At 38.9% G+C, this 72,089-nt stretch overlaps 1 protein-coding gene across 2 annotated transcripts; it reads left to right on the top strand.

The window, feature by feature from the left end:
- The first annotated feature begins 23,759 nt into the window (after nucleotides 1-23,759).
- Nucleotides 23,760-65,872, top strand: NUCB2 (nucleobindin 2). Of its 2 annotated transcripts, XM_040258288.1 has the most exons (14): nucleotides 23,760-23,931; nucleotides 29,294-29,447; nucleotides 42,102-42,245; nucleotides 42,830-42,937; nucleotides 46,698-46,824; nucleotides 51,692-51,795; nucleotides 52,811-52,996; nucleotides 53,294-53,384; nucleotides 53,959-54,017; nucleotides 54,115-54,207; nucleotides 55,581-55,670; nucleotides 61,853-62,023; nucleotides 65,241-65,319; nucleotides 65,732-65,872. In XM_040258288.1, the coding sequence occupies exons 3-13, from the start codon at nucleotides 42,102-42,104 to the stop codon at nucleotides 65,313-65,315; spliced, it is 1,248 nt and encodes a 415-aa protein (XP_040114222.1). In that variant the 5' UTR covers nucleotides 23,760-23,931; nucleotides 29,294-29,447; the 3' UTR covers nucleotides 65,316-65,319; nucleotides 65,732-65,872. The 2 variants fall into 2 exon arrangements, with proteins under 2 accessions (XP_040114222.1, XP_040114223.1); XM_040258289.1 differs by lacking the exon at nucleotides 29,294-29,447 and having other exon boundaries at nucleotides 23,802-23,931.
- The last annotated feature ends 6,217 nt before the right edge of the window (nucleotides 65,873-72,089 follow it).

Genomic DNA, 72,089 nt, shown 5'->3' with positions numbered 1-72,089 from the left:
TCTTTTGCAGACCACAGGCTGTAGGCACATGGGACTCAGTACTTGCGGCACATGCGCTTAGTTGCCCCATGGCATGTGGAATCTTCTTGGACCAGGGATTGAACCCATGAACCCATGTCCCTTGCATTGGCAGGTGGATTCTTAACCACTGGAATACCAGGGAAGTCCCTCTTTTTCTTGAAGTTAGCTGGAATTGATTTCTGTTGCTTTAAACCAGTGGTTGTGATTAGGGGAGATTTTACTACTCAGATACCTGGCAATGTCTGGAGATATTTTTGTTTGACACCTGGGGTATTACTGGCATCTTGAGTAGATACCAGGAAAGCTGCTAACATCCTAAAACACTTAGGACAATCTTCCATAACAAAAACATATTTGGCCCAAAGTATAGATAGTGCAATGGCAACCCACTCCAATACTCTTGCATGGAAAATCCCATGGACGGAGGAGCCTGATAGGCTGCAGTCCTTGGGGTCGCTAAGAGTCGGGCACGATTGAGCGACTTCACTTTCACTTTTCACTTTCATGCATTGGAGAAGGAAATGGCAACCCACTCCAGTGTTCTTGCCTGGAGAATCCCAGGGATGGGGGAGCCTGGTAGGCTGCTGTCTATGGGGTCGCACAGAGTCGGACACGACTGAAGCGACTTAGCAGTAGCAGCATAAATAGTGCTGTTGAAAAAACCTGCTTTAAAACAGGGGTTCTTTAATCTGGACAAGGAGGTTCTCAACAAATCTGACAGGATCAGCGGATAATGAGTGGGAAGGAAGAATGGGAGGTGTGAGCAGCAAGGGAAAGTGTGGAATGGACTTTGAGAGTGTGGAAGAGAGAGCATGCTAAGGAAACTGGAGGACTGAGGAGCAATGGGGAGGGTCTGTCTAAGGTCAGTGATTATGAATTTAGAGACGTCCATGCTAAGTCACTTCAGTTGTGTCTGACTCTTTGCAACCTTATGGACCATACCCTGCCAGGCTCCTCTAACCATTGGATTCTCCAGGTACAAATACTGGAGTGGGTTGCCATTTCCTTCTCCAGAGGAACATTTATTGATATTTCTCCTGCTATGTAGAGCTATGTTGGTACAGATAAAGAGAAGGCATAATTTGGGTTCATCCAGAACTGAGTTTTTGTCAGGTGAAAGCAACAGAGGGAAAAAAAGGCAAAGGAGTTGATGAACCAGAGAAATTAAGCTGGATAACAAGAGAAATAATAAGAGAATTGAAAACAAAACTGGTAGGAAAAAGAAATTAAGAAAACAATCCCATTTACAGTTGCATCAAAAGGAATAAATTACCTAGGCATAAACTAAACCAATGAGATTAAAGATCTGTTTACTGACAACTGTAAGACACTGATGAAACAAATTGGAAATACACACAAATGCAAATAAATGCAAAAATATTTTGTGCTCATAAATTAGAAAAATTAATATTATTAAAATGTTCATACTACCCAAAGCAATATACAGATTGAATACAATTTCTAATGAAATTCTAATGTCATTTTTCATAGAACAAAACAAACAATCCTAAAATTTCTATGTAACCGCAAAAGTGAAAGTGAAAGTGTTAGTCGCTCAGTTTTGTCTGACTTTGCAACTCCATGAACTGTAGCCGGCTAGGCTTCTATCCATGGAGTTTTTCAGGCTAGAATACAGAAGTGGGCAGCTATTCCCTTCTCCAGAAAATCTTCCTGACTCAGGAATCAAACCCAGGCCTTTGCATTGCAGGCAGATTCTTTATCATGAGTACCAGGGAAGCCAAGGAAATCAAACCAGTCAATCCTAAAGGAGAACAACCCTGAATATTTATTTGAAGGACTGATGCTGAAGTTGAAGCTCCAATACTTTCGTCACCTGATTCAAAGAGCCAATTCATTGGGAAAGAACCTGATGGTGGGAAAGACTGAGGGCAGGAGGAGAAGGGGATGACAGAGGATGAGATTGTTGGATGGCATCACCGACTCACTGGACATGAGTTTGAGCAAACCCTGGAAGATAGATAGGGAAGGACAGGGAAGGCTGCCATGTTGCAGCCCATCGGGTTGCAAAGAGTCAGACACGACTTAGCAACTGAACGACTACCACCACAATAGACTTTGAGTAGCCAAAACAATCTTGAGAAAGAAGAACAAAGCTGAAGCCATCACACGTCCTGATTTCAAATTATATTACAATGTTATAGCAATCAAAACAGTATATTAGTACAAAATAGACATAACAAATCAATGGAAGAAAATAGAGAGCCAAGAAATAAGTTTTACAAAGGAGACAAGAATATGCATTGGGGAAAGGACAGTTTCTTTAATAAATGGTCAGAAAAACTGGACAGCCACATACAAAACAATAAAACTAGCCCACTGTTTTACACCATAACCAAAAATGAACTCAAAATGGATTAAAGACATGAGTGTAAGACCTGAAACAACAAAACTCCTAGAAGAACTTCAACATAGGTGGTAACTTCCTGAACATCAATCTTATTGATAATTTTTTAAAAAAACAAAGGTCATAAAAGCAACAATAAATAAGTTGGACTATATCAAATTAAAAAGCATTTGCAGGGACTTCCCTAGTGGTTGAGGGGTTAAGACTCCATGCTTCGACTGCAAGGGGCAGAGGTTCTACCTCTGGTCAGGAAACTAAGAAACCACAGGCCATGTGGCAGGGTCAAAAAAGAAAAACAGTAACAAAAAGGCAACCTATGGAATGGGAGAAAATGTTCGCAAATCCTCAATCTGATAAATGGTTCATATCTAAATATATAAAGAACTCATACAACTCAATAGCAAAGAATCAAATAATCCAATTTAAAAATGGGCAAAGGACTTGAGTAAACATTTTTCTAAAGAAGATATTCAAATGGACAACAGCTATATGAAAAGGTGCTCAGCATCACTAATCTTCAGGGAAATGCAAATCAAAATCACAATGAGATCATCTCACATCTACTAGAAAGGGTGTTATCAAAAAGATAAGAAATAAGTGTTGGTTCAGTATCTTATGATAAACCATAGAGGAAAAGGATATATATATGTGTATAAAGAATATATATATATTTATAATTTCAGCACTTTGCTATAAAGTAGGGATTAACAACATTGTAAATCAACTATATTTCAGTTAAAAAGAGAAAAAGAAGTGTTGGTAAGGATATGGAAAAGAGGGAACCCTAGTGTACCTAGGGCTTCTTTGTAGGCTCAGATTGTTAAGGATCTGCCTGCAATACAGGAGACCTGGATTCGATCCCTGGGTCAGGAATATCTCCTGGAGAAGGGGAATGGCACTGGAATGGCAACCCACTCCAGTATTCTTGCCTGGAGAATCCCATAGACAGAGGAGTCTGGAGGGCTACAATCCACAGGTTCACAAAGAGTTGGACAGGATTGAGTGACTAACACTTTCACTTTCACTTTAGTGCACTCTTGGTGGGGATGTAAATTATTACAGCCACTATGGAAAATGATATGGAAGTTCCTCAAAAGATGAAAACTAGAATTACCACTTTGTTGTTCAGTTGCTCAGTCATGTCCAACTATTTGTGACCCCATGGATGGCAGCACACCAGGCTTCCCTGTCCTTCACCATCTCCTGGAGCTTGCTCAAACTCATGTCCATTGAGTTGGTGATGCCATCCAAACATCTCATCCTCTGTTGTCCCTTTCTCCTCTTGCCTTCTGTCTTTCCCAGCATCAGGGTCTTTTTCAATGAGTTGTCTCTTCGTATCAGGTGGCCAAAATATTGGAGCTTCAGCTTCAGCATCAGTCCTTCCAATGAATGTTCAGGGTTGAATTCCTTCAGGATTGATTGGTTTGATCTCCTTGCAGTCCAGGGGACTCTCAAGAGACTTCTTAATTCACCACAATTCAAAAGCATCAATTCTTTGGCACTCAGCTTTCTTCACATCCATACATGACCACTGGAAGAACCATAGCCTTGACTAGACGGACCTTAGTTGGCAAAGTAATGTCTCTGCGTTTGAATATGCTATCTAGGTTGGTCATAACTTTCCTTCTAAGGAGTAAGCATCTTTTAATTTCATGGCTGCAATCACCATCTACAGTGATTTTGGAGCCCCCTAAAATAAAGTCTGCCACTGTTTCCACTGTTTCTCCATCTATTTCCCATGAAGGGATGGGACCAGATGCCATGATCTTAGTTTTCTGAATATTGAGCTTTAAGCCAACATCTTCATGCTCCTCTTTCACTTTCATTAGAGGCTCTTTAGTTCCTCTTCACTTTCTGCCATAAGGGTGGTGTCATCTGCATCTCTGAGGTTATTGATATTTCTCCCAGCAATCTTGATTCCAGCTTGTGCTTCTTCCAGTCCAGCGTTTCTCATGATGTACTCTGCATATAAGTTAAATAAGCAGGGTGACAATATACAGCCTTGACGTACTCCTTTCCCAATTTGGAACCAGTCTGTTGTTCCAGGTTTGGTTCTAACCATTGCTTCTGGACCTGCATACAGGTTTTGCAGGAGGCAGGTAAGGTGGTCTGGTATTCCCATCTCTTTAAGAGTTTCCCACAGCTTTTTGTGATCCACACAGTCACAGGCTTTAGTGTAGTCAATGAAGCAGAAGTAGATGTTCTTCTGGAATTCTCTTGCTTTTTCTATGATCCAACAGACGTTGGCAATTTGATCTCTGGTTCCTCTGCCTTTTCTAAAAGCAGCTTGAACATCTGGAAGTTCTCAGTTCATGTACTGTTGAAGCCTAGCTTGGAGAATTTTGAGCATTACTTTGCTAGCATGTGAAATGAGTATAATTATGTGGTAGTTTGAGCATTCTTTGGCATTGCCTTTCTTTGGGATTGGAATGAAAACTGACCTTTTCCAGTCCTGTGGCCACTGCTGAGTTTTCCAAATTTGCTTGCATATTGAATGCAGCATTTTACAGCATCATTTTTAAGGATTTGAAACAGCTCAACTGGAATTCCATTACCTCCACCCTCTTTTTTCATAATGATGCTTCTTAAGGCCCACTTGACTTCGAACTCCAAGATGTCTGGCTCTAGGTGAGTGATCACAACATTGTGGTTATCTGGGTCATGAAGATCTTTTTTTGTATATTTCTTCTGTGTATTCTTGGCATCTCTTCTTAATATCTTCTGTTTCTGTTAGGTCCATATCATTTCTGTCCTTTATTGTGCCCATATTTGCATGAAATGTTCCCTTGGTATTTCTAATTCCCTTGAAGAGATCTCTAGTCTTTCCCATTCTATTGTTTTCCTCTATTTCTTTGCACTGTTCACTTAGGAAGGCTTTCTTATCTCTCCTTGGTATTCTTTGGAACTCTGAATTCAGATGGGTATATTGTTCTTTGTCTCCTTTGCCTTTCACATCTCTTCTTTTTCAGCTATTTGCAAGGCCTCCTCAGACAACCATTTTGCCTTCTTGCATTTCTTTTTCTTGGGGATGGTTTTGATCACTGCCTCCTGAACAATGTTACAAACCCCCATACAAATTACCATACAGTCCAGCAATTCTACTTCTGGGTATTTATCCAAAGGAAATGAAAACACTAACTTGAAAAAGTTATCTGCACCCCTGTGTTTGCTGCAGCATTATTTACAATAACCAAGACATGGAAACAATCTACATGTCCATCAATGAATGAATGGATAAATAAAATAAAATATAAAACAATAGAATATTATTTAGCCACAAAAAAGAAAATTCCTCCATTTGTGACAACATGCATGAACCCTGAGAACATTATGCTAAGTGAAATAAGTCAGACACAAAAGACAAATACTATATGATCTCATTATATATGGAATCTAAAAAACAAACATGAAAACAGGAACTCACAGATACAGAGAACGCATTGGTGGTTGCCAGAGGCAATGTGGATCAAGATCAGGTGAAATGGGTGAAGGTAGTCAAAAGGTACAAACTTCCAATTATAAAATAAATCCTGGAGATGTCAAGTAAAGCATGGTGACTATAGCTTATTTTTATTATTTTATTTTAATTTTCATTGGAGTATAGTTGATTTTTTTTTCTTTTTTTAATTTTAATTTTTACTTTTTTTTTAATTTTTACTTTTTAAAATTTTATTTTTACTTTACTTTATTTTTACTTTTACTTTATTTATTTATACTCCTTCATTGGAGTGTAGTTGATTTATAATGTGCTAGTTTCAAGTGAACAGCAAAGTGAATCAGTTATACATATACATATATCCACTTTTTTTTAAGATTTTTTTTTCCATATAGGTAGTTATAGACTATTGCGTAGAATTTTCTGTGCTATACAGTCAGTTGTTTATATAGTTTAAAATACTGTATTTCATATTTAAAAGTTGCTGAGAGAGTAAATCTTAAGTCTCATCACAAGAAAAAAAATCTTATCTAGGTGCAGTGATGGACATTTAACTAGATATTGTGGTGATCATTTTGATCTAGGGACTAGCAATACTGATATCACCTTGGTATTTATGAGAAATGAGGCACCTCAGGCCTCACTGTAGACCTACTGAATCAGAATCTGCATTTTTAACAAGACCCCCTAGGTAACCTGTATGTTCAATTAAATTTGAGAAGCAATGGATTAGGGGATTTGATGACGGTGAAAATTTTTGCACTCAGGATACTGACAATAATTCTGGGTGAATTGTCAGGATCAGAGGTTAGCAATTTTTTTTTTTTCCTGTGAAGAGTCAGGTAGTAAATATATTGGCTTTGAGAGCCATACATTCTACATTATAACCACTGAACCCTACTCTTGTAGTACGAAAGTAATCAGAGACACGACATAGGCAGGTGAGTGTGGCTGCTGAGAATGGCTGTGTTCCAATAAAACTATTTATAAAAAAACAGGCAATGAAGGAGTTTTTGGGCCTAGAAAAGAAAACAACAGTGTCAAAGGCCCTTGCTGAATCATCTAACTTCAGAGAAAACAAAACAGAACTTTAGGTGTCGCCCTGATGCTCCAGGTCGATTGTATCTATCTGAGACTTATCACCCCCTGTACAGGAGACTTATCACCCCCTGTCCAGAAACCTTCCATCCTCTACATCTCCCAGAGACTTATCACCCCCTGCCCAGAGGACTTATCACCCCCTGCCCAACTACAAATGCCATCTCAACTAAAGAATACCCAAAACATCCCACCTGACTAATGTTTTCCTTATCACTTCCACAAACCTCCCTTTAAATATGAAACCTCCCTGATCCCTCTTGCACTCAGCCTGGTTGTTAGGCTGACTGTCTCCCCTCCTTGCCTGAATAAAGGTAACCTACTTCCATTGAGGTTCTCTCTCCTTTTTTGCCTCGACCTGAACTATACCTTACATTCTTGGTGCCAAAACCTGGGAGAGAGCGAGGCACTCATCTCACTCTCTCTGTCTCTCTTACTCTCCCTCCCTCTCATTGTTTTCCCTTTTCCTGGAGTCTGGGAGCGTGAACACCCACCGAGCTCACTTTCTGCCAGGGCTCATAAGATCCCTTCGGGAATGCCTAGTGCCTTTGTGAGTGTACAAGCCTTGTTCTAAGGCTTTACCAGTACTTTGCTTACCCCCAGGCCTCAGCTCTACCCTCCTTTTCTCTCTCTCTCTCTGACGACCTGCGGACTAGGGAACTCTTGACATTCGACCAGTCTACATGCAACACCCCACTCAAGCCAGCCCCTAGATCAAGATAAGATCTGGACCATGTTCCAGAGGAGCCCTAGAACTCAGTCCTTTCCAGGTCTTGAGGACCTCCGGTCTAGGGCCAATCAGCAGGTGACGGTGGAGGACGCTCCACTTTGACACAGAGCTCTCTGCTCAAAACTCCTATTGCAACTATGGGTGATGACTCGAACTCCCAATAGGAGCCTCTGCTTGCCTTTCAATTATGGAGTCTGGCCAATCTGTCTCAAAAGATTCCCCTCTGGCCTACGTTCTCAAAAATCTCAAATTGCTCTTACCGAACTCAAAGCTAACCACTTAAAACAACTCTGTATACAGATCTGGCCTCAATACTAATTAGACAATCAAGACTGATGGCCTGAATTCGGCACATTTGACTTTCAGTTCAGTTCAGTTCATTTCAGGTGCTCAGTCATGTCCAACTCTTTGCGGCCCCATGAATTGCAGCATGCCAGGCCTCCCTGTCCATCACCAACTCCCGGAGTTCACTCAAACTCATGTCCATCGAGTCAGTGATGCCATCCAGCCATCTCATCCTCTGTCGTCCCCTTATGCTCCTGCCCCCAATCCCTCCCAGCATCAGAGACTTTTCCAATGAGTCAACTCTTCCCATGAGGTGGCCAAAGTACTGGAGTTTCAGCTTTAGCATCATTCCTTCCAAACGACACCCAGGACTGATCTCCTTTAGAATGGATTGGTTGGATCTCCTTGTAGTCCAGGGGACTCTCAAGAGTCTTCTCCAACAACACAGTTCAAAAGCATCAATTCTTCAGCTCTCAGCTTTCTTTAGAGTCCAACTCTCACATCAATACATGACTACTGGCGAAACCATAGCCTTGACTAGATGGACCTTTGTTGGCAAAGTAATGTCTCTGCTTTTGAATATGCTATCTAGGTTGGTCATAACTTTTCTTCCAAGGAGTAAATGTCTTTTTATTTCATGGCTGCAATCACCATCTACAGTGATTTTGGGGCCCCCAAAAATAAAGTCTGCCCCACTGTTTCCCATCTATTTCCCATGAAGTGATGGGATCAGATGCCATGATCTTAGCTTTCTGAATGTTGAGCTTTAAGCCAACTTTTTCACTCTCCTCTTTCACTTTCATCAAGAGGCTTCTTGGTTCCTCTTCACTTTCTGCCATAAGGGAGGTGTCATCTGCATACTTGTTAGCATTTGCCTTATATACTGCGGTGCTCCTTTGTTGAGTGCATATCTATTTATAATTGTTATATCTTTTTCTTGGATAGATCCTTTGATCATTATGTAGTGTCCTTCTTTGTCCTTTTTCGCAGCCTTTATTTTAAAGTTTATTTTATCTGATATGAGTATTGCTACTCCTCCTTTCTTTTGGTCTCCATTTGTGTGGAATATCTTTTTACAGACCTTCACTTTCAGTCTGTATGTGTCCCTTGTTTTGAGGTGGGTCTCTTGTATACAACATATATAGGGGTCTTGTTTTTGTATCCATTCAGCCAGTCTTTGTCTTTTGGTTGGGGCATTTGACCCATTTACATTTAAGGTAATTATTGATAAGTATGATCCTGTTGCCATTTACTTTGTTGTTTTGGGTTAGAGTTTATAAACCTTTTCTGTGTTTCCTGTCTAGAGAAGATCCTTTAGCATTTGTTGAAGAGCTGGTTTGGTGGTGCTGAATTCTCTGAACTTTTGCTCGTCTGTAAAGCTTTTGATTTCTCCTTCATGTTTGAATGAGATCCTTGCTGGGTACAGTAATCTGGGTTGTAGGTTTTTCTCTTTCATCACTTTAAGTATGTCCTGCCATTCCCTTCTGGCCTGAACAGTTTCCGTTGAAAGATCAGTTGTTATCCTTATGGAAATTCACTTGTGTGTTTGTTGTTGTTCTCTTGCTGCTTTTAATATTTGTTCTTTGTGTTTGATCTTTGTTAATTTGATTAATATGTGTCTTGTGGCGTTTCACCTTGGGTTTATCCTGTTTGGGACTGTCTAGGTTTCTTGGACCCGTTGGCTATTTCCTTCCCCATTTTAGGGAAGTTTTCAACTATTATCTCTTCAAGTATTTTCTCATGGCCTTTCTTTTTGTCTTCTTCTTCTGAGACTCCTATGATTTGAATGTTGGGGCATTTAACATTGTCCCAGAGGTCTCTCAGGTTGTTCTCATTTCTTTTAATTATTTTTTATTTTTTCCTCTCTGCTTCATTTATTTCTACCATTCTATCTTCTACCTCACTTATCCTATCTTCTGCCTCAGTTATTCTACTGTTGGTTCCCTCCAGAGTGATTTTGATCTCATTTATTGCATTATTCATTATTGATTGACTCTTTTCTATTTCTTCTAGGTCCTTATTAAACGTTTATTGCATCTTCTTAATCCTTGTCTCCAGGCTATTCATCTGCAACTCCATTTTGTTTTCAAGATTTTGGATCATTTTTGCTATCATTATTCTAAATTCTTTTCAGGTAGACTCCTCGTTTGTTTGGTTTGGTGGGCATTTATCATGTTCCTTTACCTGCTGAGTATTTCTCTGCCTTTTCATCTTGTTTAGGTTGCTGTTTTGGGGGTGGCCTTTCTGTACTCTGGCAGTTTGTGGTTCCTCTTGATTGTGTTGGTTCCTCACTGTGGGTGGGGTTGGATGAGTGGCAAGGTTTCCTGGTTAGGGAAGCTTGTGTCAGTGTTCTGGTGGGTGGAGTTGGATCTCTTCTCTCTGGAGTGCAATGATGTGTCCAGTAGTGAGTTTTGAGGTGTCTATGGGTTTGGTGTGAGTTTGGGCAGCCTGTATATTGAAGCTCAGGTTATGTTTCTGCATTGCTGGAGAATTTGCGTGGTATGTCTTGCTCTGGAACTTGGTCCTTGGGTGGTGCTTGGTTTCAGTGTAGCTATGGAGGCTTTTGGATGAGCTCTTATTGATTAATGTCCTGGAGTCAGGAGTTCTCTGGTGTTCTCAGGTTTTGGACTTAAGCCTCCTGCCTCTGGTTTTCAGTCTTATTCTTACAGTAGACTCAAGACTTCTCCATCCATACAGCACTGATGATAAAACATTTAGGTTAATGATGAAAAGATTCGCCACAGTTAGGGAACCCAGAGAGGTTCACAGGGTTACATGGAGAAGAGAAGAGGGAGGAGGGAGATAGAGGTGACCAGGAGGAGAAGAGGGGAAATCAAAAGGGGTGAGAGCAAGCTGGCCAGTAATCAGTTCCCTAAGTGCTCTCCAAAGGCTGGACTCCTCAGAGAGGTTCATGGAGTTCCATAGAGAAGAGAAGAGGGAGGAAGGAGATAGAGGTGACCAGGAGGAGAAAAGGAGGAATCAAAAGGAGAGAGACAGATCTAGCCAGTAAGCAGTTCCCTAAGTGTTCTCTGCAGCCTGGAACACACAAAAAGATTTACAGAGTTGGGTATAGAAGGGAAGGGGGAGGGAGGAGATAGAGGTGACTTGGGGAAGAAAAAGGAGAATCAAAAGGGAAGAGAGCAGTCAAGCCAGTTATCACACCCCTAAGTAAAAATGGGTACTAAAGATTATGATCATTGTTTTCTGAATGTTGAGCTTTAAGCCAACTTTTTCACTCTCCTCTTTCACTTTCATCAAGAGGCTTTTTAGTTCCTCTTCACTTTCTGCCATAAGGGTGGTGTCATCTGCATCTCTGAGGTTATTGATATTTCTCCCAGCAATCTTGATTCCAGCTTGTGCTTCTTCCAGTCCAGCGTTTCTCATGATGTACTCGGCATAGAAGTTAAATAAGCAGGGTGACAATATACAGCCTTGATGTACTCCTTTTCCTATTTGGAACCAGTCTGTTGTTCCATGTCCAGTTCTAACTGTTGCTTCCTGGCCTGCATACAGATTTCTCAAGAGGCAGGTTAGATGGTCTGGTATTCCCATCTCTTTCAGAATTTTCCACAGTTTATTGTGATCCACACAGTCAAAGGCTTTGGTATAGTCAATAAAGCAGAAATAGATGTTTTTCTGGAACTCTCTTGCTTTTTCCATGATCCGGTGGATGTTGGCAATTTGATCTCTGGTTCCTCTGCCTTTTTGAAAACCAGCTTGAACATCAGGGAGTTCACGGTTCACGTATTGCTGAAGCCTGGCTTGGAGAATTTTGAGCATTACTTTACTAGCATGTGAGATGAGTGCAACTGTGTGGTAGTTTGAGGATTCTTTTGCATTGCCTTTCTTTGGGATTGGAATGAAAACCGACCTTTTCCAGTCCTGTGGCCACTGCTGAGTTTTCCAAATTTGCTGGCATACTGAGTGCAGCACTTTCACAGCATCATCTTTCAGGATTTGAAATAGCTCTACCGGAATTCCATCACCTCCACTAGCTTTGTTCGTAGTGATGCTCTCTAAGGCCCACTTGACTTCACATTCCAGGATGTCTAGCTCTAGATGAGTAATCACACCATCGTGATTATCCAGGTCATGAAGATCCTTTTTGTACAGTTCTGTGTATTCTTGCCATCGCTTCTTAATATCTTCTGCTTCTGTTAGGTCCATACTATTTCTGTCCTTTATCGAGCCCATCTTTGCATGAAATGTTCCCTTGGTATCTCTAATTTTCTTGAAGAGATCTCTAGTCTTTTCCATTCTGTTGTTTTCCTCTATTTCTTTATGAAAATGAAAATTAAAGGAGTAATAGAGAACTTAAAAATAAAAAAAATTTTAATTAAAAAAATGATAATAGTAAAAATATATCTAGGAATTTCTCTGGAGCTGTTGTGGGCAGTGTGGGGTCAGTTCAGTTTCAGATAGTTCCTTGATCTGGCTTATACTTCTCAAGATCTATAGGCCCCTTCCAAGGTAGTTGGTGCTAACTTCAAGGTTTTAACCTGTTGCACCTGTCACTTCCAAAGTGGTTCCCTCTGTTTATTTTAGCTTCTTCTGTTTGCTGGTCTCTTCAGTGTCTAATTTCCACCCTCACACAAGGAGGTGAAGGTGGTCACTTATTTAGGCTCACTTGTTCAGTCGTGCTGCGGGGAGGGAGGAACACTGCAAACAAATATCACTGGCATGTGTGGGGAGTGCTTGCAGTGTCTCGGCCTCACTGGGTTTGTCCCCGCTCATGGCGTGTGTGCTTTCCCACTCTACACTTCTCAGGCTCTAGGTTGCTCTGCTGGGGAACTGTCTGAGGTAGGCCCTGGGTTGCATGCACTTCCCAGGTCTAAGCCACTCAGGTTCAGGTTCTCGGGTACTCCACAAAGGCACAGACTCAGTTGGGTCTGCATTTTGTGCCCTTCCCAGGTTCGGGCAGCTCAGGTGACCAGGTGCTTGGCAAGCGCACTCTCCCCAGGTGCAGTGCGTCTTATCACCTCCCCGGTCCCAGCTGCTCGGTTTCCTGGGTGGCAGTGGGCATGCCCATCTCAGATGTGCCGTGTGTCTCCTCTGGAGAGCTGATCTCTGGCTGCGACCCCCCTCTAGGCAGATGTCAACCATCCAGAATCCCAAGAAATCTTGGTTAGCAACCAGGGGCCTGCTTGCAGTTTGGTAGAGGATGCCATCTCTGGGGCCGAGATTGCCCCTTTCTGGCTCCAGCTGCCCGCCCCCACCCCACGTCCCTACCTCTGGCAGGGGATGGGCCGGTCTGCAGCAACTAGCTCTCCTTTGGTATTTGCTCAGTCCTTTGTTCTGTGAGCGGCCGGCCGGCAGTGACTTAGGTTAGGGCTTTTTTTGCGGGATAGTTCTCTCTCTCTCTCTTTTTTCTCTCTCTCTGGCTATCCCACAGTTTGGGTTGCTATCTCATGTCAGTTCCCTTAGATTGCCCTCAGGGTATTCAGGCCTGGTTACCCTAAGCAGTGCAGCTCGCACTTCCCTGTTCAGCCCCTGCTTGCTGGTGGCGGATGTGAGAGTCTGGGCTACTTCTCTGCTGGGAGTTGCCATTAGGCACATAATCTGTGGGTTTTTTTTATTTATTTTTCCTCCTGGTTATGTTGCACTCTGGGATTCCAAAACTCCCCACAGACCCGCCGGTGAGAGGGTCTCCTGGTGTTTGGAAACTTCTTCTCTTTCAGGACTCCCTTCCCGGGACTGTTCTCCATCCCTAACTCTTTTGTCTCTGTTTTTATCTTTTAAAATATAAAAGACAAAATATATCCTACCACCTTTCAAAGACAATGGGCTGCCTTTCTGGGTGCCTGATGTCCTATGCCAGTATTCAGAAGTTGTTTTGTGGACTTTGCTCAGCGTTTAAATGTTCTTTTAATGAATTTGTGGGGGTGGGGAAGTGGTCTCCCCATCCTATTCCTCCGCCATCTTAGGACCCCCCCAGCCACCCATGTGCCATTTTCATTGTCAGACATGAGTCAGGTAGAAGAAAAGTTAGGATCATTTTCTGAAAATCCTACCAGACATAGAAAAAATTCTTGAGACTCTCGCAGGCCTATAACCCCACATGGAGTGATGTATATTATATCCTAAAAGCCACTCTTGCCCCACATGAGAAAGACCATATCTGTCAAGCAGCGAAAGCCCATGCCGATCACTTATATAACCAAGACTGGGATATCCCAGTTGCTGATGAGGTGGTGCCTCAGTTAGATCCCCACTGGACCCACCAGCCCGGTGACCCAGGTTTCAGGAGACTCAATCATATGATTACCTGCCTTCTAAAAGGAATGCAGAAAAATACTCATATCCATGTCAATTATGATAAAGTCAGGGAAATCACCCAAGGGGCAGACAAAAATCCAGCCTTATTCTTGGCATGCCTCACAGAGGCAGTCCAGAAGTATACCAACTTAGATGTTACCACCCCTGCTGGGTTCCTCTACCTTTCTGTTCAACTCATCAGTCAGTTAGCCCCTGACATTAGATGCAAGCTTCAACAACTAGAGAAGGGCCCTGAGACCCCCCAAAGAGACCTTCTAGAAGTAGCCTTCAAGGTGTTCAATAATAGAGAGGAGGAGGCTAAGAGAGAAAAAGCTAAATATGCCTTTTTGGCGGCAGCAATTAAGGGAAGAGATCAGCCTGGCCCAAGTCATCCCAGAACGGGGGTTAAGACGCCCCCCTGGTTCTGATGCAACCAGTTGGGACACTGGGCAAAGGCATGCCCAAACCCATGGCCCCTGACAAAAGCACGCCCAACCCGTAGTCAGTGGAGACATTGGAAGATGGACTGTCCCCAGGGACGCCTTGACACCCCTGGGAAGGTCCCCACCTCCAAGACCTGGACAGTGGAATGTCCACAGGGTCACCCTGGCATCCCTGGGGAGACCCCCACTTCTCCCCCAAACCCTAGCCCAACCCTATGAGAGTTGTTCCAATGACAGGGCCCGGGTTCCAGTCCCCCAGCCTGTCCCAGACATGAGCTCGGAACTTAGGGTAGACAGGGTAGTGGCCAGAAAAAAGACCTCCTTTATAGTAGACACTGGAGCTGCTTTCTCTCTCTTAACTTCCTACTCTGGCCCAACTCAAGACTCAGAACTCACAATCAAGGGGGTCTCTGGAGTTCCCTCAAGGCCAAAAATCAGCCCTCCATTACTCTGTCAATTTGGAAAATTGACCCTCATACACTCATTCCTCATAATGCCTCAGTGCCTGATGGCACTCCTAGGGAGAGATTTGTTATCCAAAATGGGGGTCTTTATTACCATACCCCACTTCGATACAGGCTCTATATTCTGCATGCAGATGGCACCTGGACCATCCCTATCCCTCACCCCTGACATTCCCTTGGATCTACCCACCTTAGACCACCAAATCTGGGACACTGATCACCAATCTATAGCCAAACATCATCCCCCAGTCCACATTACCCTAGGACCCCTTGACTATAACCACCCAACAACAGTACTCTCTCACCCCTGAGGTCCACAAGGGACTTAAGCCTATCATAGACCGTCTTCTTCAAGCCTGTATCTTAACTCCTACCCATTCACCACACAACACCCTTATTTTGGCAGTAAGGAAGGGATCAAACTCTTGGAGACTGGTCCAGGATCTGCGAAAAATCAGTGAGGCCATCACACCAACATTCCCAGTAGTCCCTAACCCTTACACCCTTCTGTCTGCCATACCTCCGACTGCAACCCACTTCACGGTATTAGATCTCAAAGACATCCTTTTCACCATCTCCCTCCACGCTCTCTCCCAGCGCCTTTTCACCTTCACCTGGCAAGACTCCAAGACTCATGTTTCCCAACAACTAACATGGACAGTTCTCCCCCAGAGGTTCAGAGACAGTCCCCACTTTTTTGGACAGGCTTTACAAAAGGACCTACAGACACTCAACCTAACCCCGAATCATCTCCTCCAATATGTAGATGACCTCCTCCTTTGTAGCCCAATCCAAAAACTCTGCCTCCAACATACTGGCAAACTCCTTGGGGCCCTGGGATCCTGGGGTTATCGGGTGTCCCAATCCAGGGCCCAAATAACCCAGACAAAAGTCACCTACCTGGGGCTCTCCATATCCCACCAACAAAGAACTATTCACCCATATAGAATCCAGGCCTTAATTAACTGTCCACTTCCAAAAACAAAAAGGGAACTCCTGTCTATCCTTGGCCTCCTAAACTTTTTCCATATCTGGATCCCTAACTTCTCCCTCATTACAAAGCCACTTTGTGAAGCAACTGAAGGATATCTGGATGAGCCCCTCTTTAAGCCCTCCTTGCTGGCCAATCCTATTCGCCAGCTCACCCAGAGCCTCTTCCGAGTGCCAACTCTCTACCTGCAAGATCCCTCCAGACCATTCTTTCTCTTTTCCCATTCCAACCAAGGACAGGCCCTGGGACTTCTATGTCAGCAGGCTGGGGACACCTGGGCTCCCATAGACTATCTATCAAAACAGCTGGACATGGTGACCAAGGGGTGGCCTCCCTGTATACAGGCCGTGGCTGCTATTGCAGCCCTTGTACTGAAGCAAATAAACTCTCTAGGCATGCCCCTTTAACAGTCTGTTCTCCACACACCTTCCAAGACTTACTATCACATCCAGCTTTCCTCTCCCTTCCCCCTACCAGGGCACAGGTCCAACATGTCTTTTCTCCTTGACACTCAGCTCTCATTCTCCCCCTGCTTTCCTGTTAACCCCGCCAGCTTGTTACCCACATCCTCTACAACAGACCCCCTTCTACATAGCTGCAGCCTAACAATAGATCTTACCCAAAACCTCTTCCAACATTTAACAAGTCAGCCCATCCTAGACCCAGACACCCCACACTGGTTCGTTGATGGCAGCTCTCAAAAATCCTCACCCTTCGTGGCACTATATGTCATCATCTGGGAGACCTTCGTCATAATCATGGGACCCAGACAATTGAAGCTTCACCTCTGCCACCTCACACCACCTCCCAACAGGCAGAACCAATAGCCCTCACCAGAGCTTTGACTCTGGCTAAAAATCGAAGTGTTAACATCCACACAGACTCCAAATATGCCTATAACATACTTCACTCAAACATCCTAATATGGAGAGAAAGAGGTTTCCTAACCCAAAAGGGATCCCCCATTATTAATTCAGACCTGATCCACAAACTTCTAGAGGCAAACCTCTTACCAAACAAAGCTGCCATCCTCCACTGTAGGGGACATCAAAAGGGAAGTCTCATATCAGCCTACAACAATGCTGCAGACCAGAAGGCAAAGGAGATAGCCCTGTCCCATCCTTCCCTCGAGTACCCTGTTATCTTAGCCCTGACTCCATCTGACCCTCCCACCACCAGAGAAATCCTCTCTTATCTATACTCACTCTTTCATTCCTCATCTAAGACAATCCAACAGTTCCTCTGTAACCACTTCCCCATATCCACTGCTGACCAACAATATTTAGATAACCTTACCCGCTCCTGTCAAATATGTCAACATACTAATCCCAATTCCAACCTTAAATCAACATCTTTCCCAACCCATCAAATGTGAGGCAGCCTCCCAGCATAGGAATGGCAGAGAGACTTTACTCATATGCCCCCGGTTTGGAGAGTCAGTTACCTCCTGGTCCTTGTGGATACCTTTTCGGGATGGGTAGAAGCATTCCCACTACAAACAAAAGAGCCCACACCATGGCCCAAGTCCTCCTCACAGAAATTATCCCCAGATTTGGCCTGCCTTCATCCCTACAGTCTGATAATGGCCTGGAATTTACATCCAAGGTCACCCAACAACTTTCCAGTTCTTACAGATACCCTGGAAATTTCACATTCCATGTCATCCCCAGCCCCCAGGAAAGGTAGAAAGGATGAATGGAATAATCAAAGAAACTCTTACCAAACTAACCTTCAGGGTACACTTGGACTGGACTAAACTTTTGCCGATTGTTCTCCTCAGAGTACAGGCTTTGCCCAGAAAGCCCCTAGGGCCAAGCCCCTTTGCAGTAATGTATGGAAGCCCCATGCTCCCTCCTGGACTACCCCCTGAACCTCCACCCAAACCAAGCTTCCTATATTCCCCTCTGCTGGCGAACTCCTCAATGCCCTCTGGAAATACATAAACCACAACTTACCTGCCCCTGACCCCCAAGCCTCCCTGCCCCCTTTACAAACTGGGGACATGGTCTATCTGTCTGATAATCCCCAGGTTTACCTAACCCCAAAGTGGCAGGGACCATTCAAAATCATTGTCCTTACCCCAACTGCAGCTAAACTCGAAAAGGTCACCTCCTGGGTACACCTCTCTCGCTTAAAATGGGCCACTTCCAATCCTGCGCTGCCCTCCTTAACTGACCCCTATCAGGTCCCCTCACAGGACCCACCTCCTTAAAATTCACCCGGCGACAACCCCTGTCAACCATCCAAGAAGAACACTGCACGACCTGGACTCTCTTCAACCTACAACTGTTCCTGACCCAACTACCACAAGACCTCTGGGCCAGCGCCTCGACAGGAACCTCCTTCAAAGACCTGACCAAACTGATGTCTCAACTGGTGTCTCAAGGCTTCAGGGAACCTTCTACGACCTGACTCCAGATGAAATTGATTTCTTTACTCTCATTCTCTACATCATTCTACATCCTAATGAACACTGTTCCTCCTCAGATTCAGGCAACCACCAACTTGGGGCCTTCTGCCCCTCGCCCTGACTGGCCTCTCTCCATCTCTCTAACTATAACTGCACTCTTAATTTTAGTCCTTGCTATAGGCCTACTAAGTGTCTCCCCTCAGGACTGGTCACCTATCCTTCATCTTTTCGTCGGTATCGCCTACGTTGTTAGCTGTGTTCTACTCCTAGGGTGCTACTTCCTCCGCACTGCCTAACTAACAGCCCCGTGACTCCCTTGTTCCTTATCCTTCTGCACTCCCCAGCCTTCTGGCTACTCCCTGCCCCTGCTCAGACATTTATTCTTATGTTCATTCCTCATGTTATAATACGGCTCCAAGACCATGCACCATGAACCTCGGTGGCGGGGTGGGGGGGGGGGGGAGTCCAAATCCCTACTCATTGTTAAAGTACAAAAGAGGAGTTTTGTGAACACCTGCCATAAGCCAAATGGAAGAAACATATGCTTCTATCCCATTACCCACTGGGGGTACTCAGACAGTGTTGGGGGTACTAGATCAAGATCGGGAAAAGAAACAAGAACAAGTCATAAAGAACATAATTTCCTGGTTACAGGTGACCCTTGAACCTTATAAATGCCTAGACCTCCTTTCCCAATTATGGCCTCTCCTAAAACCTCCCTCTGGCAACCAACACCTTACCCGCCTTCTCAAATCTTCTTTTTACACACAACACACATCCCAGTGTTGGATATGCATGTCACTGTCTCCCTCACCACACATAGCAATTCCCTTACCCTCAACCTGGCTGTCACAGGGCAACTATACCTCCCCTTCCCAACAAAAATCTACACAACTCATTGGGCCAGTCTCTGACAATGTCCTACTCTCAGTCTCTTCAAACCTAACCTGTATCAACTACTTTAGTCCCAGCTACACTGGTCTTACAAACTCTGGTCCCTCTTTCTGTTCCACCTGGGTTCTCTGGAACAGCACAAATAATTGCACCGATCCAAGACTCTTCATTCTCTGAGGAACCTATCATATTCATGTCTCCCCTTGGACCCCCTTGGTCCTTGCATCTTGGTCTTCCTGACCCCGGGTCTAACATTCCTCAAGAAGAAGAGGTAGAACAAATAGTCTACCCCCAAGGGGAACTTTCCCACAGGAAAAGACGAGCTGTCACAGCCTCCCTCCTGACTGGTATAGCAGCAGCCCTAGGCGCCGGGATTGGGGGCATCTCGACCTTGGCCCATTTTTACTACAAGCTGTCCCAAGAACTTAATGAAGACATGGAGCAGGTAGTGGAGTCTTTCATTTCAATTCAAAGACAAATTAACTCATTAGCTTCTGTGGCCCTACAAAATAGGTGAGCCCTGGACCTTCTCACTGCAGAAAAGGGAGGGACCTGCCTTTTCCTAGGAGAGGACTGCTGCTATTTTGTTAATGAAAAGGGGCATAGTCCAGAGAAGAGTCAAAGAACTTAGAGACAGAATTGAATGCTACAGAAAAGAGTTACAAAACCTTTACAGTCCCCAAAACCTGTTCCAACAGGTCCTCCCTTGGTTGCTCCCTTTCTTGGGACCATTGGTACTTATCATTTTATGCCTCTTATTTGGAGCCTGTCTCTTCAATCTCTTTCAAAGGTTTCTCCAAGAACTGACTCGGGCCATCTCTTGAGACCAGGTCAAGACCATTCTTCTTCTCAAGAGCCTCATCCCAAGCTCAGGAAAAGGAGACCCTGGGCCCTAGGATGATCCTCTGTTCCAGACCCCAAACTGTCACCCCTATCGAGCAGGTAGTAGCCAGAGAGATATGGCGCCCTTTCCCCCATTTTTTATGATTTCAGGGTCTGGAATGAAGGAGTCTTTGGGCCTAGAAAAGAAAACAACAGTGTCAAAGGCCCTTGCTGAATCATCTAACTTCAGAGAAAACAAAACCGAACTTTAGGTCTCACCTTGATGCTCCAGGCTGGTTGTATCTAACTGATCACCCCCTGCCCAGGGGACTTATCATCCCCTGCCCAACTACAAATGCTATCTCAACTAAAGAATACCCAAAACACCCCACCTGACTAACGTTTCCCTTATCGCTTCCACAAACTTCCCTTTAAATATGAAGCCTCCCTGATCCCTCTTGCACTCAGCCTGGTCATTAGGCTGACTGTCACTCCTCCTTGCCTGAATAAAGGTAACCTACTTCCGTTGAGGTCGTCTCTGCTTCTTTTCTGCCTCGGCCTGAACTATACCTTACAGGCAGTTGGGTAATTTGACCCAAGGGCCATAGTTTGCTGACAACTGACCTAGACAGCATAAAACTACTAAGTTTTGGTGCCCATGTAGAGTGTACTGTTGTTTTCTTCTTTCAGATTACTTACCTTCTCTTATAAGTATTACTGCCTCCCTCTCTTCCATTCTAAACGCAGTGAGGAACTTGGCCAGGTTATATCTCTGTGGGACCCTAGAAAAAGTAAGAAGTGGAAAGTAGAAGTATTGAAAAGCCAGAATCCCCCGACACCTTTTTGTTTTTGTTTTTTTCCTGGAGGACCCAAAGTAGGGGGGTAGGCTTCACATCAGCTGGTTCTCTGGAGTTGTTTCCCTTTCATTTTCTCCTGGACTCCAGTAAACTCATTTTGGGCTTTTCACCTGAGTCAAGAAAAATCATGCAATGATATTTTATCCTTGCTTAGACCAGGTTGAGCAATAGCCCTTTGATGGCAGTGGCAGTGTGAATCAGAAAGGAGTTCAGAGGTAACAGGTTGGAGGCTTGTAGAGGTGGAGGGGCAGAGAAGAGCTGCTCTTCTCTAACAGTTTACATACATCATTTGAACCCTTATAGTAAGTTCATTATTAGGATCCCAGGTTACAGATAGAGAAACTGATATCAGTATTTTATCCAACATTAATATATGGGCTATGGACTTACTATGTGCCAAGCACCCCTTTGCTTTACAAATATGAACTCATTTAATCCTCACACATTTGTGAAGTGGGAACTATTATTGCCTCCATGTTATAAATAAGGAAGCTTGCTATGGCCAGAGGTTAAGTTACTTGGCAGAGGACACCCAACTAATAAAGATAGAACTGGGTTTTTAATTGAGGCAGGGTTGGGGCCTAGTTTTGACTCTAAAGCCTTGTTTTCTTCCTTGAACAGTGCAGTAGTGTGTTCTTCCATCCTCTTCCCCAACAGGAGATTTTTCCATTAGTGCTAAAGCCCCAAGTTTGGAGTTTTACCTATTAAATAAAGTAACATTTCCTTATAAGTCCCTCAGCCCATAGTTCCAGGGTTCATGATTAACGTTCTTATTTTTCTCCATCACAAAAGCATCTTTACTAGTATAGATGCTGTTGCCTGCTTTACAGGCACATGACATACTGAAATATCTTCCTTAGTGATCTCTCCTAATCCTGAATCTTGCTGTTTCATCTCTGTTTGCCCTGTCTTATTTTCTTCTTCCTTCACCCCAGAATATTGCTGAGAATATTGCTCACATCTCAGTTACCCAGGTATGGTTCTTTCTCTTTTCATTGTGTCGTTGGACTAATCCAATTTCTTATTTTCCACTGGGTTACTAGATAATAATAATAAATAATAGTTATCTTGATAATAGTGTAGAAAATTACCAGATCTTTCAGGGCTTCCCCTTAAAGGGTTTATCTCTATCTCAAATGTTAGGGCTTAGATCAAGCACAGTGTGTTTGGCCCTGTGGTAGATAATGGGTAATAAAAGTGTGGAAGATACTTCCTGCTTTTGATGTATTTACAATTTAGTATTTTCCACAGAGATGGGATGTGGCTTGTCTCCTAATCTAACACTAACATTGGTTACTAATGATATATTAATATTACCAATACTCTCATATTAGTATTTATATTTTTCAGATAGAGATTTAGTGTTCCTACACCATAACTTCTTGAACATCCTTTCTTACTCTAGTGCTTTCATTCTTCAATCTCTCCATCAGAACTATGATTATTTTCCTTACATTTGCCTCTGCTATTAAACCTTCAGTGGAGGCAGTCACAACATACTAGGACTTTCATGACAGTAAGGGAGATAGTTTGAGATTTTAAGAAAAGGGACAAGCACTTCCTCCTGGACCTTAAAAAAAGCTGAACTTTTAGGCACTGTTCTTCGTCTACAGATGAGAGTTGTGTAAGAGTAGAGATCGTTGGTCTTGGAATCTAGAGAGCTGAATTACAGTCCTGGCTCAGCCACTAAAGTGAGAAGTACTAACATTTATTGAGCACTTACTATGTGCCTGTCACTTTTCTATTTACTTATGCTGTAAAGAGGAGGATACTATTATTATTCTCATTTTACAGACAAGGAAAGTGAGGCACAGAGCGCTTAAGTGAGTCAAGGAATTGGTTTCTTGTGGGCAGTTGGGCTCCAAATAGGTGATTTAGCTACTATCCTGTATTATTTCCTGATAAAAAGCAGCTAACATTACTAACATATGCAGCAGGTTCTATACTGGTTTTCTGGAATCTTATTTAATCTTCACTAACAACTCTGAGATAAACACCATTTTCACAAGCCAGAAAATAGCTTCAGAGAAAGATGCCATTACTTAGCAGACTCAATCGAAACCAGCCTCGAGGCTCCAAAAGTTTCTCTAATCCTCGAGCCACGAGTATCTTTGAGGATCAGTTTCCCCATCTTTAAAATGATCGATGTGGGGCAGATGTCTCAGTTCTACAAGAAGGAGGGTGCAGAGAAAAGAAAGATACCGCAGACGGGTGTGAGAGAAGGTGAAACAAAAAGCAATCAAGCCCCAGTGGCCCACGGCATAACAAAACCGGGGTAGGTGAGGTTACAAATACGGGTAAGAGTCCCGCCAAGGAGGAGGCCGGGGTGTTAGACCCAAAGAAGGCCTGCGGGCGAAAATCGCCTGACCGCCTGACCAGTCTGGGAGTTGCCAGCGCGCACCGGCGGCCGAGGGCGAGGAGACACCTGTTTTTTGGTCTTGGTCCCGGGTAAGCACCTCACCCACCCAAATCCTGCTCCACAGGATTCTCCATGAAAGCCCGAGAAGGAAGGGGCGCGGCTTCCTAGTCCGCGCCGCAGAGCGCCACGTCCCTCTTGGCTCACCCTCCCCGAGGCTCCTACGCCTTAGAGCTCCACACCGCCCGCCTCCTAGCCCTCCGGCGCGGCCTGGTCTCCGCCCTAGCCAATCGGCGCCTTCCACTCTCCCGGTGGGACCAATCAGCGGCTGTCGGGGACTCGGGCTGTCGCCATGGCAGCAAGGAGGCGGGAGAGCGCCGTAGGTAGAAGTACAGTGCAGAGCCGGCGGCTGGGGGCTTTAGAGGCCAGCCTGTTCCCTGCAAGCATTCAGCAGGCGGAGCCTCGCGCTTGGAGACCCGGCTTCGTAAAGCTGGCGGCCTCGAGGTGGGTGAGGATCGGGAGGCTGGAGCGGGTCCTGAGATAAAGCTTAGTTCGCCTGCCCTGCCCTAGCAGTGAGGATGGTGGGAGCTCCACTATGGACGGGCACAGTGGGGAGTAGGTTCCAGCTCTAGCTGGAGGCGCGGGGTCCCTTTCTCCGTTCCACCCGCTGCAGGGCACTGGTGCTTTCTTTGGGGTCTATCAAGGGGCAGGCTTTTGGCGAAGAGCAGGCGAGGGGCGGTAAGTGCAGGACCGAGTCCCGGGGTGGGCTCCAGCCTGGCCTTGGCAGAGCGATGGGCGAGGGAGGTGCTCACTGGTGAACAGGGTACACCTACCACTACCAGGCTGATGCTCACCACATCCCGCGACGCCGAGCTGAGCTAGGCCGGTGAATCCTGCTCTTCTGCCGGTTCTGTTAAGCCGGCAGCCGCTGACATCAGGAGAGGAGAAAGTTCTTGCCAGTGGTGGTATTGTTTTCCCTAAGCGACAAATCTTTAGATGTGAGATGGTGGTATGGAGTTTGAGAAAGACGGTACTTCCTTGTTGCACCTGCTAAATGTTTGTTTAGGTTATTGTTGTGGGTAGTTCTGGGCAGTGGTTTTGGATGACAATTATTTTTATAAAGTTAAGCAAGAGAGGAAAAATGAACTTGAACCATTGAACCATTCTCGTTTCTTGGAGATATAAACCTCTTGAAAGTCTCAAAGTGTCTACTAAACTCCTCAACTGGATAGTGTCCATTTACACAATTGAATAAGAATGCTGCCATCTAAGCCTTTTATTAAAGCTATTAAATCCATGGGTGAATATCAACACCAAACTATGTATTACTTTGGTTAGAAAAGGGAGGAGGAGGGAGAAGAGAGGTTAAATGCAATTATATCTGATTGTCAATTTTGTTTGAAGGAAATTGTGGACTTTTCTTATAAGAACTGAATTGATGAGACGGTTGCTTTAAGGAATGCATGAAAAGTAATATGATTAGTGGTATAATAGATTTGGATCGGGTAGCTTATAGTATTTTTTTTTTTTAACAGCCTACTTAAATTACCTGTTTCTTAAGATCCTCCCTCATAAATTTGGTTGAATAGTGTGAGGCAGTCTCCAGATTCTTACATCTAGTCCTTCATAGATAGTGCCTTGGATTCGTTCAGATTTAAGCCAAGTTGTATTTCTTGTTTTATAAAATTTGAAAACTAAGTTCAACAAATGTTGAACAAACAGATATTTCAACAATTCTTCCTCAGTAGAGTCCAAAGTTTAAGAAAAAACATGGAAATTTAGAATTAGAAATGAAATATCAAATAATATCCCTCTTGTTATTAAGGTGAACACAGGAACTTCTGTTTCTCATCTTGGTCTTGAAACTCCCCATGATCTGCTCCAGCTTTCCAAGATGAGTGAAAAATTCGTTTGTCTCCTTGTAGTTATCCATGTTGTTCTCCATCTAGTCTAGTTTTATCTGTTTTGCAAGGGTGGAGTCCATGTTGTATTTACATTTCCTGAGGTATTTATTGTTTATACCACACATTTTGTATATACCTTTTCAGTATGCTTTTTGCCAAGTTGGTTTGTGCTCTGTAAATACCAGTTAAAATGACTTGCACAATTAAGACAATAAAGGTACGCTTCAAAACAGTGGTAATTGATTATGGGCACTAATATAGAGTATCAGTAGCATGCTCGATACCGGTGTCTTTTTATTTTGGGACATATTATATACCTCCTAGACATACCAACGGAGAAGACAGTGGCACCCCACTTCAGTACTCTTGCCTGGAAAATCCCATGGACGGAGGAGCCTGGTAGGCTGCAGTCCATGGAGTCGTGAAGAGTCGGACACGACTGAGCGACTTCACTTTCACTTTTCACTTTCATGCACTGGAAAAGGAAATGGCAACCCACTCCAGTGTTCTTGCCTGGAGAATCCCAGGGACAGGGGAGCCTAGTGGGCTGCTGTCTATGGGGTCGCACAGAGTCGGACACGACTGAAGCGACTTAGCAGCAGCAGCAGCAGACATACCAAACTAATTTTTGTGTTATTTAGAATACGCACTTTCTAAGTGTTTTCCACTTTCTAAGGACCGTTTTGGTGACTGAAGTGTGCGAAGTACCCTTTTAAGTATTGGATAGCTGGAGGAATCAAGTGTAAGATTTAAAAATGTATCAAAAATAATTCTTAAAGTAAATAATCCTCTAAGTATTGTGAGTAATTGAGTTGACTATATTTGACATGATAGATGATTAACTTTTTAAAAAATAATTGAAGGTCTAAAATGGGGAAACTGTTATGCTTAATACATGCAGTTGGTTTATAGCCTTTAAAAAACAGGCTTCTAACAATTTAAAATACTTTATTCAAGGAAAGACCTTGATAACTTTAATGATTAATCTAAATTTTCTAAAACCACCACAATCTGGTAAAAAGTATATTTCATTAAAAATAATTCTAAAGGCCAGATTCCAATCCTGGCTCTGCCGGGTGATCTTGGCCAAGTCAGTTAACTTCCCTGTGCCTTAAAACTTTTATAAAAGTAAGATCTGAACCAAACCACTTCTAAGATCATTTCTGGTTCCAGCATGCTCTGATTTTAAAAATCTAAAGCAACCTAATGAAAAATTAAATAGCAGCTGCATTTCTTTTATTTTTTGGCAGAACTTTTTGACATATTTTAGTTATCTGAAGTACAGTTCAGTTCAGTTCAGTTGCTCAGTCGTGTCTGACTCTGCCACCCTGTAGACTGTAGCACACCAGGCCTCCCTGTCCATGACCAACTCCTGGAGTTTACTCAAACTCATGTCCATGAGTCGGTGATGCCATCCAACCATCTCATCCTCTGTTGTCCCCTTCTCCTCCCACCTTCAGTCCTTCCCACCATCAGGGTCTTTTCAAATGAGTCAGCTCTTCGCATCAGGTGGCCAAAGTATTGGAGTTTCAGCTTTAGCATCAGTCCTTCCAATGAACACTCAGGACTGATCTCCTTTAGGATGGACTGGTTGGATCTCCTTGCAGTCCAAGGAACTCTCAAGAGTCTCCTCCAACACCACAGTTGAAAAGCATCAATACTTCGGTACTCAGCTTTCTTTACAGTCCAATTCTCACATCCATACATGACCACTGGAAAAACCATAGCCTTGATGAGACGGACCTTTGTTGGCAAAGTAATGTCTCTGCTTTTTAATATGCTGTCTAGGTTGGTCATAACTTTTCTTCCAAGGAGTAAGCATCTTAATTTCATGGCTGCAGTCACCATCTGTAGTGATTTTGGAGCCCCCCAAAATAAAGTCAGCTACTGTTTCCACTCTTTCTCCATCTATTTGCCATGAAGTGCTGGGACTGGATGCATGATCTTTGTTTTCTGAATGTTGAACTTTAAGTCATCTTTTTCAGTCTCCTCTTTCACTTTCAAGAGGCTCTGAAGTACAGTATGTGTAAATAATGAAGACACTATAATTTTAATAAATTAAAAAATTTTGCTGTTGCTTTTATGTTTATTGAATATACATATGAGCAATGGTATTTGCTTTTCAGAAACTCATTATCAAGCATGCTGTAGGGGTTGGGGAGAGATAAATTAGGAGTTTGAGATTAATATACACACATTATTAATAATAAAACAGATAAGCAGCAAGAACCTGCTGTATATCACAGGGAACTATATTTAATATCTTAATAATCTATAATATAAAATAATCTGAAAAGGATATATATATGTATACCTGAATCACTTGGTTGTGTACCTGAAAGTAACACAACATTGTAAATTAGTTATACTTCAGTTTTTAAAAAGAGTTGATTTAAAAAAATTAATAGTAAATAGCCATCTGTTAAGATTGAGAAAAAAGGCAAATACTGGTTTTCTTGATTGGTGTCCTTTTCTACAGATACGAGCATCAAAGACACTAAGATCTATACTGATATCTTGATACAGGGAACGGTTAGAATACAGCTCAGCTGGTCATACATCTGATATTTTATTCTGAATCTCACTTTCCTATTGACTGTCACTTTCAAATGGAAAAATGGAGTTGAGCAGTAGGTTGCCTTTTGCCCTTTTCACTGCTGCCATGGAGAAATTTAGAAGCCATCTATTTTTCTCCACCCCACTCCTTTTCTCTGTCAGAATTCTGACACTGACAGTAGGTTGAAGGAACCCAAGTTTCCTGTAAGAAGGGAGAAACCTGGGTCTCTTCCAGAAGCTTTATTTTAATGTCAGAGAGGAAGAGATTATATTCTTCTTTTACGGGTTGTATTTTTTTCATTGACCTGCATCAAGACTTTGGCTGTGGCAATGCTCTAGGGAGAGCGCTAAGGTGGCCTTTCAAAAAAAAAAAAAAAGACATTTTAAGGTTGTATGTCAAACTAGCTTATTGCTGTTTAAGTTCAATGACTTTGGGTGTTTACAACACAGATTTTTATTATTTAAATATATAGATATTAAGATTTCAAGACAGGAAGGGCATTACTGTTTATGAAGCATTTACTGTTGCCATGTACTGTGCTAGTTCCACTGTATTCTTTCTTATTTTCATCCAGTCAAAAACTTACGAAGAAGTATTAGTTTGATTTTTGGATAGGAAAATCAAGACTCAGAGAGTCAAGTAGCTTGGCAGTAAGTGGGAGTGGTTAGGATTCAATCTGCGGTTTATTTTTACCATGCTAATAAAAGTTATGTGCCTTTCCAACATAAGTTGCATAGGCTCACTCTCCTGCTTAGATAATTTTATGTTAACTATAGTACCATGAAAAGAAATAAATATGTGTTCTTAAAATTTGAAGATATTTTATTTCCTTATTTTCTTTATATACTGCTTAGAAATAATTGATTATATTCACTGGTGAGTTTGCAATATAACTGCCTTATATTTTACAGTTAGGTGGTGGGTTTCAAAAAAGAATTTGAGATATTGTGCTTTATTACTGATCTCTGTGTTTAAGGCATAGACCAAGCTTAATTTTTAAAAGTGGTAATAAGAGTAAAAAAGGATTCTAGGTAAAGATTTTAAGAAAAAAATCCAGTTAAGGATTAAATGGGGAAACTTAGAATGTATATTGAAGTCTCATTGAAGAGGAAAACATAAGCTTTTAGTTTGAACTTTTCTTAACTATTTAAAAGAAGAGCACTATGATAAAACCTTGGCATATAAATAAATATCTTTGCTTATTTTGGTCTTTGATTCTATTTGGATAATATATTTCTTTTCCTTCCCCACAGGGATATGATATAGACTCCTTCCACAGTATAGAAATGTTGGCACCTTTTATTTTCACAGAATTTGACAAATATATACACTATAATGTGCCACTACCACTGTAATAAGCCTAAATTTATGTTTATGTTTATTTTTATTTATTTTTTATATTTAGAACCTGTGAAGAGCCAGTTTTTAGTGAAAAAGCATTGAGACAGGAGCCAGACCCACCTCTTCACTAATTTGATATTGTGCAAGTCATCTTACCTCTCTGGATCTCAGTTGCCTCATCTGTAAAAGGAAGATAGAAATTCTTTACCTGTGTGAAGGTAAGTGATCAGTTAAGAGGGCTTCCCAGGTGGCTCAGTGGTAAAGAACCCTCCTGCCAATGCTGGAGATGTAAGAGACATGGGTTTGATCTCTAGGTCGGGAAGATCCCCTGGAGGAGGGCATGGCAGCCCACTCCAGTATTCTTGCCTGGAAAATCCCATGGACAGAGGAGCCTAGCAGGCTACAGTCCATAGGGCTGCAAACAGTCAGACACGACTGAAGCAACTTAGCACACTTGCACGATCAGTTAAGAAAGCAAAAATGAAAACAGACTTAGTGGTGGCTTAAACATAAAATATTTATTTCCTCATGTGAAGTAATTATTAAAGTAGGCAATCTAGGATAGTAGCTTCATAAAGTTGCCAGGGACTTAAACTTTTTCCAGTTCTTTGACCTGTTATCACTAAAATGTGGCCCTGGTCCTCATAGTCCAAAATAGCTGCCAGAGCTGTATCCATCAAAGCAAAGTTCCAGGTAGCAAGACAACGACAAAGAAAGATGCAACCTCTCCCTTAAAGGAGATTATTCTGAACGAAAGGAATTATCCTTTGGTTATAATAATAACCAAAAGATTATCCCGAGCCAGGGAAGCAGGGAGATGTAGCTGAATGCATGGTTGCCTTGAATAAAATTGGGCTTTTGTTATTGCAGAGGAAGGGAAGATTTGGATATTTACTGGCAAGTAGAAGTGTTTGCACAATATGAATCTTTTTCTCTTTCATTCCTGAGATCTGTGTGCTGTGATAAGCACTCAAAGAAGCTTCAGTAATTTGTCATGTCAGAGTTTTAAGTCTGGCCATTATCTCCAGAAGGAAATAACTTTCATCTAACAAATTGTTTTTCTTTTTTTATGTTTATCCCAGGATTCATTGTAGAAGGCTTTCTGTCTTAATTCGGTATTTGTTCTGGTTATTTTAAAAAAATTACCCATAAATATTCAATAGTAGATGTTTGTTATATAGCTAACATTTATTGAGCCACTTGCTTTATGCAAAGTACTAAAAAGACAGATAAGTTATCCAAAGAGTATCACATAATAAGTCATCAGTAAGTAAATTTATGTTGAAAATTGTTATCCACCTTAAGATACTTTTAAGTTCAATGTTGTCATTCAAGGAACATTGTTGCCTTTGTTGGTTAAAAGATGTTGTGGTTTTGTGTGTGTGTGTGTGTTTTTAACCACTCAACTGTTAACTGTCTTGAAATTTCCTTTTACTTAACTACTCTCCCTTGCCTAATTTACTTAGGTATACCAATATTTTATTTCCTTCTAGAAGTTTATGGATAGAAGTGAAGTGAAGCTAAATCTCTCAGTTGTGTCTGACTCTTTGTGACCCCATGGACTGTCACCCACCAGGCTCCTCTGTCCATAGAATTCTCCAGGCAAGAGTACTGGAATGGGTTGCCATTTCTTCCTCCAGAGGATATTCCCGACTCAGGGATTGAACCCAGGTCTCCTGCATTGCAATCAGACACTTTACTGTCTGACCCACCAGGGAAGCCCAAATATACCCTATACTTGTCGCATGAAATGATTCAATTGCCATTTTATCTGTAAAGAAAGTGAATTGAAATAAAATTTTGAGAAAAGGAAATTTAGGGAATGGAAATTGGTGAGGGAAGAACTTAAAGATTCAGTCCATCATTTAGGGATATTAGAAAGATTATAAGGAGCATTTAGCATTGTAAATCAACTCACTGAAAATATCTTATTTGCTGAATACAATTTTAATGCCTTAAATTTTTTTCAGTTAATAGAAAGCATAATGCTATGTGTTGTTTTGTAAGCAGCTTTTTTTCAAATTGCAATTGTTTACTTAATAGGCTGCCTTCCACATTGGATTGAAAACCCTATGAGGGTAGAGACCGTGTCTATCTCACTTACCTTTGTATCCAGCATAATATCTGGAATATAGTAGGTACTTAGTAAGTGTTTGTTAAATTAATAAATAACAGATAACAGAGTAAAGAAAACATACTTCAATTCAGTCTTAAATTTAAAAGCAATAGGAATAAAAGAGGCAGGTTGGAGGGAGAAACTGATAAATGAGGAAGGAAGAGAGACTGTTGAAAGGAAAGCAAGACAAACTAGTTTCAGTTTTCTGTATTCTTCACCCTTCTTACCCACAACCATTCTTGTTAACCACTACCAGGATATTTGTCCCTATAAGCAAAACAGGAAACACACACACACACACACACACACACCCATACTCACTCACACTCACACCCACCCATCCACACCCACCCCAGGTAGACTTAATCCAGATAATTACTGCTAAGAATATTTAGTTGAGTAGTTTAGAAATGTGCCTCTGTGTATGAATGGGAATTTTGTCTTGGTGGAGACAGGGAAGGATAGAGAAGCTTATTTTTAGGACTTGGAAATTGAGGGAAATTATTTTGTACCTACTGAATGTTAGGACAGGCTTAAGAACTTTGTTTATTTTGTGCTTTTGCTTAAGGCTCTAATGCCTTTGGGATCAGTGGTTTCCATGCTGTCTTGAGATCACTTCCTGGTTTAGAATTTTACATTATCCTACTTTAGAGTGTTAATTTTAGCCTATCCTGGTTTGGATCAGTCTACTGTGTCAACCTCATTTAGCCCAGTATTTTCTCTTTAGGTCTCTGTTCTTTTGGACAAAGAGGTTGATAAAAGAAAGGAGAAGGCCATTCTTACTGATCTGATAGTGGAAGAAAAGTATCAATAAATTAGTTACCCTTTTCCCCCATTGCCTCTCTTTATCACTCATCTCTCCTTCTTTTGTATGGACATTTATATATTACTGGATTCACGAAAATCTGGAAACTTGTCTCTGACACATTTGACATTATCTTGGCATTTAAAGAGATTTTTATAACATTACTTTTATACCTAATGAGCTAGAAAAATATTCATTTCTTTTATTATGACAACAGTTAACTTTTATCGAGGCCTTATTAAGGAGTAAATGTTTTAATTAGCTTTAGGCTCCAGTAAGTTAATTGTCCTAATTACTTATGAAATAAACACTAAAAGATTCAAAATTAATAGAAGGGAAAAGTATATTTAAAAAATTCTTCATCAATCAAAAACAAAATTTAAATACAGGCAAGAAAGGAAAGGAAATAAATAGTAAAGAGGCAGGGTACATAGAAAGCCCCCCAAAAGGTGGTGTTTCATTGACCGTAAGACTCCATTTGTTGCAGGAAGGAGAACCTCTTCCAGGGCCGGAAAGTGGGCTCTTATCTAGCACTTGGAAATGAATTGCCTGAGGAGACACATGAGCTGACAAAGCAAGAGATTTTATTGGAAAGGGAGCCCAAGGGGAGAGCAGTAGGGTAAGGGAACCCAGGAGAACTGCTCTGCCACATGGCTCTGAGTCTTGGGTTTTATGGTGATGGTGTTAGTTTCCGGGTTGTCTTTGGCCAGTCATTCTGACTCAGAGTCCTTGGTGACACGCTCATTGCTTAGCCAAGATGGATGCCAGCAAGAAGGATTCTGGGAGGTGGTCAGACACGTGGTGTCTCATTTTGATCTTTCCTGAACTCTTCTGATTGGTGGTGGCTTATTAGTTTTGTGTTTGTTACTAGGACCTCCTGTCCTAAAACAGCTCATGCAAATGGTTACTATGGTGCCTGGCCAGGGTGGGCAGTTTCAGTCAGTGTGCTTCCCCTAACACACTGATATTAAGACACACCATATTATACCATAGAGAATACATATTGCCCATAAAACCGAGTTCTTTATCACTTAGAATTTCATTCTGTGTTTACCAAAAGTGCTTTTTAAGATATATTTAAACATACAGATTTTTCTTACATTGCATTTGCAGATACATTAAGAAATTTAAAGAAGCTAAATAAATCAGTTAAGGTATTTCTAAGACTCTTTCACATTCATAACCTAAGTCTTCTGAAATGCTTCCTTGGTTCAGAATTGTGAATGTTTGTGTTTTCCCACATGACATTCTCCTCTCTACTGTGGAGAGTGATGGTGATTTAATTCTGGGAGTTTCTTTAAAACCATTTGCCTGGAATTTTCTTCCAAGCCTCTGGCCTTCATTTTGCAGGCTGTGATGCCAGTGCATTCCTGAAAATGATCATCATCTTACAAGCGTGGATGCTGGTGCTTTTCAAAAGATGATGATGGAAAGTTGTCAGATTCATCGTCTTTCCCCAGTCCCTCCATCAGTCATTTATTTACCACTGATGGGTTACAGTTTGTCTAGACATGGCATCAGAAATAACATCCAGTTGGCATACCTTTCAGGCAACCTATTCTTCGAATATTCAGGTGTGCAGCCTCAGAATGCATTCAGAACTAAATTCACACACTTGAAAGGCTACTAGAAGCTCTTGGACATTCAAGCCAGCTTTAGTTAACCTTCCTTTCTTAGCCATAATCCCTCTTTCAACATGTATAGTAACATTTTTGGGAAATTCTTTTGTAGTTTAAAATTTAATATGGCAAGAACTTTTGGCCATAGATGCCAATGCCAGTGTTACAGTAATATGCTATTTCCTGTGCGACTCATTCTTGGAGTATCAGTCTCTTTAGCACCTTTAGCATTACTGTATCATTCTGAGGCCTGTAAAAGAGCATCAGGATTTTTTCAGCATTTCCCATTGACTAAATTCATCTTTGTTATTTTTTCCTCAAAATTACTTGGAAGTTATGTGGCTTCTGTTCAGTGTTGGTTGGAAGTCTCTGACAAGTTGACATTTGCCTTAGCGATTCATGAATCCAGCAAATCAGTCTTAATATTCTATATAATTTTTTTTATTGGAGACATAGTTTCTGCTGCCTTCATTTGCGTTGTTTGGCTGTTTATAAATAATCTTGTTATATCTCAAAATGTAAGGTAGTTTTGTCTATTTGTGGGTATCTTCCTGTCTGTAGTCAGGTGAAACACTTAGATGTTCCTTTACAAGAAAGTGTAGAGTTGCAGTTATTCCTTTAACATCAAATATTTGCTTTACTAGTATCAGCTACTTCATTTCTAAGTTTACAAAATAGCTTTTTCTTTCTTTCTTTTTTTTTTTTTTTTTTTGGCCAGAAGGCTTGTGGCATCTTGTTTCCTGAACAAGGATTGACGCTGGGCAGTGAAAGCCCAAAATCCTAATCACTAGGCCACCAGTTGTCGTTGTTGTTGTTCAGTTGCTTAGTTGTGTCCTCTTTGTGAAGGCATGGTCTGCAGCACGCCAGGCTTCCCTGTCCTTCACTATCTCCCAGATTTTGCTCAAACTCATGTCCATTGAATTGGTGATGCCATCCAACCATCTAATCCTCTGTCGTCCCCTTCTTCTGCCTTCAATCTTTCGCAGCATCAGGGTCTTTTCCCGTGAGTTGACTCTTTGCATCAAGTGACCAAAGAATTGGAGCTTCAGCTTTAGCATCAGTCCTTCCAAAGAATATTCAGGATTGATTTCTTTTAGGATTGACTGGTCAAACCAGGCCACCAGGGAACTCCCCCAAATAGCCTTTCATTTTAATGCCAAATCATAATTTAATCCTTTTGAAGATGTATTAAATGGCAATTAAATTCAATTTGTGAGAGACCAAAAATGCAAAAACTCAGTCTAAAGTAATGGCAGTAGGAATAGCTATAATAAAGTTCATGTATGTGTTGGCAGTAAAGATTATGTTGCTACTGCCACTTAGTCAACCACTTTTTAATGTTCTATTAACTGAAAAACACTGGTTTCTGAGGTGTTAAACTGAGGAATTAAGTACATTGTCAGTACTTTGATTAAATATAAACAGAGAAAATATTCTAGTTGGAAAGATTGTTCTGCTGAATTTTAAGAAAGCATGTGAGAATGTTTGTGTGTGGGTATGTATGTGTATCTATACACTAATCAAAAGAAAACTGGTTTAAAAACTATCAAAATAGACCTTAAGGCAAATTAGGATATAAAGGTCACTCAAGTGTGAAAAAGATTAAATCTACCAGAAACCTAGAAAATCTTGTTTCAGTTCAGTTCAGGCACTCAGTCGTGTCCAACTCTCTGCGACCCCATGAATCGCAGCATGCCAGGCCTCCCTGTCCATCACCAACTCCCAGAGTTCACTCAGACTCACATCCAATCTTGTTTGTGTACATTTAAAAACACAGCCTCAAAATATTTAAAGGAAAATGGACAGAATTATAAGGAAAAACAGATAAACCCAAAATTATAGTGCAAGCTTTTCACTTTTCTAGTAGGATAATAGTCATTTTATCTAGACAAAAGTGATTAAGAATGTAAAAACTGAATAATTATGAAGAGTTATAGAGCTTAGCTAATTTTAAAACATACATACTTTTATAGTAAATTATGCTTGCAAATTGTAATTGTTCCTTTTATAATGTTCACATTTCTTTTACAAGCTCAGGTGTTTTGCTCTATTTTTCATTACTTTAAAAAAAGTTGAAGTATGATTCACATATCTTAAAATTCACTCTTTAAAAAGTGTACAGTGTCTCACACTCTATCCAAAGTGTGAGGCGTTCCTGGCTATACTTCATTTTTACTATATCTAGACAGGAAATTTTATTGGTAGTTGATTTTTGTGTTCTTTGTATCCCACCACCTAAATCTTCTATTTGATCTACCAAGGTCGTTTTCAGCTGGCTGAATAAGCAGTGTTTGGTTTAAAGGCATTTATAAATCATATAGCTTGATAATTTCTTACAATTGGTGTGAGTACAAACAATTTTATTAGTATTTCTGATAATGTAGCAGAAAAGATCTACACTTTATTCAATGGAATTAACTAATAATAGAATCTAAGAGTATAAATAATACTGAGGTCTAATTGAATTCTCCTTTAAAAAATTCATTATTAAAAAAAATGAGGAAACAAGTGGGGAAAGTTAATTGGCTGACCCTATGATCACACAGCAAGTGGATAGTGTATACATCTAAATTTAACTTGCCTTACTCTTCTTAGGTATAACACCTTTTTAAAAAATTAGAGTATAATTGCTTTACAATATTGTGTTAGTTTCTGCTGTACTACAAAATGGATCAGTTATATGTATACATATATCCCCCCCCTCCCTTTTGAGCCTTCTACTTCCTGCTAGTGGTAAAGAACCTGCCTGCCAATGCAGGAGACTTAAGAGATGTGGGGTTTGATCCCTGGGTCATGAAGATCCCCTGGAGAAGGAAATGGCAACCCACTCCAGTATTCTTGCCTGGAAAATTCCATAGACAGAGGAGCCTGGTGGGCTACCGCCCATGGGGTTGCAAAGAGAGACACGACCGAAGTGATTTAGCATGCACGCATTCCCTTCCCCTTGACCTCCCACCTCCCCTGTCTCATCCCTCTAGATCATCACAGAGCACCAAGCTGAGCTCCCCGTATTAGAGAGCATCTTCCCACTAGCTGTCTATTTTACACGTGGTAGTATCATCCCTTTTTCTTTTCCTTGAGGATCCAAATTTACTTTTCAGATAAGCATTCTCTTTGTCTCTCATTGCAGAGGAGGTTTGTGAATAACAGAGCTAAGGGAAACAGTATGTTTTCAAATGTTAGCTGCTTCAGAACCACCTATAAAGCTTGTTAAAAAAGACTTTGCACCCCTCACCCCCCACCTCCCTCAAAGATTCTTTGATTTAGATGATCTGGAGTAAGCCCTGATAATTTGCATTTCTAACAAATTCCCAAGTGGTGCTGGTGCTGCTGGCTCAGGGACCACCACACTTTGAGAATCACTGCTTAAAAGCAGACATAGGCTTTGGAGTCAGTTACTCCTAGGTCCAAACTCTGGATCTACCACTTACTGCCATGTGACCCAGTTCAAATTTTTTAACTGATATGTTTCAGATTCCTGTACTTTAAAATGAGAATAATAGTATTTATTTCACAGGGCCATTGTAAGAATTAAATTAATGTAATAAAAAAATTTAGCATACTGATTAGTACATAGTGTGTGTGTGTGTGTGTGTGTGTGTGTGTGTGTGTGTGAAAGTTGCTCAGTCGTGTCTGACTCTTTGTGACCACATGGACTATAAAGTCCATGGAATTCTCCAGGCCAGAATACTGGAGTGGGTAGCCGTTCCTTTCTCCAGGGGAGCTTCCCAACCCAGGGATCAAACCCAGGTCTCCCACTTTGCAGGAGGACTCCTTACCAGCTGAGTCACCAGGGAAGTACGTAGTAGACACTCAATAGATGGTTTCTGTTGTTATTTATAATAAGCATAGGACTCAGTTAAATGTTTATGCACCATAAACTCATCCACTATTTTAGAGCAGATGCTCAGAGACTTTTCGTCACTTTGAGATGCTATCAGGACGCATGTGCACAGACATTTTCATATACACAAACACATTCCTCCCTGACTCTCTTCATTTTATGGTAGACTTGAAAGAAGAATGACAGAGTAGAAATGACAAATTGGTGAAGCGATTCCACTTCCAAGACTGTATTTAACTAAGGTTTATTTTTATTACTCTCAGGCTTCTATTGTGTATTGAAGTAAAGGTGAACACTATAAAAAAGGGCATATTTAACAGCATGCAACATAGCTTCCAGTTGCTAAGCAGAACTGTTTACTAATGTATGTGTTGTATGGTGGGAAAAGGAGAGCCTGAGGAACGTTGGAGATGAACCCAGGGTGGAGGAAGGAGTCTGTGTGAAAGGGTCTTTTAAACTCTGGATTGACTGTATCAAGTGATAGCAGTCACAGTTCCTGGTGGGGTTTGCAGAATGAAGTTATGGAGGTGTATCACTGAGCTGACTTTCCACATGCACATGGTAGAGACGATTCAAATCATTTTGAGCTTCCCTGGTGGCTTAGCAGTAAAGCACCTGGCTGCAGCGCAGAAGCTGCAGGAGATGCAGGTTCTGTCCCTGGGTGGGGAAGAGTCCCTGGAGGAGGACATCGCGACCCACTCCAGTATTCTTGCCTGGAGAATCCCATGGACAGAGGAGCCTAGTGGTCTACAGTCCATAGGGTCACAAAGAGTCGGACATGACTGAAGCAACTTAGCACGCATGCCCAAATCATTTTAGCAATTATTCATTTGCTAACTATATGTGTACCATGTTAGGGGCCATTGAGACTCAATTAAGCCCCAGAAGTATATGTAGAAGACATCAAAATTGACTTGAGCAGTTAACTTGGGCTTTCAGTCGTGATTACACTTAAAACTCTAGTGTTGTCTAATAGCCATTAGATTGGTCAACCTGTTTACAGTGGCATAGGGGACTTGCAAAGGTAAACAAAAATTTCAATTCAGAATTAAAAAAAAAACTAACTCGCACTTCTTAAATTAATTTTTTAAAAGGTAAAAGGTATAGCTAATAAATACTTGAAAAGATGGTCAACATAAGTAGCCAATCAAATGCAAATCAAACTCACAATAAGATACTGCTTCACACCCAGTATGGCTGTAATAAAAGATAGACAATAAATAGCATGTGTTAGCGAGGATGTAGAAGTTGGAGCCCTTGTATAGTGCTGGTGGTAGTGGGAAAAGATATAGCTGCCATGAAAAACAGTTTGGCAGTTCCTCAAGAAATTATAAATGGAGTTACAGAATTGATCTAGCAATTCTCCTCCTAGATATGCAACAAAAAGAATTCAAGTTGTTGCGTCAAACACAGTAACTGGAACATAAATATTCATAGTAGTATTATTCATACTAGCCAAAAAAAGTAGAAGTAGGACTTCCCTGGTGGTGCGGTAGCTAAGAATCTGCCTGCCAGTACAGGAGGTACGAGCTCGATTCCTGGTCTGGGAAGATTCCACATGCTGTGGAGCAACTAAACCTGTGTGCCACAACTACTAAGCCCATGCTCTAGGGCCTGAGAGCCGCAACTACTGAGCCCTGGAGCCTAGAACCTGTGCCCTGCAGCAAGGGAAGCCATCACAATGAGAAGCCTGTGCATCGCAATGAAGAGGAACCCCCACTCCTTGCCACTAGAGAAAGCCCACTTGTAGCAGCAAATATTGAGTGTGGCCGATAAATAAATAAATAAATAAATAAATAAAATTTTAAAGCAACAACAAAAAAGGAGACCATTTATTATAATCTTTAATAAAAAAAAAGAAAGCAGAAATAACCCAAATTTTCATCAACTGATGAACTGATAAACAAAATGTAGAATATCCATACAGTAGAATATCTATTCAGCTGTTAAAAAAAAAAAAATGAAGTGCTGATTCACGTTACATGTTACAATGTTTAGCATAATGATAAATGAAAAAAGCCAGATATAGAAAAGGCCATATGTTATATGATTCCGTTTATATAAAATGTCCAGAGTAGGCAAATCTATATAGACTGAAAGATTTGTGGTTGCCACAGACTGAGAGAATAGGGGAAATGGGGAGTGACTGCTAATAGGTATGTGGTTTCTTTTTGACATGATGAAAATGTTCTAAAATTGGATTATGTTGATAATCGGACAGCCTTGGGAATATACTAAAAACCACTGAATTGTGTGATTGGAAAGGGTAAGTTTTATAGCATGTAAATTATATCTCAAAAGAACAAAGGCAAAACATATACCTCTAGTGGGCATGAAGCATGAATGAGAAATAAACCTTTGTTATCATAAAAAATCGTCGTGAGAAGAGGAGGTGATTCACGGCCAGGAAAAGATTCTGTGGAAAAACAAATCATCCTTCTGTTAGAGATTCCTAACGCCGAGTAGCCCATCACAAGTCCTCAAAGTCTTACGAAGATGGGAACATATTAAACTTCATTGAGCCAGTATGTCCCAAACATTTCATTATAAGTGACATTTACTCACAACAGTCGTGTTGAAGGACTAGTGTCCTAGAGAAGATTAAGTCTTGGACTTGAGATACATATGTAAGGATCACTTGGAATGTTTGTTAAATCAGATTCCAGGGTCCCACCCCAGAGATTCTGGCTCTAGAAGTCTTGGGTGCAACCTGAGAATTTGCATTTCCAACAAGCTCCCAGATGATTTTATCCTCTAAGTTTGAGAACTAAACTTTGAGTAGCATCTTTATAGAATAGACAAATCCTGTACCTTAGATAGGAGAATTTTATAGCAAGTGAATTGTATCTCAATAATGATGCTAAAAATTTTGATATACTAGAAATAGCACTAAAATGTGAATTCTAGTGATTTTGTTAATTCAAGACAATGCTGTGTGAGTGAATTATTTCCATTAAAAATTTCTTCATCTGTAAAATGAGTCACTGCTATATACTACCTAGGGTTGTGGTGAAAATGAGGCAGTGTATTCTTCCAAACTGTGTTCTGTGGATAAAGACATGTTACTTAAAAAAAAGTCCACGGCCAGCTAAGTTTGGAAGTCTCTGAATTAAATAATGCATATTCCAGATTGACAGTCAGACCATTATTTTTGACTTGGATCCTATTATCAGTCTATGTGTATCAAATAAATTAAGTATGAGCTTTTCATTCATTCTAATTCTTGTAGTAGATCCTCTGGAGCTACAAATATCCTTATGAAGTAGAAAATTAATAAGCAAGATTTGAACAATTAAAAAAAAAATTTATTTGTTTATTTTTGGCTGCACTGGCTCTTGGTTGCTGTGCGCAGGCTTTCTCTATCTGGAGAGCAGGGGTCGCTCTCTAGTTGTGCTTGGACTTCTCATTGTTGTGGCTGTCTGGTTGCGGGGCACAGTCTCTAGGCATACAGGCTTCAGTAGTTGCTCAGTAGTTGTGGCACATAGGCTTAGCTGCCCAGTGGCATGTGGGATCTTCCTGGACCAGGGATTGAAATGATGTCCCCTGCCTTGCAAGGTGGATTCTTAACTACTGGAACATCAGGGATCCCCAAGATTTGAATAATATTGTGGGACCAGCACTAGTTGTTACTCTTTTGCTTCAACCCTGTTACATCCTGCTTGATATTTTATTGACCTATTTATTTGAAAAATTATTGACCAAAAAGAACTTTGTTATATGTGGGAGGAGAAGAGGGCAGCAGAGGATGAGATGGTTGGATGCCATCACTGACTTAATGGACATGAGTTTGATCAAACTCCAGGAGATAGTGAAGGGCAGGGAAACCTGGCACGCTGCTGGGGTCGCAAAGAGTTGGACATGATCTAATGACTGAACTGTTGTTCATCAACAGTGGCTATGATAAAATAATGTCTGGTAAGGTTAAGAGAATATTTGTAGCCAGTTATTTGTCTTTTTAAATCAATTTATGTTCATAGAGCAAATTACTTTCAAAATTAGATCAAAGCTAATTTAAATATCATATCCAGAAGTAATTTTGGCTCTTTAGTATTTTAATTGAGAAAAAATATATAGTTTTCCCCTCTCCCTTTCTTAAACTTGGGCTATTTGTTTTTTTAAAAATTGGCTTCCTCGTTACCATCTTTATTTGAAGCTTTTTAAATTAACCAAATGTTTTCTTATATAAGAAGTTTAAACTTTAAAATTTTGTTTGCTTGTCTTTTTGATCTTAGCAGAAAAGCATTTCTTTCCTGATTTTCCTTAGTGATCTACTTTAAGCATTATTTTTGATGTTATAATCTATTCTTAACCCCTTTCTTAGAATTCTAGGATTCCTAGAATTCTTAATTCCTAGAATTAAGTTCCCTAAAATTGAGTATATTACTAATTGTGGTATTATTAATGTGGTATTAATGTGGTAATGTGGTATATATATATAGTTTGAAAATGTTTTTTCAGAACTTTAATATAATTGTACCTTTATTTCAGATGAAGTGGAGGACTATCCTTCCACAATGTTGTTTTTTCTTGGTTACGTGTGCACTTACTGCTCTTGAAGCCGTGCCTATAGACATAGACAAGACAAAAGTAAAAACTGCTCAGCCTGTGGACAGTGCAAAGATAGAACCACCAGTAAGTGAAATGACAAAGATAACCTTGTGGGAAGAATTTTAAATAAATTTATTACTTATAAAATTGGAAATTTAGGAACTATTTTTCAAAAAGTAGTAAAAAGTATAATGAATAAGTATATGTTGTTGTTTAATAATAGACAAAATTTATTTAATGTAGTTATACTAGATATATATATCTAATTAGTATATTAGATAGTATATAAGAGAATTAGCCATAATACATTTCCAAGATGGAGATAACCAGCCAGGAAAACACTATATTCAGAGACAGATAACAGTGAAGGAGACAGGTGACAATGGGGTAAAGTCAATAATTTTAATATTATTGGTTAAGTCTACATTGTCTAAGTAATATAGAAAGTTGGCTTTTACATAGGAAAAACTTGACATTGGTTCTGATACAACGTTCTTCATTTGAGAAATAGTTTTTTAACTTTGACTGCCCAAACTGTCAAAGTAGGTTTGTCTCAATACCATTTTTCTAGACATTTTTTTGTTTGTTTTGTTTTTTAGGATTGAGATCTTTAGGTACAGGGAAGGAAAAACTTTCAGAAGAGTTATTGTTTGTTTCTTAATTTGAAGGATACTGGACTTTATTATGATGAATACCTCAAGCAAGTGATTGATGTGCTGGAAACAGATAGTCATTTCAGAGAAAAGCTCCAGAAAGCAGACATAGAGGAAATAAAGGTAAATGTAATTAAATAATTGTTTGAGAAATATTTAAGCATGCCAGACACTGAGCTAAGTATTGGGATTACAAAGATGAGTCTCATTTGCAGCCCTTAAAGAACTCAAGGGAGACTAATACCAAGAAAAATATTACTACAATGAATATACGATAAGTGTATAATGTATTTTGGAGATATAAGATTGGACACCTAATTCAGTATAAAGCAGTGAGGGAAGATGGGTCATCTTTCTTCCTAGAGATTATGACTATTGCTTAAAGATGTGGCTGAGAAAAGGAGAAAGACTGGGAGGCATCCCAGGCCAAGGTGCAGGAGATATATAGGAACCTAGGAGAAGCTAGCCTGGGAAGTGGAGGCCATGATTGGCCTAAAGATGAGGTTGGAAGGAATCATGGGCTAGATGACAGAGGGTCTTGTACATCATGGTAAGAGACTCGAAACATGATGGGAGGCCAGCAGGAAGCTATTCAAAGGTTTAGAATAAGTTTAGTTCTGGTGTTTAATCAGATCCAGATTAATAGAGGATGTGATGGCCCATATCTTATCTCAATAGGGGAGGTTTAATTTGCCTCTGTCCTAAGAAACCCATTTATTAGACATTATCTTAGTCCTAGACCTCTCCTTAGTACTCATAATAAAGAAAAGAGGTTGTAAAAAACAAGATCTGACATGAGAGATTCTTTTCAAGCCCATCCTTGAAGGGTGAAAGTGAAAGTGTAGTCTCTCAGTTGTGTCCGACTCTTTGTGACCCCATGGACAACAGCCTGCCAGACTCCTCTGTCCATGGGGCTCTCCAGGCAAGAATACTGGAGTGGATTGCCATTCCATCTCCATGGGATCTTCTTGATCCAGGGACTGAACCCAGGTCTCTTGCCTTGCAGGGAGATTCTTTACCGTCTGAGCCACTAGGGAAGCCCATCCTTGAAGGGTAATAATGAATCCATTTAATTTGGTTTATCTTAGAGTCAGAAGTAAAAAAAAAAAAAATCCAATGATTTAATTTTAAACTTTCAGTTATATCTCTCAAGATAGTTTTATTGGCTTTTTTTATGTTATTTTTATCTGTTTTTAACTTTCCTAAAAAATTATCTCAGCTGTTTCTAGAATCGGAATTAGAGAACTTCATTTGAAGGAAACATTCTGGATCAAGCATCCTTCTTATTTTAGTTTCTATCCCTGGTCTGGGCCCCTTTTGAAAGTCTGACCTACATAAGGTTGTGGCTACTATCAGAGTCTGTGTGTGGCTTTTAGTTCACAGCTTTCCTCTTGGAAGCTGTGAACTTTTCTGGGAGAATGGTAACAGCCTTATGCCAATAATTCCCTTGAATTATCTTTATTTTATTTTAGAATTACTTTTTTTTAAAAATGGACATATATTTGACATATGGTATTATATTAGTTTAATGTTTAGAACATGGTGATTTGACATTTGTATACTTTGGGAAATAATGACCACAATAGGTCTAGTAACCATCTGTCACCACACAAAATTAATACAATATTATTGACTGCACACCCCATGTAGTATATTACATCCCCAAGGCTTATTTATTTTATATCTGGGAGTTTGTACCTCTTGATCCCCTTCACCCATTTCATTTCTTCCCCAACCTCCCTCCACTCTGGCAACCACCAATTTATTCTCTGTATATGTCTGTTTTTCATTGGGTCTAGTTGGTTTGTTCTGTTTTTTTAGATTCCACATACGTCAGGCAGCATTTTTTCTTTCTCTGCCTGACTTATTTCCCTTAGATAATACCCACAATTCCCTGAATAATCCTGTGTTTCCTTGAAAAATTTATTTGAGCTATGGAACTAATTTCCTGGGATGAATGATATCTAATATAGAGCTTTCAGTGTCTCTTATCTACAATACTTCACTTAGGACTAAGAGCATTATTTGAGGGCTAACAAAAATGTGGATAATGGGAGTTACTGTATAGAGATAACCAGGGAAAAGAAGGCAACTAGCTTGTCTTATTTGGTATGGAAATACTTTTATAACTGTCTCCCTTTCACAGTCAGGTCCTTTTCTTTATGGGGTTGTATCAGGTAAGGGGGGAGACAAAATGGAGTAAGTTAAACAGTTATTTAAGGAAAAAGAAATGAGTAAAACTAGACAACAAAACCCAACCCAACAGAATCATTACAAACAGCTAGGCAATTCCTCTTTTCTCAGGAAAAACTGGAAAAAAAGTTAGAAGTTGTCCTTTCCTTTTCAGCTAAGCATTTTGAAAGGCGACTCATGCTACCTTTCTTTGCTTACCAAGCATTGCTAACTGGGAGGATCATGGCATTGCCTGGGCCACTTCCCTGAGTGTGCTTTTGTGAAGGATGTCATGACTTCTTAATTGCCAGATCTAATGCACACATTCTATTCCTCTTCTTACTGGACTCCTTTATTTTATCTCAGTGATTCTCAAAATGTTAAATTGTTAAAACGGATTTCTGGGCCCCACCTCCCGACTTTATGATTCAGTAAGTCTAGGGCCTGCGGACCTGAGGTTCCCAAGTGACCTTGGTGCTTCTCCTTGAGAACTATTGTTTTATCAATAACAGTGACCATCTCTCCTTGATATATACTACTCTTTTTGCTTCTGTAACAGACTATTCTCTTGGTCCCCTTTCCCCACTCTGAACATTCTTTCTTGGTCTCCCTTGTGGACTTTCTTTCCTTTCCTTTCCTCAGCAGGCCCCCTTGACTCAATCCTGAAGGGTTTGTGTGCCTGATTGCTAGTTAGACTTGCAGTTTATGATTGCAAATGCATTTATAACAAGAGAAAGTAAACCACTAACTATTTTGTTTCCTAAATTTTGAAGCATGTATATATTCATCTATGAAAAAAGTAATAAAAGGAGACAACCTAAAAAAGATGAATTTTGATGTTTTTAATATATGAAATGACTAAAGCTTAAGGAAGTTATGTTACTTAAAAAAGCTTATCAAAATATAATTAAAATACCATAAAATTTTCCCCTTTAAAGTGTACAGTGCCATGGTTTTGATATATGTACAGTTATATAACCATCACTATTATCTAATTTTAGAATAATTTTGTTTCCTCTAAAATGAAACCCTGTATCCATTAAGCAATCTCTCCCCCTTTCCTCTCCTCAGCCCCTGGCCAACATTAATCTACTTTCTATCTCTGTGGTTTTGCCGGTTCTGGACATTTCATATGAGTGGAATTATATAAAATTTGGCCTTTTTTGCCTGGCTTCTTTGACTTAGCATAGTGGTTTCAGTGTTCAGCATATTGTAGCATGTATTGGTATATATCATTATATGGCTATTCCATATTTTATCAATTTATCAGTTGATGGACATTTGGGTTATTTCTACGTTTTTGGCTAGTGTGAAAAATGCTGCTGTGAACATTCATATTTAAGACTTTATGTGAACATATGTTTCCATTCTTTAGGTATATATCTAGGAATGGATTTGCAGAATCATATGGTAACTCAGTGTTTAACTTTTTGAGGAATTGTCAAATTGTTTTCCAAAGTGGCTGTACCATTTTACAATTTAAGTTACTTTTTGAGTTTCTTGTTTTTGCTTTAATTATGGCTTTTAGATGCCTTAATTTAGAGTTACAAACTGAATTTCTTCTGAAAGAAATGTTGTTTGTAATATCAAATTTATCTCAATTAGTCAAAGCATTTATCACTATGTTATCATAACCCTATTTTAGATATATTGTATCTTATCTAAAAGTGAAATGGAATAGATAACATTAATTTATCATTTTTGTTAACAGAGTGGGAGGCTAAGCAAAGAACTGGATTTAGTAAGTCACCACGTGAGGACAAAACTTGATGAACTGAAAAGGCAAGAAGTGGCAAGGTTAAGAATGCTGATTAAAGCTAAATTAGATTCTTTTCAAGGTAAGTGCTAAAGAAAAGGTCAGAAAATTCCAATATTTGGTTTTGAGGTCAGTTCCTTTAGTCAAAATTTAATGTTAGAATTGATTTGGCTTCTCTTAATTTTTAAAATGTCATTCAAAAATCAAAATGATTGCCCTTAAAAAATTATATCAAAAAAGGAAGAATGAAAAATAATGAATTAAGCCATTGCTTTAAGGAGGAAAAATAACATCAAAGAAGACCAAAAGAAAGTAGGGGAGAGAAACTAATTAGAACAATTTCCATAGATGAAATAGAAAAATTGTCAGAGCTAGCTCCACAAAAACACCAGGTTCAGACAATACCAAAGGCAGTTCCACTAAACCATTAGAGGGCAGATTGTCAGTGCTATTTAAAGTATTCCAGAGCATAGATGAAGAAGGAAACTTCCACACTCTTATCATATATTGATGCCAAAACCAAAATTATTGGATATTAAAAGAATACTCCGTCATAGCAAGTGGATTTATTTTAGGAATGCAAGATTAACTTTTTAGGAAATCTAATATTATAAATTATTATATGTGTAGATACAGGAAGAAAAAATTTTTTGGTGACAAAAGAACTTGCCAAGTCAAAGGACAAATAATTAATTGGAATAAATCTTTTCAGTTTGTATTTTTTAAAAAAATTATTTTTATCTATTTATGCATTTCTTTGGCTGTGCCTGGTCTCCGTTGTGGCATGGGGTATCTTTGAACTTCACTGTGGCACGTGGGATCTAGTTCCCTGACCAAGGATCAAACTTGGGCTCCCTGCAATGAAAGTGTGGACTCTAAAACACTGGACCACTAGGGAATTCTCCTCAATTAAAAAAAAAATTAAGATAAGTATTTTTGGTACAATATAAGGTTCATAGCAAGATTGAGGGGAAGGTATGGATATTTCCCATATATCCCCTGTCCCCAAATGTTCACAGCCTACCCCAATATCAGCATCTCCCAACAACTGATGAGCCTCCACTGACACATCATGATAGCTCCAAATCCACAGTTTATATTTCACTCTTGGTGTTGTACAGTTTATGAGTCCAGGTAAATTTATAATGACATGTATCTACCATTATAGTATCATACAGAGTAGTTTCAGTGCCCTAAAACTCCTCTGGCTCTGCCTATTTATCCTCCCATATTCTAATTTTAGACTATGAGGAGATTACACAGCTAAGAAGCAGAGTTTTTGAAATGTGAAGCTATCTCAAAGAAAGTTCATACGATCACCTCCATATATTCAGAAAAGGCATTTGACAAGAATTAACACAGCTAATTAATTTTTTTAAAGTCATAAAATAGTAATCAATAGATACTTCTGTAACATGATCACATATGTCCAGCTCAGCTACACATACTTATTAGAGAAACACAAATATGTATTTTAACTAAAATCAGAAACAAAACAATGCTCGCTGTGTCACCACTACTAATTAATATTGTATTGGAGGTACTAATCAAAGCAATTATACAAATGAAAAAATTGGAGGTAAAGTAAATAGAAAGTAGGCAATAAAATCATCTCTCTTTGCAGATAATAGGCACTTGGAAAACTCAATGTAACTGTCTGAAAAACTTAGTATATACAACAGGAAAATTCAGCAAGGTAAACAATATACAGAAGGCTTCCCAGGTGGTGCTAGTTGTAAAGAACCCTCCTGCCAGTGCAGGAGATATAAGAGACACGAATTTAATCCCTGTGTAGGGAAGATCCCCTGGAGGAGGAAATGGCAGCCCACTCCAGTATTCTCGCCTGCAGAATCCCATGAACAGAGAAGCCTGGTGGTCTGTGGTCCATAGGGTCTCAAAGAGTCGGATCCGACTGAAACAACTTAGCATGCACACAAGCAATATATAGAAATCAATGTTTTTTCATATGTGCAAACAACAGCCAGTTAGGAGATGGAATGGAAGAGAAGACTATTCACAATACCAACAAAAATAAAATACCCAAAATAAACCTACTAAGAGATGTGAAAGACTTACAGATAAAAACTTGAAAATGCTTCTGAAAGACACAAAAGTAGACTTGAAAAAACAAGGAAGACATAGCATTTTTCTGACACAAAACTCAGCATTATAAACATGTCAATTCTTTCTAGGTTAATTTATAAATTTAACATGATCCAAATAAAAAAGATGTACATTTTTCCCCTGGTACTGGCCAAGTTAATCTTAAAATTCATATGAAAAGGGAAACAAGCAAGAAAAGCAATATGCCTCTTAGGAAGAACAAAGAAGAAGGACTTGATATATTAGATATCAAAACATATCACTGAACATCAGACATAGAACTCTATGATTTTGTCATGTAAATAGAAGGACCAGTGAAACAAAATAAAAATTCCGGAAATAAAATTAAATGCATATGGAATTTAGTTTGTATTAAAGGTGGTATCTCACTAGTGAGATAAGTGGTCTTAATAGAGTTGGATAGCCATTTGGAAAAAGCTATAGTTGGATTTATATCTCATATATATCAGGATAAGTACTTATGTAAATCAAAGATTTAAGTGTAGAAAATAAAACCATAAAAGCAAAGTTGACAACATAAATGAATTCCTTTATTGTCTTGGAATGGCCTTTCTAATTATGAATAAAAACCCAGGGGCCAGATTTGGCAAGTGAGATACCCTTCAAGCTGGCTCCTGTATAATATGCCTGTATAGGTTGGTTATCTGGGTGGTTCATTGTCATCAATAAATATCTGAATATTTACTAAGGACAGAGTATCAGTTTTTAAACTCCAGTTGCATAAAAATCACCTGGGGAGCTAGTTTAAAAATACAAATTACTGAATCTCACCTCTATATATGCTGATTCTGGGGATAAGTAATATGCATTTTAAACATGTACCTCTGGTCAATGGATCATATTGGAGAAATTGTGTAGAGCAGTGGTTCCCCAATTTTTTGGTACCAAGGACCAGTTTCGTGGAAGACAATTTTTCCATAGACTGGTGGTGGTGGGGATGGTTTCAGGATGATTCAAGTGCATTACATTTACTGTATACTATATTTTACATTGCCTCCACCTCAGATCCCTGGAGAAATGAAAGGCTACCCAAGCCAGTATTCTGGCCTGGAGAATTCCATGGGCTGTATAGTCCATGGGGTTGTAAAGAGTTGGACAGGACTGAGCGACTTTCATTCATTCGCTCATTCCACCTCAGATCATCAGGCATTAGGTCCTGGAGGTTGGGGACCCCTTGTGGCTCAGATGGTAAAGCATCTTCCTACAATGTGGGAGACCGGGTTTGATGCCTGGGTCAGGAAGATCCTCTGGGGAAGGAAATGGCAACCCACTCCAATACTCTTGCCTGGAAAATCCCGTGGATGGAGAAGCCTGGTAGGCTACAGTCCATGGGGTCGCAAAGAGTCAGACATGACTGAGCGACTTCACTTCACTTCAGTGTAGAGGGTAAACTCTCTGCTGGTGAATAGACTTAGAAAACAAGTACCAAATAGTCATTATCCTGAAACTGAGGAGAGGTAAATTAACTCATACCATCCTACTTCATGTAGTCAGACACACAAGGCAATTCTGTCCTTGAAGCCAGGCCCAAGGTGGTTTGAGATTTCTTTGCATTTAGACAACTTCCATCTCCTTAATCTTGGCAATGTTTTCTTTATTCCAAAACAGGGGCTAGATTTCATTATCTAAAGTAAACTGTCTTACATCCTTAGAAAAGTTATAAATATTTTCTCCTTGATTCACAATTTATGAGTTAAATTTCTGATAATTTGAAGAAGGGCTTAATTTGAAAGTGAAAGTTGCTCAGTCGTTTCTGACTGTTTGTGACCCATGGACTATATCGGCCATGGAGTTCTCCAGGCCAGAATACTTGAGTGGGTAGCCTTTCCCTTCTCCAGGGGATCTTCCCAACCCAGGGATCGAACCCAAGTCTCCTGCATTGCGGGTGGATTCTTTACCAGCTGAGCCATAGGGATTGGGGGTGGTGGTGTAATTTTTAAGGTAGGCAATAGATTCATATGGCTTAAAACAAGAATATAAGAAAGTTCCTGGATAGTTTTGTACATTATTAGTTTCCACTGCCCCCTAATACCATCCTTCCTGAGTTTCTTTACTCATACATAAGCAAATACAAATAAAAGTTCACATTTTTCCTCTCTTTTTATGCAAAAGATATACGCAATATACATTTTGTGCTGTGTATTTTTCCTTTAATAATTTTGGAGATCTTTCTGTGTTAATATGCAGAGACCATCTTTTTTTTTTTTTTTTAGCAGCTGCATATATTTCCATTATATAGATATATCATAATTTTTTTATCAGAACCCTGTTGATGGATATTTGGGACATGGGGAGAGGGGAGGAGAGGGTGAGGTGTATGGAAAGTGTAACATGGAAACTTACATTACCATAGGTAAAATAGATAGCCAACAGGAATTTGCTGTATGGTCAGGAAAGTCAAACAGGGGCTCTGTATCAACCTAGAGAGGTGGGATGGGAAGGGAGACGGGAGGGAGGTTCAAAAGGGAGGGGATATATGTATACCTATGTCTGATTCATGTTGAAGTTTGACAGAAAACAAAATTCTATAAAGCAATTATCCTTCAATAAAAAATAAATTAAAAAGAAGAAAAAAGTTTTTACTATAAGTTACACTGAGAGTCAACATTAATAACATTAAATTGTATTCCATTCCAGATTCAAGGATATTATCTTTGCCTAGAATAACAATGTATACAATATTCTTAAAAAAATAATTAACCTTTAATCTAAAATGTTGAATTTTCTTATAAAATATGAATTTTTATTCTTATGTATCATTTATATTAATTTATGATTCTAGCTTCTAGTAACTTATTGTTTACAGTTTTCTCATTTTCTTTCAGATACAGGTATAGACCACCATGCTCTTCTAAAACAATTTGATCATCTAAACCACCTGAATCCTAACAAGTTTGAATCTACAGATTTAGATATGCTAATCAAAGCGGTGAGAATAATTGTCAAAATGTATTGTTTTTATTGTACCTTAAATGGTAGTATAACTTTTGTATACTCTCTAGAATATCTTTAAAGGGAGATAGTGTAACTCTTAGTAGTACAGATAATAATGTGGACATACAGATCTGTAATCCCTTGCCAACAATTCCAAAATCCAACATACTATAAAAATGGAAACATGGCTTGAATTCTAGTAAGGCTATTTATAGTTTTTTTCCTAGCTTACTTAATATGAGTACTCATAGATTTTGATAAGAAAGTACTAATCTATTTATACTCTTCATGGGTGTTACAAAATATTGCATATATGCCATATATCTTTTCTAAAATCTTGAAGGTTTTGAAACACATCTGGCCTCAGGAATTTTAGATAGCAGTTCATAGACCTCCTGTGTTGTACTGTATGGAGTTAGCAGACTAGATGTTCTAGTCTGGGTATTCTTGCGTTTAGTTAAGTTGTTAGAAACCATTCTAGTTCTCTATATGGTACAGATTTGATACAGTCTCTTCCTTTTTCTTCTTTTTAAAGTAAGTTTATATATTACTTGCTTATGCAGAACTTCCTAAGGTTGAAACTAGCTTTGAACTTCTAGCTTCTTTGAATGCCTGCACCTCTGATAGTGTTGATTGGTTTAGTTGCTAAGTCATGTCCAACTCCTTTTTGAGCCTATGGACTGTAGCCCTCCAGGCTCCTCTGTCCATGGGATTTCCCAGGCAAGAATACTGGAGTGGGTTGACGTTTTCTTCTCCAGGGGATCTTCCCGACCCAGAGCATGAACCTGCGTCTCCTACATCGGCAGACGGATTCTTTACCACTGAACCGCCTGGGAAGCCCATCTCTGACAATAATAATGACTAAATTAGAAGGGTAGAATTTAAAACAAAAGTTGAGTATGTTTTAGCCCTCCTATACTACCTTCTGTTAGACAGTATGCTATATGGAAGAAGCTTTTATTTATATTTTTAAGCACATCTTCTTATTTAATTTAAATATTGCTTTATAGGCTACAAGTGATCTGGAACACTATGATAAGGCTCGGCATGAAGAATTTAAAAAGTATGAAATGATGAAGGAACATGAAAGGAGAGAATATTTAAAAACACTGAGTGAAGAAAAGAGAAAAGAAGAAGAATCTAAATTTGCAGAAATGAAGAAAAAGCATGAAAATCATCCTAAAGTTAATCATCCAGTAAGGACTGTGAATTTACCTATGGCTGATTCATGTTGATGTATGGCAGAAACCAACACAATTTTATAAAGCAATTATCCTTCAATTAAAAATAAATTAATAGTTAAAACAAAACAAAATATATATATAAAATCACAATTAAATGAAGATACTTCTTTGTGCCAGATATAATTTTATCATGTTATTAGTTCTTAAAATCTTGTGTTAATTTTTTATAGTTTTTCAATTTTGCATTTGAGTCTCTATATATGGATTACAGTTTGTCTTATGTGTGTTTTTTTTTAAATTGATTCACAGGGAAGCAAAGACCAACTTAAAGAAGTGTGGGAAGAGGCTGATGGATTGGATCCTAATGACTTCGACCCCAAGACATTTTTCAAATTACATGGTAACAGAGTTGATACAAATATTAATATTTATAGCTTCTGTCTGAAAAATAATAGATGCTTTAGTCTTAATTGGTTTCTGCTAAACTTTTCTAATTGAGTCCTATTGGTAGTAAATATTTAGAGTTTTTCTCAAGGGTAGTATAATAGTCTTTATTACTGGTCTGCAGTATAAAATATTTTAGTTTAGTAGCTGTCTTTATACTTGCTTTTATTTTTGAATCATTATATGACTTACTGCAAGTTTCTCTGTAAAGTGAAGGCATTTCTGTGACTAGCTAGGTTGCATCTAACAGACATTAGGCTGTAATATTAAAATATAGTCTTAAGGTACATTGCTTTATATTTTGGGAAAAATTGGTTAACAATAACTATGGTGAATTATGAGTAAGCAGTGAGTTTTTATCAGTTGGACTTATTGGAGGCTTCACAAAAAGAAAGAAACCTTTTTCTGTAGCATGTTGATGCTTTATCTAAGTAATATTTTTGCAAACCACTTGTAATTAGTTGTACTTTAACTATCTATTTTCTAAGGCATTAAAATCAGTTTTTGCATTTGTAACTTTTAAACTTTAGATGTCAATAGTGATGGCTTCCTAGATGAACAAGAATTAGAAGCCCTATTTACTAAAGAGGTAAATGAGTTCATTAAGTATTCAGTGGCTTTGCTCTCTCTTTTTTCCTTCCATTATCTTCCTTTCTTTTATGTTGGTTTTAAAATTTTCTTTTTAGTTGGAGAAAGTATATGACCCCAAAAATGAAGAGGATGATATGGTAGAAATGGAGGAAGAAAGGCTTAGAATGAGGGAACATGTAATGAATGAGGTATGTTTGAAATGTTTACCTGTTACTTCTGTGGATTATTCAAGTTCTTGCAATAAATCTTATTGTTAAATGGAAAACAAATATACAGAATAGATATATAATTGTATTTTGCATTTTTGGTTCATAATTGTCAGTAGATTCCCTTAGTGTAAATAAAATTATTTTGTAACTACTTTAAAATGTTTTAAAGATTAAGATGCTCTGCATATAAAAGAATGCTATAAAACATTCTTTCAGTTCAGTTCAGTTCAGTTCAGTCACTCATCAGAGTCTTTTCCAATGAGTCAGCTCTTCGCATGAGGTGACCAAAGTACTGGAGTTTCAGCTTTAGCATCGTTCCTTCCAAAGAAATCCCAGGGCTGATCTCCTTCAGAATGGACTGGTTGGATCTCCTTGCAGAGGAGTTGGAGGTCTTCTCCAACACCACAGTTCAAAACATTCTTTAGAAGTAAAAAATTAACTTTTGCTAAGAAATTAAAAACTCAATGCCTTAATGGTTTATAACAACAAATATTTATTTCTTGTTCATGTTATTAAGCTAAAAACTCTGAAAGAGCTATCATAGACAGGATAACTTAAGCCCACGGTTTTTGTTTTGTCTGTACTGCACAGCTTGTGTGATTAGCTTGTGGGATCTTACTTCCCTGACCATGGCTTGAACCCAGACCCTTGGCAGTGAAAGTGTGGATTCCTAACTGCTAGACCACCAGGGAATTCCCCAAGCCCACTGCTTTGCTTCAGTGATTTTCACCTGATATTTGAGCTTTTCATGGTAAACTAGGATTTCTGTTGAGTGCTGGCATGTTACATAACAAATGAATTTCTTTGGCCATCATAGAGTTCAATTGAATTAGAGTAACTGAATTTGCCATAGTCTATAAGAGCCACTGAAAAGGATTTAGAAAGGTTGTCAACTTCATCTTTGATTTAGTTAGTTGTTTGTTTTTAGGAAAAAAATGCTGTGAGCATTTAACTTAAACTCCTTTATTCTTGCCTAAAAAGTCCTCTTGCTGGAAAGATTGTTGCCCAAGCACTTAGCTTCAAAAGGAATTATAAATTCTTTTTGAATTTATAATTCAAGGAGGAAGGAAAATAATATTAGTCTAACCAGTCATATCAGCAAACTCAAACTTGGTGATCTTTGGGGATTTCAGGTATTTTCAAATTTGAATTATATAGAAGAGAAAGTTATCTATTTTCTGATTCCAGTATGATATTGAGTGTTGTTTTTTTTTTTTCCCTCAGTTTCTATGGATGTTAGGCTAATGCTAATTGCTGTATGTTTATGTAGCAACATCTATTAGAAGAATTTCTAGTGTCTAAATAATAAGAAAGAGTTATTTTCTTTTACATATACATTTTCCTTTAATCAGGTTGATACTAACAAAGACCGATTGGTGACACTAGAGGAATTTTTAAAAGCTACAGAAAAAAAGGAATTCTTAGAGCCGGATAGCTGGGAGGTAAGAGAACCTACTTGAAATGGGATGTATGGTTCAAGAAATTTATATCAGTTTATTCCCTTTTAACTTTTATTTGCCATTATGTTGCATGGATAGTTTTACCATCTTGGCTTTTCACATAAAATGTCACTGTAAAATAATGAACTCGATTTCTTGAAAAGCTGTGGCAGCTGATCTCTACTAGTAATCACATTGCATGTAATTAGAAGTCTTTTTAAAATTGTACTTAAGTGTAAAATAATGTTCATTCTTGAAAATTAAAAATATGGATACATTTGAAGAGTGAATTGGAAGTTACATGTAATTGTACCATCTAGAAGTAGACACAAATTATGCATTGTATTATGCAAGTTTGGAAATCTTTTGTGTATTTAGTATTATGCATATATATAGCATACAGTGTATAAATAGTGCCTGTACCATTTTTAGTTTACATATATATAAAAATTCATATCTATATATGTTTTAAATGGCTTTATACTATATAAATGACTTTGTGAAATTCTGTGTTGTAAAATTTAGTGATAGTTCATGAAAAGTTTCCAAAGCCATGTCTCAAAATCATCATTTAGAAAATGACCGCTTAGTATGCAGTTGTGTGATAGCATAATTTTTATAGCCATTCTTCCAGGTTTAGACTTTTTTATTTTTTTGCTTTGATAAATAACATCGTGATAATTATCCATTTGTTCATGCATTTTGGGGCATCTGTGATGATTTCCCTAAGATTAATTCCTAGGAATAGAACTTTTCTCAAGTTTTATGAGCAGGTTTTAGTTTCTAAACATAGCTGCCAATTTGCTCCCCACCAAAGGTATTTGAATTTATATCATAGTTTTCACTGTATAAGTGAGTGCAGACCTGTCTTGAAAAGAATGGTTGACAGGTACCAACCAAAGTAGACTGAAAAGAGAACATTGTCTTTCCCTATATAAAATAAAATTACTTTTTTAGTTAGTTTGAAATAAGGTGGCCAACTGTCCTGGTTTGCGTTGGATTGAGGAATTTCCCAGGATGTGTAACTTTTCAGTGTTTTAACCTGGATGGTCTTAGACAAATTGGGACAATTGGTCATCTTAGTTTCAAATTAAATAAATCAGCTTCTTTTTTGTTTTAAGTTTTTGTCTAACATTTGAACTATTTCTGGACATTGGTGAAGAAGAAGAATGCTCAGATTATTTGAACATGAATTCCCTTGAGTGCTTCTGGTGAACTGGATCAATAGATAATTACATACCTTTTTCACTTTGACTTAATTTCAGATTTACAAAAAAATCTGCAAGAATAAACAAGGAATTCCTGAACACTTTTTTTTTTTTTTTGAGAGTTGCACATGATGCTGCTTTAACCTTAAATACTTGAGGGTGTTTTTTCTGCAAAGATTTATCTTATATAACCACAGTAAGATTATCAATGTTACACACAATACTATTCTCTAATCTCTAGATTTTACTGAGATTTTTGTCAATTTTCCCTGTATTGTCCTTTACAAAGGAAAATCCAAGATCATGCATTGGATTTAGTTGTACTGTCTTTCTAGTGAATCTGAAAGTTTCTGACTCTTTGTATCTCGTAGCATTGATATTTCTAAAAAGTTGTTCAGTCACCCAGTTGTGTCCGACTTTGCAACCCCATGGACTGCAGCATACCAGGCCTCTGTGTCCCTTACCATCTCCTGAAGTTTGCCCAAGTTCATGTCCATTGCATTGGTGATGCCATCCAGCCATCTCATCCCCAAGTATCCTCTTATCCTTCTGCCCTCAATCTTTCCAAGCATCAGGGACTTTTCCAGTGAGTCAGTTGTTCCCATCAGATGACCAAAATACTGGAGTTTCAGCTTCAGCATCAGTCCTGCCAATGAGTATTCAGGGTTGATTTCTCTTAAGATTGACTAGTTTGATCTCCTTGCTGTCCAAGGGATTCTCAGGAGTCTCCTCCAGCACCACAGTTCAAAGGTATCAATTCTTTGGCGCTCCGCCTTCTTTATGGTCCAGCTCTCACAGCCATATGTGACCACTGGGAAGACCATAGCCTTGACTATACAGACCTTTGTCAGAGGAGTAATGTCTCTCCTTTTCAACACACTATCTAGGTTTGTTATAACTTTCCTGCCAAGAAGCAAACATCTTCGATTTCATGGCTGCATTCACTATCCGCAGTGATTTTAGAGCCCAAGAGGAGGAAATCTGTCACTATCTCCCTCTTTTTCTCCCTCTATTTGCATGAAGTAACTGATATTTTTTAAAAGTACAGACCAGTTATTATGTGGAATGACCCTCAGTCTGAATTTGTCTGCTGTTTCTTTATGATTCCTACTTTTGGTAGGAATATCACTGAAGTGATGTTACGTGCAACATATCAAGAAGCATATAATGGGCTAGGTTAACTTTGATTATTTGGTTAAGGTGGTGTCATCCAAGTTTCCCAATGTAAAATTACTATTTTACCTTTGGTAATATGAAAAGTAACTTGTCTAATCCACTGCCAGAATGCTTAAAAAAGAATCATTCAACATCATATCAAAAGTATTGGTAAGCATTGTTTTAATAACTTTGGAGGTTTTCTGAGGGTTAGATATTTAGGTTATTTCCAGTCTTTTATTGTTACTTAAAAAGATAGTGCTGCTATTAACACATTTTTATATAAAGTTTTTCTGTGTTCAGGTTTATTTTATAAAATAGATCCTCAATGTAGTATTACCAGGACCAAGGGAATATTTGTTAGGTTTTTGATGGGAATAATATTTACTTATTTCTTCAATCATAGGATTTACAAAGAGTTTCAGAATTGCTAATCAATATCTCTGAAAAACCAGACTTTAATATTTGTTTACATTTTTTGTCATTGTTTTAGCCTAAGCACGTATAGTCCAAATACTGTGATCACAAGTTTCTTGGATTAGTTCTTTTTTTCCCCTCCCCATTCTGTGAAGTATTTTGTTCACTTAAAAGTATTATTTATTTGTTTCTATTTGTATTCAATATGGAGAAGTTTTCTGTCTTTATGGATTTTATTCATTTATTGAACATGTGAAACATTGACATATTACCAGCAATCACATCTGTGCAAAAAAGATTTATTCAAAGAAGTATGATTTTCTTTCTCACATTTTCTTTGTCCTTACCGCCCAGTTCTCTGTTTATTCTGTAGGTAAACAATCTCATTCAGTTCAGTTCAGTTGCTCAGTCCTATCTGACTCTTTGCAACCCCATGGACTGCAGCATGCCAGGATTTCCTGTTCATCACCAACTCCTGGAGCTTGCTCAAACTCATGTCCATCAAGTTGGTGATACTATCCAACAATCTTGTCCTCTGTTGTCCCCTTCTCCTTCTGCCTTCAGTCTTTCCCAGCATCAGGGTCTTTTCCAGTGAGTCAGTTCTTCACATCAGGTGGCCAAAGTATTGGAGTTTCAACTTCAGCATCAGTCCTTCCAATGAATGTTCAGGACCGATTTTCTTTAGGATTGACTGGTTGTATCTCCTTGCAGTCCAAGGGACTCTCAGGAGTCTTCTCCAACACCACAGTTCAAAAGCATCAATTCTTCAGGCCTCAGCTTTCTTTATAGTCCAACTCTGACATCCATACATGACTACTGGAAAAACCATAGCCTTGACTAGACGGACGTTTATTGGCAAAGTGATGTCTCTGCTTTTTAATATGCTGTCTAGGTTGATCATAACTTTCCTTCCAAGGAGTAAGTGTCTTTTAATTTCATGGCTGCAGTCACCATTTGCAGTTATTTTGGAGCCCCCCCAAAAATAAAGTTAACCACTGTTTCCACTGTTTCCCCATCTACTTGCCATGAAGTGATGGGACTGGATGCATGATCTTAGTTTTCTGAATGTTGAGCTTTAAGCCAACTTTTTCACTCTCCTCTTTCACTTTCACCAAGAGGCTCTTTAGTTCTTCACTTTCTGCCATAAAGCTGGTGTCATCTGCGAATCTGAAGTTATTGATATTTCTCCTGGCAATCTTGATTCCAGCTTGTGCTTCATCCAGCCTGGCATTTTGCATAATGTACTCTGCATATAAGTTAAATAAGCAAGGTGAAAATAGACAGCCTTTATGTAATCCTTTCCCAATTTGAAACCCATCTGTTGTTCCCTGTCCAGTTCTAACTGTTGCTTCTTGACCTGAGTACAGATTTCTCAGGAGGCAGGTAAGTTGGTCTGGTATTTCCATCTTTTTCAGAATTTTCCACAGTTTATTGTGATCCACACAGTCAAAGGCTTTAGCATGATCAATAAAGCAGAAATAGATGTTTTTATGGAACTCTCTTGCTTTTTCAATAATCCAACAGATGTTGGCAATTTGATCTCTGGTTCCTCTGCCTTTTCTAAATCTAGCTTGAACATCTGGAAGTTCACAGTTCACATACTGTTGAAGCCTCACTTGGAGAATTTTGAGCATTACTTTGCTAGCCTGTGAGATGAGTGCAGTTGTGTGATAATTTGAACATTCTTTGGCATTGCCTTTCTTTGGTATTGGAATGAAAACCGACCTTTTCCAGTCCTGTGGACACTGCTGAGTTTTCCAAATTTGCTGACATATTGAGTGCGGCTCTTTAACATCATCCTCTTTTAAGATTTGAAATAGCTCAATTGAAATTCCATCACCTCCACTAGCTTTGTTCATAGTGATGCTTCTTAAGGCCCACTTGACTTCGCATTTCAGGATGCCTGGCTCTAGGTGAGTGATCACACCATTGTGTTTATCTGGGTTATGAAGATCTTTTTTGTATAGTTCTTTTGTGTATTGTTGCCGCCTCGTCTTAATATCTTCTTATGTTAGGTCCATACAGTTTCTGTCCTTTATCGTGCCCATCTTTGCATGAAGTGTTCCCTTGGTATCTCTAATTTTCTTGAAGAGATTTCTAGTCTTTCCCATTCTATTGTTTTCATCTGTTTCTTTGCACTGATCACTGAGGAATGCTTTCTTACCTCTCCTTGCTGTTCTTTGGAACTCTGCATTCAAATGGGTATATCTTTCCTTTTCTCCTTTGCCTTTAGGTAGGTCCTCTTCTTTTCTCAGCTATTTGTAAGGCCTCCTTACACAACCATTTTTGCCTTTTTACATTTCTTTTTTTGGAGATGGTCTTGATCCCTGCCTCCTGTACAATGTCACAAACCTCTGTCCATAGTTTTTCAGGCAATCTAATCCCTTGAATCTATTTGCCACTTCCACTGTATAATCATAAGGGATTTGATTTAGGTCATACCTGAATGGTCTAGTGGTTTTCCCTACTTTCTTCAATTTCAGTCTGAATTTGGCAATAAGGAATTCATGATCTGAGCCACAGTCAGCTCCCAGTCTTGTTTTTGCTGACTGTATAGAGCTTCTCCATCTTTGGCTTTGAGGAATATAATCAATCTGATTTTGGTATTGATCATCTGGTAATGTCCATGTGTAGAGTCTTCTCTTGTGTTGTTGGAAGAGGGTATTTGCTATGACCAGTGAGTTCTCTTGGCAAAACTCTGTTAGCCTTTGCCCTGCTTCATTTTGTACTCCAAGGCCAAATATTCCTATTACTCCAGGTATCTCTTGACTTCCTACTTTTGCATTCCAGTCTCCTGTGATGAGAAGGACATCTTTTCTGGGTGTTAGTTCTAGAAGGACTTGTAGGTCTTCACAGAATCATTCAACTTCAGCTTCTTCAGCATTACTGCTTGGAGGATAGACTTGGATTACTGTGATATTGAATGGTTTGCCTTGGAAACAAACAGAGATCATTCTTGTCATTTTTGAGATTGCACCCAAGTACTGCATTTCAAACTCTTTTGTTGACTATGAGGATACTCCATTTCTTCTAAGGGATTCTTGCCCACAGTAGTAGATATAATGGTCATCTGAATTAAATTTGTCCATTCCAATCCATTTTAGTTCACTGATTCCTAAAATGTTGATGTTTTCTTTTGCCATCTCCTGTTTGACCACTTCCAATTTACCTTGATTCATGGACCAATAACCAGTCTCAGTAGTTTCTGGAGTTTTCCTTCCTGTCATGCTTTTTGCCCAGATAAATATAAGTATATATTTTCTTTTTCCCCTTCTTTCTTACCCCAAAGATATAATACAATAGATATTCTTTTGTACTTTGTTAACCGCAGAATTTGAAAGCTGAATCAGAGCTTTTTGTTTTATTTCTAAGGTTATTCTTTTCTCATTTTTATTTGTCTTTTAGACATTGGACCAGCAACAGTTCTTCACAGAGGAAGAACTGAAGGAATATGAAAATCTTATCTCCGTACAAGAAAGTAAACTTAAGGAAAAGGCAGATGAGCTTCAGAAACAAAAAGAAGACCTACAACGTCAGCATGAACAACTTGAGGCTCAGAAGCTGGAATACCATCAGGTGGTATTTTGTAAAAGGCTTGTGGCATTAAAAAGGATTCTAGGGTCTTTGCTACATACCTCTGTTTTGTACTATAATATTTAAATTAGATGTTATATTTTAAATTTTATTATTTTTTAAATGGCATTATTGACTGCCCTAAGTTTTATATTTTTTAATATAAATTTATTTATTTTAATTGGAGGCTAATTACTTTACAATATTGTATTGGTTTTGCCATACAGCAACATGAATCTGCCATGGGTGTACATGTATTCCCCATCCTGAACCCCCTCCTACCTCCCTCCCCATACCATCCCTCTGGGTCATCCCAGTGCACCAGCCCCAAGCATCCTGTCTCCTGCATTGAACCTGGACTGGCGATTCGTTTCATATATGATATTATACATGTTTCAATGCCATTCTCCTAAATCATCCCACCCTCTTCCTCTCCCACAGAGTCCAAAAGACTGTTCTATATATCTGTATCTCTTTTGCTGTCTCACATACAGGGTTATCGTTACCATCTTTCTAAATTCCCTATATATACGTTAGTATACTGTATTGGTGTTTTTCTTTCTGGCTTACTTCACTCTGTATAATAGGCTCCAGTTTCATCCACCTCATTAGAAAGGATTCAAATGTATTCTTTTTAATGGCTGAGTAATACTCCATTGTGTATATGTACCACAGCTTTCTTATCCATGCTGCTGATGGACATCTAGGTTGCTTCCATGTCCTGGCTATTATAAACAGTGCTGCAATGAACATTGGGGTACACGTGTCTCTTTCAATTCTGGTTTCCTCAGTGTGTATACCCAGTAGTGGGATTGCTGGGTCATAAGGCAATTTCCAGTTTTTTAAGGAATCTTCACACTGTTCTCCATAGTGGCTGCACTAGTTTGCATTCCCACCAACAGTGTAAGAGGGTTCTCTTTTCTCCACACCCTCTCCAGCATTTATTGCTTGTAGACTTTTAGATAACTGCCATTCTGACCGGTGTGAAATGGTACCTCATTGTGGTTTCGATTTGCATTTCTCTGATAATGAGTGATGTTGAGCATCTTTTCATGTGTTTGTTAGCCATCTGTATGTCTTCTGTGGAGAAATGTCTGTTTAGTTCTTTGGCCCATTTTTTGATTGGGTCGTTTATTTTTCTGGAATTGAGCTGCAGGAGTTGCTTGTATATTTTTGAAATTAGTTCTTTGTCAGTTGCTTCATTTGCTATTATTTTCTCCCATTCTGAAGGCTGTCTTTTCACCTTGCTTATAGTTTCCTTTTTTGTGCAGAAGCTTTTAATTTTAATTAGGTCCCATTTGTTTATTTTTGCTTTTATTTCCAATATTCTTGGAGGTGGGTCATAGAGGATCCTGCTGTGATTTATGTCAGAGAGTGTTTTGCCTATGTTCTCCTCTAGGAGTTTTATAGTTTCTGGTCTTACGTTTAGATCTTTAATCCATTTTGAGTTTGTTTTTGTGTGTGGTGTTAGAAAGTGTTCTAGTTTCATACTTTTACAAGTGGTTGACCAGTTTTCCCAGCACCACTTGTTAAAGAGATTGTCTTTTCTCCATTGTATATTCTTGTCTCCTTTGTCAAAGATAAGGTGTCCATAGGTGTGTGGATTTATCTCTGGGCTTTCTATTTTGTTCCATTGATCTATGTTTCTGTCTTTGTGCCAGTACCATATTGTCTTGATGACTGTGGCTTTGTAGTAGAGCCTGAAGTCAGGCAGGTTGATTCCTCCAGTTCCATTCTTCTTTCTCAAGATTGCTTTGGCTATTCGAGTTTTTTTGTATTTCCATACAAATTGTGAAATTATTTGTTCTAGTTCTCTGAAAAATGCTGTTGGTACCTTGATAGGGATTGCATTGAATCTATAGATTGCTTTGGGTAGTATACTCATTTTCACTATACTGATTCTTCCGATCCATGAATGTGGTATATTTCTCCATCTATTAGTGTCCTCTTTGATTTCTTTCACCAGTGTGTTATAGTTTTCTATATATAGTCTTTCGTTTCTTTAGGTAGATATATTCCTAAGTATTTTATTATTTTCATTGCAATGGTGAATGGAATTTTTTCGTTAATTTTTCTTTCTATTTTCTCATTATTAGTGTATAGGAATGCAAGGGATATCTGTGTGTTGATTTTATATCCTGCAACTTTGCTATATTCATTGATTAGCTCTATTAATTTTCTGGTGGAGTCTTTAGGGTTTTCTATGTAGAGGATCATGTCATCTGCAAACAGTGAGAGTTTTATTCTTCTTTTCCAATTTGGATTCCTTTTATTTCTTTTTCTGCTGATTGCTGTGGCCAAAACTTTCAAAACTGTGTTGAATAGTGGTGGTGAAAGTGGGCACCCTTGTCTTGTTCCTGACTTTAGGGGAAATGCTTTCAGTTTTTCACTATTGAGGATAATATTTGCTATGGGTTTGTCATATATAGCTTTTATTATATTGAGGTATGTTTCTTCTATTCCTGCTTTCTGGAGAGTTTTTATCATAAGTGGATGTTGGATTTTGTCAAAGGCTTTCTCTGTATCTATTGAGATGATCATATGGCTTTTATTTTTTAATTTGTTAATGTGGTTTATTACATTGATTGATTTGTGGATATTGAAGAATCTTTGCATCCCCTGGGATAAAGCCCACTTGGTCATGGTGTATGATCTTTTTAATGTGTTGTTGGATTCTGATTGCTGGAATTTTGTTAAGGATTTTTGCATCTATGTTCATCAGTGATATTGGCCTATAGTTTTCTTTTTTTGTGACATCTTTGTCAGGTTTTGGTATTTGGGTGATGGTGGCCTCATAGAATGAGTTTGGAAGTTTACCTTCCTCTGCAATTTTCTGGAAGAGTTTGAGTAGGATAGGTGTTAGCTCTTCTCTAAATTTTTGGTAGAATTCAACTGTGAAGCTATCTGGACCTGGGCTTTTGTTTGCTGAAAGATTTCTGATTACAGTTTCAATTTCTCTGCTTGTGATGGGTCTGTTAAGATTTTCTATTTCTTCCTGGTTCAGTTTTGGAAAGTTGTACTTTTTTAAGAATTTGTCCATTTCTTCCAAATTGTCCATTTTATTGGCATATAATTGCTGATAGTAGTTGCCCTAAATTTTAGAATGTAAATATCTCATTTTGGAAAACAATTTTTAGTTAGTTTGTTGTCCTTTGGCAAAGGTCATCCATAACAGAGAAAATAATATTTACTTTTAAGACATTCTTTTTCCATTCACTAGGTTGTACAGCAGATGGAACAAAAAAAATTACAACAGATTTCCCCATCAGCACCTGGTGGAGAATCAAAGATCTAGCCACGTATGTAATTTTGTTTGTTTGAGAAAATTTTTAAAAATGGAATAAATAGAAATTTACTTTTGTTACAAATACATATTCAAATCACTAATATCTGTGCTACTTTCTCTTTATGTGTAGAAACAGAGCAGTTTGTATTATAGAAAAATGAAAACGCCTCTAAAATCTTTATATACTAGTACATTTCAAAAGCTATGTAATTTGATAGCCATATACATGGTGAAATGATTTTTTTCAATATTACTCATAATTCTTCCTAATCAATTATTGATATTATAGAGAACATGTTTTTAGATTGTGATCTGTGGTTAAGTATAATTAAGAAACAAATACTCAATATGTCTATGTATAAAATAATATTCAGAGTAAAGGAAGATACCTTTAAAATGAGGGCATATATTTTTCTTTTGTACAGACATTTAAAGTTTGAAGTCCACCAGAACTTGGAAGAAAATCGTTGAATCATCATCTGTGTCATCTTTTTGCCTCCCTTCCTTCTCCTCTGCTCAATAAATATTTTAAAGCATATGTGGAATAAAGGAAGATACTTTTTAAATGGGAACATATATCTTTTAACACAGATATTTAAGGATTGAAGCCTATCAGAACCAGGAAGGAAACAAACTCAATACCTGCTATCATTTTCATACCTCTCTTCTTTTCCCCTGTTCTCCTTTAGTTATTTAATTAAGCAGCCTATGCCATAATTTAATGAAATTATTAGTGACTATTTAAGTGAGAAAGTTCCATCCATTGCTTTTAAAATAAATTGCTTTCACTTATTCATAAAGATAGATACTCTTATGGATGCTTATCATCCCCTCTCTCAATAAAAGTCTCTTTGATATTAATGATTCTTCTCCTGAGAATACCATAGTATTCCCCAGTGTTTGCTGGTAACTTTTCCCTGAAACTTTTAACTTTCAGCAATACTAACTGCTAGAAATTCTTCTAACAAACAGCTTTTTCTACCCCTTAAGGTCATTTTTCATTTACAATATTTTTGCATTATGCTCTATCATTGAAGATCAGGTTTTGCTACATGTAACAGAAAAGCCAAAGAGAATGCTGGTTTAACTAAAGAAGAGTTTTTGCCTTTTACATAAAAGAAATCTGTAAGTAGGTAGTGTCCAGGTTCCCATCTTTCTGCTCTGCTCTCCTCGTTGCATGGTTTTTATTCTCAAGTTATTTCATTTTCATTGTCCAAAGTGGCTTTTGGAAGCAGTGGGCGAAGGGCAACCAAAGGAAATTTCTCCAGCTGAGTCAGCGTCCTGGATTCAGTTTTCCCAGAGCATTTGAATTTACATCTCGTTGGCCAGAGCTGTGTCATATTGCCATCTAGCTGCTAGGGAAGCTGAGAAATCCAGTGTAAGTGAGACCAGCTAAAAATTAGGATTCTTTAGCTAGGGAAATATTCCGTTTCAGAAGGGAAAGGGGAATATTTGATGGGCAGCTGCAGCTCTGAAAACTTAATCAGCCTTTTGGTGACCTAAATATCTGTGTACATTCTTCTGAAACAGAGAATGCTGACTTCCCCCACAAAAGAAAACCACCAAAATCGAATCCATTAATAACTGTAACACAAAGCGTATGATATCTGAGTATAGTCCCCTTCATGAGGATAGAATGTGGTTTCTTACGTTCCCACCACTTGCAAACTAAAAAGCAGCGTGTCTGCCCCCCTGAGCCCCATATGCATAATGAAATAGGTACAGGGTAACTGCAGTAAAATCAACCTTTTAGAAAAGAGGAAAACAGGACACATAGCAGTCATACATCCATGGAAATTAAAAAAAAAATACTCTGTGGCAAAACTAGCAAGGTGCTAATAGCTCTCTGCTCTGTCCATAAATACATTCTTTGGTTTTCTATCAGGCAACCCCTGCTTCACCTTTCTGGGAGGAACTCTTATGTCCTCAGAGGCCCTTGGCATTGCCCTCTAGGATGTTCTTATTGCCCAGTAACCTTCAAGGACACAAGTGGCCTTTAGAAAGTGTTCCCTTCTTGAAGAGTAGACAGCTTTCACACTTTTCTTCCTGTTATTATGGGTTTAGGGCCTTGGGAATTGTTTTAGAAAGTTACAGGCTGTTTCAGCTTGGGCTTAGGGTTTTTATTTGTGTTTTGTTTTCTTCTGCTTTTTGGCAAAACAGTTCCCTAAAAACTTAGTAGGTCTCTGGTCTGTTTTCTTTAATCATTACCATGAGAAAGCACAAAGATCTTATCAGATTGCTTTTAACAAAGAACCTCATCTTTTACTTGCTGGCTTCTATGTTCTTTCTCTCCCTTTGGGTCTTAAATGAATGGGACCTACTTAGTATTGTTTTGAACTGTAGGCTGGGATGGGATAACAACAGTCTTACTCTGATGTTTTTCTTTAGGATGGTTCCCATTACTTGGCAGAAAATCCTTAAGGGAAGGTTCTTGGAAAGGTTGTGAAAGCTTTAGCAGCTTCCTCAGAACCTTTATTTATAATTGTTTCAGTCTGGAGTATGGTAGTACAGTAGTTGCCTTTTTTTAATTCTTCAGGGCTCCAGATTTGGGACTTCATCAATTTATTTGGTAGATAGATAGCAGTTCTCTCAGCAAAGCTACATTCCCTTCCATCTCTCTAGACCTGACCATCCTTAGCCTAAGTCACATCTGTCTTGTTGGACTTTGCTGAAAGAGCCTACATGTGCTAGCATTCTGAAATTCTATTACCATTTTCTGATACCTTATCCTGAGTTTGCATGAGATATCACTGCCCCAAACCTGACCTCCTCAACTAAGCAAGTTCCATTCTTAATATCTCTTTACTTGCTATACCTTACTTCTAGTTACCAAATTCTGTATAGGTTAAGATTGTTCATTGCAGGTCATTGAATCCTCTTCAGCTGTCAAACAGAATGGAATTAATGTAGGAGGGGTATATAGATAGCTCACAGCATCTTTGGGAGGGCTGAAAGAATGGAACTTAGGCTGAGCTTCTAGGAACTGCATCACAGGACTAGGCTGCTAAAGAAGCTGCTGCTTTGGGAACAACTGAGAAGCTGTCTGCTAAATCAGAAAGCCACCCACTGGATTAGGAAGCCATGAAGTTACCAGTTCCAGAACACCACCACTAACACACTTTAGATCAGCACAAGTAGATACTTCATGTCCTGCTTCTCTCCCTATGGAACTCAGCTCTGAGTAAAAGTTTCAAGTGAGTGCAACCAATTGTTTGAACCAATCATATATGGAATCCTAGCTGCAAGGGAGGTTGGGAAATAATATTTAATTTCCTACCCCTATTGTAGCATGCTTACAGCTGCTAAGTGAACAAATCCACAGTAATACTTCAAAATTTTAATTGCTTCTCTTAACATTAATAATTTTAAAAACAGTTCTCATTTTATAAATTTTAAAATAATCATTGCATACTCCTCCAAACACTTCAGATTTTTTCCCCTTAAATCATGGATCCTAGAATTGACTATAGCAATTTAGAAAAGTTCTACTTATATGTATCTTAAACCCCACAAGAATCACTCAGCAGAGTAATGCTATTTTTCTAGAGATGGTGAAGAATTCCTATCTCTATTGTTTAAATTATAGGAAATATTTTTAGATGGTCTGGGGTATCCTTTTGTTGATGACTCTATATGTAACTGGTATTGTGATAAGACAGGGATTCACATAAGATAAAACTTTTTAGATGGTGGACTGGGGTCAAATCAGAAAGTAATGGAGACAATGATATTGTACTTTTATGTGACAAATATCAATACAACAGCAGTCGTACTGCATATGTGCTAAGTCGCTTCAGTCATGTCCAACTCTGTGCAGCCCTATGGACTGCAGCCTGCCAGGCTCCTCTGTCCATAGGATGCTCCAGGCAAGAATATTGGAGTGGGTTGCCATGCCTTTCTCCAGGGGATCTTCCTGAACCAGGAATGGAGACCATGTCTATTATGGTTGCATTGGCATGTAGGTTCTTTACCACTAACACCACCTGGGAAACCTAGCAGTCATATTACAATACATTAAATATATCAAAGTAACACATTTTACTGAAGAAGAAAAATGGCAACCCACTTTGGTGGAATCCCATGGACAGAGTAGTCTGGTGGGCTACAGTCCATGGGGTTGCAAAGAGTTGGACATGACTTAGCAACTAAACAATAACATGTTCTACATCTTATTTATTTATTTATTTTTTGTTCTACATCTTAAATTTACACAATGTCATATATCAAATATATTCAAGTAAAAAAATTAATTGGAGGAGAGCATAGAGAACTTTTTCAAAATGCTTTTTTGGCACGAGTAGATAAGGGACAGATGTTAATGTAGACATACCTCAGTTTCCAATAAATTATAATTTATTGAAAATAGAATTGTTAGCCTAAGATTATGGACATAAGGAATTCCAGTTGATATGAGTGTTGGGCATTTATTACTGAGGGTTGTTTCTTAAAGAGTTGCTAATCCTATTCTTTCCAGCTCTCTTACAAAGTATTGGTCCTCTGTTTGATTTACCCCATTCATTTTTATATTCTTTAGATATTAAAAAGTCTTTGGCTTAGTTGACTTAGTAGTATGTATAATTTGGAATTTTGCTTCACATATGAATTTCCATGAAGCATTTTATAGTATACTTGTTTTTATTTAGTTGTTAAGTCATGTCCAACTCTTTTGCGATCCCATGGACTGTAACCCACTATGCTCCTCTGTCTATGGAATTCACCAGGCAAGAATACTGGAGTGGGTTGCCATTTCATTCTCTAGGAGAATCTTCCTGACCCAGGGATCAAACCTGTGCCTCCTGCATTGGCAGATGGATTCTGTACCACTGAGCCACTGGGAAGCCCTATAGCATACTTAGCTATATATAATTAAAACTATATTTTCAAAGACAATAGTCCTCTATAATATTTGACTCTCCCTGAAGGAAACTGAAATTTAGAAATTTAGAAGTAGTGGTAAAAGATCTTTTTGAGAGATGGCTCTTTTTTGTTGTTTAACCAAGATTTGTTTACAACAGCATTTTTTCATGCTAATTGAACATATTTGTATTACCATAAATCTAAGAGCAGGTCTGTTTTTCACATGAGGAAAAAGAAAAAGGAAAAATTTGTGATAATGTGACTTTTTTTTAAGATAGTCAAGCTAATAAAAGAGGTGATGAGAAATGTGTGTGTGTTTAAATATTTATTTATTTATTCTTTGGCCAGTTTGGGTCCCATTGCTGTGTTGGGTTTTCTCTAGTTGCAGCAAAGGAGGCTATTCTCTAGTTGCTGCCCGTGGGCTTCTCATTGTGGTGGCTTCTCTTGTTGCTGAGCACTGGGCTCTAGGGTGCACGGGCTTCACTGGTTGCAGCACATGGGCTCAGTAGTTTCTGGGCTCTGGAGCACAGGCTCAATAGTTGTGGCTTGTGGGCTTAGTTGCTCCGCAGCATGTGGGATCTTCCTGGGCAGGGATGGAATCCATGTCTCTTGCACTGGCAGATGAATTCTTTACCGCTGAGCCACCAGGGACGGCCAAAATGTTTTTTTATGGAGAAATATTGACAAGTCTGGGCTTTCCTGGTGGCTCAGTGGTAAAGAAACTGCCTGCAACGCAGGACACATGGGTTCAATCTCTGGGTCAGGAAGATCCCCTGGAGAAGGCCATGGCAACCCACTCCAATATTCTTGCCTGGAGAATTCCATGAACAGAGGAGCCTGGTGGGCTATAGTCCATGGGTTGTAAAGAGTCGGACACAACTGAGTGACTAAGCACATTGACAAGTCTAGTTTTTGTTAGTGCCTAAAGTTTAATTTCTCTTTTATAGCTGTACAGTAAATAAAGAAGAAATTGAAAAAGAGGCAGAGTTAGATGATGACTTATAATTTTCATGCAAGATTTGTGTCTCCTGAAAAAGCTGCTAGAGAAGATCATCTTTACGCTTAACCAAGTACGTCAACTTGATACTTTAATGCATTTGTTTTGTTGGAATTGAGAGACTAAGGTGTATGCAGTAAAATGCAGAGTTCCTGTGGATGATAAAATGGAAGACTGTAAGGACAGCTTGTTTTCAAGGTATGAGATTTGAAGGAAATCAGATCTTTTCTTTGCTTTTTGTTTTTTCTTTAACACAATATCATTAGCAGGACTTCAGTCTTTCCATACTGTTTTAATTAATCAATTAGTTAATGAAAATCCAACAACTTAGATCTAATAAACAGCAATTTTTTCCAGCTTTTAGTTTTTTAAATTTTATGTTGAACTATAGTTGATTTACAGTATTGTGTTAGTTTCAAGTATATAGCAAACTGATTTATATACGTGTATATATATATATACATATGCTTTTTCAGATTCTTTTTCATTATAGATTTTCACAAGATATTGAATATAATTCCCTGTGGTATACAGTAAATCCTTGTTGTTTATCTGTTTTATATATAGTGTTATGTATCTGTTAATCCCATATTCCTGATTTATCCCTCCATTCCTTTATTCCCCTTTGATAACCATGTTTGTTTTCTGTCTGTGAATCTGTTTCTATTTTGTAAATAAGTTTATTTGTATTATTTTTTAGATTCCACATATGAGTTATATATTTATCTTTCTCTGATTTATTTCACTTAGTATGATAATCTCTTGGTTCATCCATGTTGCTGCCAATGGCAATATTTCATTCTTTTTTATGACTGAGTAATATTCCATTCCATTCCATATGCCACATCTTCATTATCCATTCATTTGTTAATGGACACTTAGATTGCTTGGCTATTATAAATAGTGCTGCTATAATTTATTTGTTGTTT

This window comes from Oryx dammah, unplaced genomic scaffold (genome assembly GCF_014754425.2).
Source record: "Oryx dammah isolate SB20612 unplaced genomic scaffold, SCBI_Odam_1.1 HiC_scaffold_17, whole genome shotgun sequence".
In the NCBI taxonomy this organism is placed as follows: Eukaryota; Metazoa; Chordata; class Mammalia; order Artiodactyla; family Bovidae; genus Oryx; species Oryx dammah.
This window is presented reverse-complemented; position numbering and strand designations above follow the sequence as displayed.

Coding starts and splice junctions, on each gene's coding strand:
- NUCB2 (XM_040258288.1), top strand. CDS start 42,102: ATGAAGTGGAGGACTATCCTTCCACAATGTTGTTTTTTCTTGGTTACG. Junction 52,997..53,293: donor ATCCTAAAGTTAATCATCCA/GTAAGGACTGTG, acceptor ATTGATTCACAG/GGAAGCAAAGACCAACTTAA. Junction 54,208..55,580: donor GGGAACATGTAATGAATGAG/GTATGTTTGAAA, acceptor TCCTTTAATCAG/GTTGATACTAACAAAGACCG.